The 72,089-nt window shown below is 40.8% G+C and overlaps 5 protein-coding genes across 5 annotated transcripts in view; 3 read left to right on the forward strand and 2 right to left on the reverse strand.

Moving 5' to 3' along the window:
* Window positions 1-4,774: 4,774 nt before the first annotated feature.
* On the forward strand, window positions 4,775-18,036 carry glra2 (glycine receptor, alpha 2; the record flags this gene model as incomplete). The annotated part of the gene is made up of 9 exons (XM_080785987.1): window positions 4,775-4,860; window positions 5,377-5,492; window positions 7,700-7,767; window positions 9,332-9,555; window positions 11,889-11,971; window positions 12,077-12,214; window positions 12,316-12,530; window positions 17,326-17,475; window positions 17,767-18,036. 9 exons carry the CDS (start codon window positions 4,775-4,777, stop codon window positions 18,034-18,036), a joined length of 1,350 nt encoding a protein of 449 aa, XP_080642113.1.
* Window positions 18,037-28,337: 10,301 nt separating this feature from the next.
* On the reverse strand, window positions 28,338-34,610 carry fancb (FA complementation group B). Its single transcript, XM_080785608.1, has 9 exons — window positions 34,470-34,610; window positions 33,249-34,198; window positions 32,980-33,135; window positions 32,766-32,858; window positions 32,332-32,460; window positions 31,770-31,942; window positions 30,356-30,765; window positions 29,869-30,109; window positions 28,338-29,389 (listed from the first exon to the last, which is right to left on the reverse strand). The coding sequence occupies exons 2-9, from the start codon at window positions 34,161-34,163 to the stop codon at window positions 28,984-28,986; spliced, it is 2,523 nt and encodes an 840-aa protein (XP_080641734.1). The 5' UTR covers window positions 34,164-34,198; window positions 34,470-34,610; the 3' UTR covers window positions 28,338-28,983.
* A 514-nt stretch (window positions 34,611-35,124) lies between these two features.
* Window positions 35,125-57,287, forward strand: mospd2 (motile sperm domain containing 2). The gene is made up of 15 exons (XM_080786683.1): window positions 35,125-35,259; window positions 35,384-35,438; window positions 35,835-35,990; window positions 37,500-37,586; window positions 39,430-39,584; window positions 41,285-41,345; window positions 41,516-41,554; window positions 41,912-42,036; window positions 42,271-42,444; window positions 48,690-48,808; window positions 51,913-52,006; window positions 52,653-52,749; window positions 53,599-53,719; window positions 53,893-54,001; window positions 55,471-57,287. The coding sequence occupies exons 1-15, from the start codon at window positions 35,227-35,229 to the stop codon at window positions 55,621-55,623; spliced, it is 1,578 nt and encodes a 525-aa protein (XP_080642809.1). The 5' UTR covers window positions 35,125-35,226; the 3' UTR covers window positions 55,624-57,287.
* Window positions 57,288-60,727: 3,440 nt separating this feature from the next.
* On the reverse strand, window positions 60,728-66,581 carry LOC308330918 (ankyrin repeat and SOCS box protein 9-like; the record flags this gene model as incomplete). The annotated part of the gene is made up of 7 exons (XM_080785988.1): window positions 60,728-60,735; window positions 61,885-62,076; window positions 64,855-64,989; window positions 65,462-65,612; window positions 66,029-66,136; window positions 66,227-66,306; window positions 66,500-66,581. The coding sequence occupies 7 exons, from the start codon at window positions 66,579-66,581 to the stop codon at window positions 60,728-60,730; spliced, it is 756 nt and encodes a 251-aa protein (XP_080642114.1).
* A 4,462-nt stretch (window positions 66,582-71,043) lies between these two features.
* Window positions 71,044-72,089, forward strand: part of gpr143 (G protein-coupled receptor 143) — an 8,368-nt gene continuing 7,322 nt past the window's right edge. Inside the window, exon 1 of the mRNA XM_080785343.1 lies at window positions 71,044-71,319. Coding sequence (XP_080641469.1) covers window positions 71,064-71,319 — 256 coding nt within the window. The 5' untranslated portion in view covers window positions 71,044-71,063. The remainder of the gene's footprint in view (window positions 71,320-72,089) is intronic.

Consider the following 72,089-nt stretch of genomic DNA (forward strand, 5'->3'; position numbering starts at 1 on the left):
TGTTATGAAGGGAGGAAGTTTCCCTGTTACCTTCTCACAGACCTGTTCGGCTGCATCAGCTAACAACGTTCATATAGGGATTTTCCAACCAGAGTTGAGAATTATGAGGTTGCATTAGGTTGGAATATCAACACACATTAATATTCAACACAAGATGCTGCATTATGAAGGATTAGTTTTGCTATAAATATCTTAAAAAGCAGGGGAATAAAATGTCGCCTCTCTGTCACTGTCCTTCTTATGGGTAATTGGTCCTATAACATACGGCTAAGCTCCACTGAGGGGAAAACTGATGTAAACAAGTTAAGCAATTGGAATTGTGTTCAATCTTCAATCTATTCTTTCATCTCTTTGACAGCTGCACAGCTCCAGTGCCATTGCTCAGTGAGACAAGCCTGCCAGCCAGAAATAGATAAATTGTGAGTCAGTGTCAATGTTGAGCAGAAACCGGCCAGGGAAAGAGTATGTGTATTGTTTAGGTCTGGGTGACTGCACAGAAATTTTGCGATACGCGACCGAAGAAGCAACAGGACATGCAGCCCTATCAGAAGATGTGATGGAGTCACTACAACAGTAAGCTGTGGCCATGCACTGATTCATATAAAGAGGTGTTATTTGTTATTCACTTGTTATTCAACATGAATATATTGAACAGTCTGAACAAGCACCATATCTGATATCATCAAATGCAGCCATTTCACTGTGCACAGATTGAAACTATGATTTATACTTCATCATAAGACAGTTGTGGCCTATAAAGACTGAGAGACTGTATGGAGCATGTATGAGACTCCAGACTTGGGGAGTAGGGGGGAATCAATGAGGTCTCAGTGCTCACTGGTGGAGAAAGGCTCAGTGACTATCCGGCCGTTCCCACTGATGGAAGAGAGCTATGATTGACAGGCAAGTTCCAGTGAAGACCACCGCTCTCCTCTTCACCTGTCCTTTAGGGATGAGATGACCCGAGGAGCAGCGACCTCCCAGGCTTCGAGGCTGGTGAATAACCCATGGCACCAAAGCCTCTGCCTATGTCATATGCATCCAGTACCGTCTTTCCAACACATGGCCTTATGTCCATGCTGAGACCACGAAACTGTATGTGTGCTTATGTACGTATTTGTATTTATCATTCTCCTGCGGCCTTCTGGTATAGAGGGTATGCGCGTCATCAAACCCGGAAGTTACGCAGGAATGTCTACTGAGTGGCAAAAAAATACTTTCTGGCCTTGACAGCCCATACATCCAAAGAGAAAAAAAAGATTAAACAACGTTGAACAATGTTAAACTCACTTTGCATGTTGCTTTGCCACTCGATGTGCCGTTCACTTTAAGCATGCGCATACCCTCTATAGGACTCTCAAAATAGCGTCATTTTGTTGTGTGGAGGGGGAGGATTATGATAATTGCATGGATTGTTGTGTGTTTGGTGAATTCACAAATCCTTCCTCTCTACACAGGGGTTCAGTCATCAGATCCATCCTTTACATTATTTTCTCTATGTTGCACCTGCAGGGTTACGACATCTCAACTTCACTGCACTCACAAGTCACTTTCCTTCCCTCGTTCTGATAGTATATGCATTGGAATTGGATGTTATCCATGAGGTGAATTATAGAGTGGAAAAGTCATTAAGTGGGATAAAGATACAAGGAATCAATGCTGCAATGGATCCTGCTCCATGTTTGATTCTCTCCAGTCCAGTGCACACGAACATCAGGGTATAGCTGAAGCCTGCTTGTTGTTTCCAGGTGAAGTGTCCTCTCCACCAAGCGCATGCAGAGCTCTCTGGTTATCGAAAGGGGTCGATGAGAGGCTTTCAGCATGGCTATGGCATTAAAACACATTCTCTTCAATAAGTCTTCTCTGCATGGACACCATGGACATGCCTTCTACTGCCTCTTTCCCCACTTGATATGTACATACTGTAGACCCAATCAAATAACAACTTAACTATAAAACAACATCAATATGATATCATTATCAATGATATCCTATCATTATCATATAGGAAAATATTCCATTGAACTGATTAAAAAACTTGAAACCTTTTGTTTGTGTTTGAAGGTTATAAATGGATCCATTTAGACAACAGAGGCTCTTTGTGGATCGCACTATAAACCAGATGATATAAAACCCTTAATTCCCTGAAGACTCGCAGGCAATAGCAGCCAGTCTTAGCTGTATGTGGGCAGCTCTAAAACAGCGCCTTGCCTTCTACTTTTAATGGCAGTGGAAACTGCTCGATGAATGAAACAGACAGCTCTTGTCAAAGGGATTATTCCGTTTTATTCTTCCTTTCTCAAAGAGGGATAAGCTACACGTCTCTTGGTGACATCGAGAATTGACTTTCCTTCTCTAATTATGTGACCCACCTGGCCACGAGGTCTTATCTTATGGAGACTAATGGCCAGTTGAAACCTAGGTTGGTTGTCGTACCGCCCAGGCGTCCACAGACCAGACAACTGCAGCTGTCTTTTGAGATGAAAAGTAAATCACTTGAGGGCTGAGTAGAATCTTCATCCTTGCCAAAACAGATTTGATTGAAGTGAACTCCATACTCCATAAAATATGCAGAATTATAATCTTTTGTCTTGGATCAACCCTCTGCAGGGATAAAAGACACACATATAGTTTAAGTTCATATTGTGCCCAGGACAGAGTCTGAATATATTATTATATGATCAATTGTGACATAAAGGTAATTGTGGGTCTCCATAAAATGAATAAAAAATTAAAATACAAGAAATACTGCCAAATATTTGCATATTGGTGATGTATGTAGCATAATGCATTCAGCATTTAGGGAACAACGCAGGCAACCCATGACCCCAGAGGTCTCACATCATGTTCTTAAGGCCCACACCAGATCAAGCCAAACATCTACCATGAGATCAAATGTGACAGGTTATAATTTCAGTAATATCATAACGGGGGTGGGGCGTGGGGGTGGCCGGATCAGTACTCTTAGATTATGTCCTCCTTAGACGGGGACAGCCCATGTCTTAATATGTCAGCTGGTCTGGAGAACCTGTCAGACTGAAGTGTAACATAGCCCAGAGCGTGTCACAGTATTCAGCCATATGATGCGCTGGGAGTAATCTCACAACATAATGCCTATGGTTGGCTTGGTGTGAATGAAAGACTTGCTGTTCCCCCCGCAACACATGCCTGCATGTGTGTTCATGTGGAATGAGTCATTCACGCCTCTGGTCGATGAGACACTTTCAGCCCACACACCGGCTTTACACAGCCAGGTCAGTTAGCCCATATTGTCCAGAATTTCACAACCTAAAACAAATACGTTTCACAAATATAGATTTTTTCGGCGGCTGCCAAATATGTGTGGCAGCATGCTGAACTTCTCTATTGTTACCCAGTTGCCCTCCTTTGACAAAGAGGGACCCTGTAAAATCCCCCCTCCTCCCTAATGTCTCACTGTCTGTGTTTGTGTCTGTCAGTCTCCACCGTCTCACTCTGGGAGTTCAACCTTTTAGCATCTCCAATGATGTGCCTCGAAATCTGTTTCCAGGGCAACCAGGGTACCAAATACATCCCCAGCAGCTTCTTGCTGGTGTTGTCATTTGTTTACACTATTCATATCTGAGGGAGGATGAGCTTGTTCCAAACAAAGGGTGTGAATAAAAATCACACCCATGTGAAGTGAGGGGTGCTTTTATCATCATAAATCATCTCATTCCGGCCAATCACAAATTGCGTCCTCACCTTTCGTTGCCTTCAATGTCTAGCGTTTACACAATGTTTGTGTTTACACAAACCCTCAAAGCTGAACATATGCAGCTAAACTGACTCAAAACAAGTGAAATAACTCATTTGAAAACCAACCTTTTAATCTTTGCTATACAGTTGTTTGCCAAAAATATATATATATTCTTTTTCATCCACATAAATTGCACTAGACCAAGCTTCACAATTGCCCATTATTATAAAGGCATGCAATTGGAGTTCACAATTCACATGTGTGTGGGGTTGCAATACAAGCTTGCATTCTCTTCAATGCAAGGCACATGCTTCGATTATGGTACATCGCTTACAACATACATTAACTTGTGAAGTGTGAAAAGGCATTTTTGAAGCCTCGAACAACCCTCGAAACAGATGATTATTCATGACGCGCAGCTGCGCGCACTGGGAGTTTCCGAATCAGCACATAGTAGTAGTCATTGCAAAGCTCGGCCACATAAAGCGTATGCTATATAGACATTTTAGTTCACATCATTAGGAAACAAAGTTTGAAGTGTTTGGAACGGATTGTCCTCCTCGTGTATCGGACTTATTGAAAATCGACTCACGTCCTCCAGTTTTAAGCGTTGCGCTTGCGCGTAAAGGAACCGGGAGCTGTCCAAGTGCTGAAATGGAAAAAAGAGCATTCCACTCCCATTCCTCAACAGAGGATGGTTCGCTTACCTGAGCAAGTCTTCACTTCGTGACCAATGACACAGCTCAACAACTGTCTCTTAACAGAACCAACCTTTACATCGAACGCCAAGCAGAAGCTCCAATCAATGATGCATTTTGAAGATTGAGCGTTTCGACGCGCACAATTGATGTTTCTTCACATTTTCTCAAGAAAGCTGCGTTTAGGAATCAGAGTTTCATGAAACTAAACTATGATCCTTTGCTACATACTGGAATGTGGATTTTGTATGACACGAGGATACCCAAACACTCATTTGGTGAGGAAGAAAGCGACATTCCTGTTTGGATTATGTGTTTGACCAACGTAAATATAAGGAAGAAATAAAAAAGTGAACACATGAGAAAACCAAGAGGAATGAATCGGTCCTTTATAGGAGTCTTGACAGCTTTATTTGTATGTTTTATGGAGACCAACAACTTCAGGTGGGTTTTTTAATATACCACTTTACATTCAGATTTCTTATAACCTAAAATAAAAAACCTGTTCCAAGTTTAAAAAATGAGATGCCATTAGAAATATATGTAAACATTTTAGATTAGGCCTATAATAAAGACTAATATCTTACTACGCCATAGGCTAAATTGCACGAATTTGACTAAAGTATAGCTTGTAGTAGACCTATGCAATATGTAGCCTATATGCATACCTAATCATTTTGTCGGGTGTTTTTTTATGGATAATAAAATGGAGACTTTGGAGAGTACATGCGTTTAACGCGTGTTGTAGTTTTCCAAAGTATATGTGTCCATTACCCAGAGTAGTAAGCAAGTGTGTAGGCTAATGCTCTCAGTATAGCTGTAAACATCGTGACAGCTATACTGAGCCTGAGCCTTTACTCGTTTGAACTGTGGGTGTAGGTGGGCTACATCGCGCGAGGGCGACATTGTCATATTACGCCATTACTATTGATCGTGCCTGATCGGTTCATTTTATTTCAGGGTTGTGGATGCCAACGAGTCCTCCAGACCCGTAAACCAGTCTCCATCAGACTTTCTGGATTCACTAATGGGTCGAACATCTGGTTATGACGCACGAATAAGACCGTTTTTCAAAGGTTTGTTTTTCAAATAATTATTTTCTATAAGCAACAATAATTATGGACTCGAGTTGTCAATACATCTTCAAAATAATTGTTTTTTGACACGTAAATGGCAGAAGGCTCCCAGTCATATGATTATAAAATCGTTGCTAATCAGCATAGAAGGTAATAACATAATCATCCCAACCATTCTCAGAATGTATGGACAATCTACACAATCTAAACCGTCAAAAATAGTGTGGCAACTGGCAACAACAGGTCATTATGCCATTTAACACATCCACATATATAGGGTTTTCCCTTTCGATGTCAGATAGACTCCACCCTCCACCACCCCCCCAAAAAATAAATCAATTTTGAAACCGTGAAAGAAGACATCAAAACAACACAATGAACTACATGTGCAGATTAGCACTAGCAGCAGACAAGGCTTCCAAATGACAGGCAAAATGATGGATGGGGTCCCCCCGGCTAAGCTGTAGGCTCCTGGCTTCCTGTGTTGTGATGCTGAGGAGAGACACAACATCTGTCATTGGAATGGAGCTGAGTAAGGAGGGGGAGTAGAATGGGGACCCAGGCCCGACTCAAGCCCACCTACTCCACACTGTAGGTCAGATGGGCTGGGATTGTGGATGTAAGAGTATTGGGACATAACAGGGAGAAGGATTGTGGGGGACAGATACAGTGATTGATCAGCAGAACTCGGCTGTGAAACAAAAACAGACATTCCAGATATTCTTATAGGCTATAAAACACAATCTTATAGTGACTGAATTGCTGTGAAAGGAAGGCATGTTTTATAAGCTAGCTGTTATTTTCAGCAAAAGATGTTACAGCAACAAATGTTTCTAGCCAGCAAAGAGGAGAAGATGTGGATTGTAAAAACAGGCACAATACACGATTTTAGTAGTGTTGCTGTTTTAATAGCTATTCTCCAAGAGTTAAAAGCTCCTATAATCCTGTTTCACTATCTCTCTCTGCTTTATCTTCGTTATACACGTGCTTGCTTGCTCACTCGACACCGACAGACAGACAGAAAAACAGATGGACGGATAGACGGACAGACAGACAGACAGACAGACAGACAGACAGACAGACAGACAGACGGACACACACACACACAGCCACGTATAGGTATACTGTATATATGATTTTGGTTCAGAAGTCATTAGTCGCACAGTGTTGAACTGTAAGCCTGACCTAGATTTACTTGCTGAGTTTGTTGTGAGGAGAAACCAGCATTTTATGCTACTACTGTTAAATGGCCTGGCGACAAAACCGAAGGAAATGTTAATACCAAGTTTCATGCAATATTGATAAGTGCAGGGGAGGGCTGTATGCTTACTTCACTTTACAAATAGAGTTTTTTTTTTGCTGTGGCTTTAAATGGTATAAACTGTCATGTCTTAGCACAAGATTTCACTTCAGAGGACTGGATTGTCTGGAGTAAAAATGACACTGCGGTATGAGAGATTCGAGAGAAAGCTTTATTTTTTAAACTCAAGACTCAAGTTTTACGATTTGATATGGGTACAATTTGTTTAACATTGCCATTCATGCTTTATGTGCATCTTTGTGTGCCTCGGAGGGAGCAATATGATATTTAAAATTGCAGAAAGTTTTCTTTAAATGAACTAGATGAAGCCATGAAAATGTATATCATCAGACGTCTGTCAGAAAGATTATTTTTTACATTTTATCTGGATTCAACTGTCTTAACTACAACCAGCAAAAGTCTGTTACACTATATGCTTTATTAACGATACCATTTAATAATTGCATCCAGATAACATCTGACTTTGTTTTTCTGTCCAAAGACAGGGACATGGGTGTGGTCATATCACTCTGCACCTGGTGAAATAAAACAAAGTATTACCATGCATGTTTGGTGCCTTCATGAAAGATATTGCTTCTTGAAGCAGTATTTTCAGGAAAAACACTATGCAGTATGAAGCAGCAAGTTGAACCCAGCAGACCATTATTCCTTTCACCACCTACCCAGACACAGTTCGTACTAGAGATATGGAATTAAGAATGCTTGGCTTTTTCCCCTGTCATGTCATTTTATTCCATTTTGCAGGTCCCCCAGTAAACGTTACATGCAATATTTTTATCAACAGTTTCGGCTCTGTCACAGAGACAACTATGGTGAGTCCTCCAGTCTTTTCTGATCGATTCTTGCCCTTGATCATTTGTTATGTTATCTGTCCCTCAACTTGCAGGTCCACCCGTTAATGTTACCTGCAACATATTTATCAACAGCTTTGGTTCTATAGCAGAAACTACCATGGTGAGTTGAGCATCCACTGAGCTCGGCCATCCATGTCTTCCACCCTTGCTCTCTGCTCTGGAGTTATAAGGCTGAATCATGCAGTTCATTTTCCACAATCAGATGTTTCATGTCCAATTTCAAATTGTACTCATATGATTTTGATCATCCAGAGTTAAGGCTGAATCATGCAGTTCATTTTCCACAATCAAATGTTTCATGTCCAATTTCAAATTGTACTCATATGATTTTGATCATCCAGAAGTCTATTGGCGGCTCCAATAGCCACATATTGTGGCGCTATACCTGAACCTTGTATTACAACTGAGAATCATGACTCCTGTGATACCTAAAGCAGATTTAATAATCCACACAAACACTGCCAGCACTCAATTTAAGTACAGCCAATACCCTTTGTATGTGGGGGCATACTGTACGTCTTGAGTGTCAAACAGATTGATCTGTGTCATGTCCGATGACACCCAACTATCTGCTTAAGGGGTAAACAACATCAAACCTGGCATTCTTCACTTGAGCTTGTTCAGAAGCCACTGAAGAATCCATAATGAGTTGTTCTGATGATAAAATATGCTTGGATCACGATGGGATGGAATCTGGTTGCACAAGACTTCTTTTTCATAGCACTGCCACAGCTTTTAGACAAAACGCCCCTTTTATGTTTGTACTTTGTAACATTTGGAACTACTAATATTACTAATACTACTAATACTAAGATGAAGACATCTCATAATCATGTCAAGTCAATCAATCGACTTCTGAATAATGCAACTAACTTCAATGGATTTTCTTTGTAAACCATTGCTTACTGGACACATCATCTATCTACCATCATGGCTCTTAATGATTATTGGCTACTGAGAAAGTTTGTGTACATTCAGTGTATTTCAAACTTTCCTCCTCCTTTCAACACTATAAATTATGCCTGTGTAGGTACTTTGGGGGATTTAGATGATGGTATCGTTTGCTATGAATTGCTTCAAACCCATATACTGCTCATCATCCATACTTTTATTTTTGATTACCGGTATGTGCAAACATTTATTGGAACTTGCACGCACGCACGCACGCACGCATGCACGCACGCACGCACACACACACACACACACACACACACACACACACACACACACACACACACACACACACACACACACACACACACACACACACACACACACACACACACACACACACACACAGTCAATTGGTAATGTAATGAGATGTTTGATCTTAATAATTGTACAATGATGCTTATGGCATCATTGGCATGTACTGATGCAGTGTGTAACGCATACAAATGAAAATGCACAAGGCAGTTTTGCAATTATAAAGAATTATCTAAGAATAGCAATGATAACTACAGTAGTTCACCTACCATAATGACATTCATGTTTCATACATCAAAGCCCATGGGCACAGGCAAAATCCTCAGTGCTAATTTAACTCTGAGTATACAAATGGACCATTTGGTTCCATTTATACGCACAGAGTTAACTTAAAAGTGATGTTTTTACAGTGTAGTCAAGTGTGTAAGTATGTAAATGTATACTTGTCACCTCCGTAGGACTACAGAGTGAACATCTTCCTGCGACAGGGGTGGAACGACCCTCGGCTGGCATACAGTAAATACCCAGAACTCTCCCTGGACCTGGACCCTTCCATGTTAGACTCCATCTGGAAACCTGACCTCTTCTTCGCCAATGAGAAGGGCGCCAATTTCCATGACGTAACCACAGACAACAAGCTACTAAGGATCTTCAAGGACGGGACTGTGCTGTACAGTATCAGGTAAAAGAAAAGTGCTGATATGCTAATGAGAAACGTGACAGACTTTACAGGATTGCAGATTAAAGCCGCAATCCATTAGTTTTATGTCCTTGCCCGCCCTCAGGATCAAGGTATATGAAAAAGAAGGTAAAGACACTGTCATTTTTGCTATCACGCAATTCCAAACTACACCCGGAAGTTCGGTGGAATGCATTGGAGTCACTGAGAGCCCAGTGACCAGCTCATGAACAGACACTATTTCTGAACAGTGTTGGGCAATATTACTTAGGAGAGTAATATGTTTACTTTACTTATTACTCCTTAGAAAAAGTAATAATATTACATTACATTACCTTAATCTTGCGATACCCCCGAGACAGAAACGATACCTGCCACTGTTTAGATCCGCCAATAAAATGATGTACTGTGCACATGAAAAAGCAAGTTATTAGAAAACAACTTGTGATAGGTCTTCTTTTATATTCCTGAACCGATTATATGGCAAAGGTCGCTAAAGAACTCTTTTGTACACCGGCCAGTCTGTTCTGCTTTTAAACCAAAATCGGTAAACCAAGAGGATATGTTCTATTGTTCTTGTTCCTGTCTGCTTCTGTGATTTGTGTCCTGTAATGTATCTTGTGTAATTGCGAACGCAGTGAGCTTGAGACCTAGCAGATCATGTCTGTCTGTCTTGTCTGTATCTTGAACGGTGACGTCATGGACGCAAAACAAATTTCAGTGAAAGCTGACAACGAGCTGGTCCAGCTGGCTCCATCCACTGCCATGTATTCATGGAACTTCCGGTGCGAGATTTTCCACCCATGAAAGTGTCATGGCATATCCATGACGTCAGCGATGAACCACACTTAGCTCTTCAAGGTGGAATCCCTGCTTAGCAAGGAGAGATATTTCACAATATGAGCTTCAGGCAGTGCTGCCTGTCAACCAGTAGGTGTCCTACCTGACACCAGGGTTTATATTTTTCAATGGAACAGATGGGAGACCACCCATCTGCAATGTGCTAGTTCTATTGTATTAACATACTCTACCATACAAATTGTAAAAAATAAATAATATTAATAAAATAAGTTCCACATTGCAGCTTTAACAGAAAGGAGAGTAGAGTAATGGAGATGTAATTCCACATGCATCCAACTCATGCCGTAACTGTTACAGCATGAGTTTGAGGCTGAAATCTCAAGAAGAAAATATCTGAGAAAAGAAAAGCTGAAGCAGATAATAGATAATTATGAGCTCTGATTCCATGCCTGCTTACCCAGCAGGCTATTGGCTCACTGCTCTTACTCATTGCAGACATCAAAGACTATCTACCCAGAGTAAGCAAGCAGCTTTGAGTGAATGTAATTCAATATTGATCTAGTCCCTAGATTCTAGTCCCTCGAATGAGCACATTCATATCTCCCAAATACAGTTCCCATGCGTGGTAAAGATTTTACAAAGGACTGCAAGATGGTAAACTAATCCTGAGGGTATGTGGTTGTTGTTGTTGTTGTTGTTTAGAATTAACTTAACACAGGGTTTGGTGAAAGCATGTGATACATTAATTAATCTCCTTTCTCCCACATGCTTCGATATAGTCGGTATGTTTGCAGGGCTCTTAGAGATCAATGGCATTCTGGGAGATGGGGTTTGTGACTAGAGATATGAGCTAAATAGTATAATAATAATGTAAAAAATCTTAAAAGATTAATAATAATAATCTATACTATAATTTATGGAATCTCTATCTGTGCCGGCATACAGCATGATCCATACCAGCATAGTTGCACAGTATCAGTAAGAAAACACTCACTTCAGAAAGATGCAATGGGCCCATCTAGCGAAATCGCCCCTACATTTGATGACAAATCTGTGCAACAAGATATGAAAATATGTTTCATTTCATTTCAATGCAATTTCAGTCACACACAGCATTCGATTTCTGTGCCCCAGTATAAAGCAGATCAATTTGTAGTCCACTTAAAGATCAGCTGAGCGGGGCCCAGGTGTGGACACAGACAACGGTGCAAAGAAATGAAAGGTGGTTAGCCACTTTCCCCATCCACGTGACACATGATGACAGAGTAGAGCAGACAGTAGACCACAATGCATCTCAGAAACAATAAGTCCCAGTAATGAAAGTGTGATAGGAACCTGCTGTAGGGAATCCCACATGCTGTGACAGAAGCTGTCTGAAAGGAGAAATGAGAGGCAGGTATAGAATGCAAATGCCATGTCGAGGTGTCTATAGCACTCTGTATTTCCTAATCCATTAAACAAGTTTATCTACCTAAATGTGCTGAATTAAAATTAAAAAAAATCTACATCAATTCAATTGCTGTGTTATGTCATAGGTTGACTCTCATTCTGTCCTGTCCAATGGATCTGAAGAACTTTCCAATGGATACCCAAACATGCACAATGCAACTGGAAAGCTGTAAGCTGCCTTTCTTACCGCTCTTAGCTAAATTGAAATGTATTGTATGTATATACTGTATGTCTTTGATATAATTGTTTTTGATTTCTCCATTGCCATCTTTAGTTGGTTACACCATGAATGACTTGATCTTCGAGTGGATGGAGAAGGATGCTGTGCAGGTGTCAGACGGACTCACATTACCTCAGTTCCTCATGAGGGATGAGAAGGAGCTGGGCTACTGTACCAAACATTACAACACTGGTCAGAGAACACACATACTATATATATCCTTGTATACGTCCTTGCCTTTCACAAATACAAATTGTCTTGCTAAAATTGCACTGGTTGAAATCACTCACCAGGTAAATTCACCTGTATTGAGGTGAAATTCCGCCTGGAGCGTCAAATGGGCTACTACCTGATCCAGATGTACATCCCCTCTCTCCTGATCGTCATCCTCTCCTGGGTCTCCTTCTGGATTAACATGGACGCCGCGCCCGCCAGAGTGGCACTGGGCATCACTACCGTGCTCACCATGACAACCCAGAGCTCCGGCTCCAGATCTTCCCTTCCAAAGGTAAACCTCTCTGTCTTCATGTCAACAGCCTGAAGGGTCAGTGCCAAAGTGAGGCTAATAGGCTGGGCTCTCGGATCAAATGCTCCTCGATCTCTCCCCCGTGTCACAAGACATGGATAATCTGTCGCTATTACACTGATGGAATGGATATGGTAAATAGACCTATATGAGGACATGCTGCACAGAATCTAAACACTGGGGTGAAATCTTATCTATAAATGCACCATATGTCTCTGTACGTCTGTCTGTACGTATACGTACGGCTGAAATGCACAAATCTCGAGGACCGTTAGCCCCACCGACTTCAAATTCGACACATGCATTCCACACCTCCACAGGGAGTGCGGTGCCCGGTGCCCGGCCTCTGCCCTGGCTCTAGACAGGGCCCCTGCCCAATGCCCATGCTCCATATATGGAGCTGGTCTGTTCTGACATCACAACACTGAACTCCATATTTGGACATGCCTGATACAGAACTCCATATGTAGGAATAAAGGGACACAGGGAGACAGATACAGAAATCTTCATATGTGGGCATAAAAGGGACACAGACAGATGACAGGTAATCTGCCACGGGTACAGAACAGGTGCTTTGACACCGGTACAACGGGTATTGCATAGCCAGGTGGGGCATGGATCTCCAACTTCCATCGTTACCGACTCGGTCCTCTACAGCCGGGCACCGGTCTAGTGTAGTTGTTTATAAGGAGCTAAAGTGGCAGGCCATTGATGGATGGATTTAAAGCCTTTTCTCAGAGGATGATGTTATATTGTGTGACAGGTATAAAGGAAAGAGATACAACACAGACATGAAATGCACCCCCTCTATCCATGTCAATTTCATTCCTCAGCTCACAAAAGCATAAATGAGGAGCATAAAAAAATATATATATATTTTTTAAATGTAGTAATTAGTCACAGCACATGCTGCCGGTTTATGTGCATAGTTTACAGTACATTTTCACACATAATAAATTGGCCTGTACACTACAGGCACTGTGCATCAGCTATAGCAGATCAATCACTTCTCCCACACAACGGCCTACATAATATGACCACTCAAGGGCTTTGCCATGTCAGAGTCCCACATGAAAGACATAATAAATATTTAAACAGCTGGCTTTGAAAGCCTCCCAAGTAAACAAAAGCTCAATATGCCTTGCATGTTCTCAAAAAGCTGACTTTAAGTTGTTTCCTTCCAATGCAAATCAGCTGTCATGAGGGAAGACAACGCCCAGGTCATCCATTGATGAATAGGAATGTCATGTGTGCTCCTTTCAACATCATCTTCAACTCCACCACTGTGGAGTGGAGACTGAGATGTAAATCAATGCTAAAGGTCCAAATTAGAGCTATGGTTTCCAGTCCATTACCTCAACAAATAAGGCACCAATTATTTCCAGCTGTGCCCTATATGTCTGCAATCATGGATATTACTGTCAGCTTCAACAAACATACTTGTTAGAAAACACCACTCCTAATTATAGTAATTTAGAAATCACAGCAAGTTCATTTACATATACACTAAAGGCAGATTAAAAAGCCAAAGCAGTTATATAACTGTAGAGGGTATTTGGTTTTAGATGTCTGATATTTTGGTTCAAAACTGTCAGGAAATATGTAGCAGTAGAGTAACTTCATAGATACTGGTCATGTGATTGGTCAGGGCAGGGGCTAATCAAATGGCTACAGCTGGTTCACTTTAGGCATGAGTTTGGTGTTGGTTTAATTATTTAGGGGTCAAGCCTGAAGACCCATTATTATCAATTATATATTTTTAATAATTATTTTAGAAAAGCTCCAGCTCCTCCTCACAAAATCAAAAATATTTATTAAAAATAAATGAAAACAGTAAATGACAAACCACGTGCCCCTCAAGTATTAGAAGGAGATTGTCAGTCAACAGAAAATAGGTCGGGTGTTTTCAATGAGTCTATCATGGTTAAAATGGAGTTTTAAGTTATAATGGGTTTGTATAGGAAGGGGGCAGGGAAGCTAAAATTAATATCAAATATCTAATTACTGAATCAAGCAACTTAAAAACTGTCTGGGTAGATGATGAAATGACGAAAATGACTAATAATTTTAGTTAAGGCTAGGTGTTTTTAGTAACTTTAAGTGTAGGCATGGGTTTGGTGGTTTAACCAGGCCTAATTAATTTGAGTTAAAGCAGCACTACGTACAGTAGTTTGGGGTATCAGTATCAGTGGCCACTTTGGACACAAATAACATGACAGCCAACATCATGACTTCATTACCCAAGAGTCTCCGCAAGCATGTCCGGCAAGGACGAGCTGTGATTGGCCAGTCTTCGCTTTGATTGGCAGTTCTGCCCATAGACATAAAAGGTAGACAGACGCCTTTTTCCGGCTCTGGGGCGCGTGTCAAAATTGAAGGCACATTATTCACGAAATTCCTTGCGAAGCATAGTGGAAGCATGAACGGAAGCTTGTCAAGCTTCCACGTGCATAACAGAAGTCCCGGAAAATATGCGTTGTCATTGGCCAGTAGACACTTGAGTGGCAGCGAGAGTCATGCAAGACATGGAGGAGTCGCATGAGTGACTTCACTTGGGTAGCAGCGTGCCTTCAGCAAATGCCTTCAGCACTTCCACTTGACTTCCTGCCTTCAATGGAGACACGTCGCTCCAATGAACTGCAGCGGACAATGAGGCATCTATTTTTTTAATATCTAGCCACAATTTGCCATTGACAGCCCAAACATCCAAACAGAAAAGTTCTATCTGATTGTATTAAATGACGTCAAACCCACCAACATTGCAGCTGTACAAAAAGCTTGAATTATCCTGCAAAGTGTTTGTTTCATAAAAATCACACCCGTGTGAAGTGAGGGGCGCTCTTATCATCGTACATCATCATGGATCATCTCATACTGGCCAAACAGAATGCCTGTTGCCTGTGATTGGTTAGCTGATTTGCTCGTTTACATATGACGTAAATGTTCCCTTCAATGTCAATGGCGTTTAATGTTTTGATGTTTAATTTACGTCATATTTAGCGGAATTCTGACGTAATTTCTCCTTTCATTGTCAATGGCAAATATTGAGACGTGTGGCGACAAAATTTAGCAGACATTTGACCTGAATTCCCCTTTCATTATCAATGGCAAATCTTGAGACGTGTGGGGACAAAAGCTGTTTTGTTTATAGAAGGGGATTGCAGTGATTATTTTTGTGTGTTGGAGTTTGGAAGTGCTCGTTGGATATCACTCAACACTGCGTACCACCTGTTTTGAATTTGCAGGAGGCAGCAGGACGTTGCTTTGCTGAAAGCGAGCGCTTGCAAAGTCTGACACTGACACAAAAGAATCACCTGAAAGTAGCTCATATTCCTCAAAGCATGCCCCCCTGCCATCTACTATATAATGCGCCACGTCTCTGCGTGCGTACGTGTGTGTATGGTTGTAATGCACGTAACTTGAGAACCATTTGACCCACCGACTTCACATTCAACACACGCGGCTCAACCAATCAGGCTCTGCCAGTGAGCCGAATTGATTGCCAAGTACACTTTTCAGTTTGCAGTCTTTCTCCATGTGGGACACCGGCTGACAGTTAAAACGGGTGCTATGACAACGTATATCATTAGGTTCCCAAGTTGCATCGTTCCCAAGTAGGCCGGTGAACGACTGCGACGGGCACGTACAGGTCTAGTTTACTTAATGGCAAGATGGCCACGGTCTGCATATGGTCTAACTCATTCCCTAGTCAAGCCCCTAGAAGGGACCCCCCTATGTATGGATTCACTTGATTGAATACGGTACTTTATTAGCAGTTTGCAGAAAAAAAGCCTAGAGAAGTGTAGTTCAATATAAGGTCTGCTAAGAGGATTTAAACCCAAGAAATTGATTGATTGAAATATTTATTAACAGTTTGCAGAATTACAGTACATTTCAAGCACAAACTCAATACAAAGACTGTTAACTGTGAGTGGACCCAATTAAGCATTACACTTGTTTACAAGAGGGTCCACCTTGTTCAATTCATCAAAACATTTAGAGACGTACAAATAGACACTTCTATATAGTCAAAGAACAGAACAGGAATTCATCATAAAGGAGGTAAAAAGGGAAAAGAAACATATACAGTGAGGGGGAAAGGGGGTGGGCGGTGGGATTCAGATTTTACGGGGGCCAGTTTCGAATTGCAGCCGTCCGTATAGGTGCCCTTTGAGAGCGGTTTTGAAGGAGTCAAGGGATTCGCATGTCTTAATGACTGTTGGTAGGGCGTTCCACATTTTGGTGGCATAGGAGCAAAAATAATTTAGTCCCTTGTTTGTGCCGAATCTGAGTTGTACATGGTTCGTTGCACTCCCTCTGGTGTTGTGGGTGTGGACTTTGTTAACATTAAGGAAGTATTTAGACTAGGTACATGGGTATCTTGGTGGTGTATCGAATCTTGTGGACCAGACCCATTGCAAGATGCTGTACTCTGTTGTCGACCCTAAGCCATTCCAGCCTGTCAAAGTGGGCAGGGGGGAGGTGGGTTCGGGGGGTGAGGCCAAGTAGGAGCCTGACCAGTTTGTTCATTTTATGACAAAGACAAAACAGAAAAATACACAGACAGCTCAGCTCAGACACGTTGTGGAACAAAGGACACAGTTATACACACATACCTATTACCTAGGATCGAACCATAAAATAGATGGGTTAACAACTCCCCAGAGAAAATGAAAGAAAATAATGAAATGTGTTATAGAATTCATACCGCATAAGAGTCATGTATCGTTTCTGTCAGTATGGAATATTTAATAAAAGGAAACCATTTTGTTCACAGGTCTCTTACGTGAAAGCCATTGACATCTGGATGGCTGTGTGTCTGCTCTTTGTGTTTGCTGCGTTGCTGGAATATGCTGGAGTTAATTTTGTCTCCAGGCAACAGAAGGAGTTCCTTCGTTTGAGGCGAAGGCAGAGAAGGAATCACAAGGTAAGCCAGCGTTCAAATCCCTACAAGGTAGCTGTCTGGTGGTGACCGGTTTATTTTTTGGACAGACTCAATGTAGCTGTAAGTGCTGATCATTTGACTGAACAAATGTATATGACCTAAATATTTTATCATTTCAGTTTGGTCATGTTGTTGTGGAGATATTAATTTGTGTTCACTCATGACACAGCTTCATCATACTACATGACGAATGTCATATCATCGAGTTACAGAATTAAGCCCCTGAGTCACATATGTCTTGTGAACACTGTACACGCATGTGTCTTTGTCCAGGATGGCGATATGCAGGAAGGCCGATTTAACTTCTCTAGCAACAGCATGAGCCAGTGTCTGCCGACGAAAGATGGCACAGCTGTTAAGAATGCTACCCTAGATCCTAATCCTCAACCAACCCCAAAAGACATCGAAACCATAAAGAAGAGGTTTGTGGACAGAGCCAAGAGGATAGACACGATCTCCAGAGCGGCTTTTCCTATGGCATTCCTCTTGTTCAACATATTCTACTGGATCACCTACAAGATCATCAGACATGAAGGCATTTAACGGCTCCTGTGAGTTATGAACCTTCCATAAATAACATTTCTCAGTTATTTCTCATTTCTGAGATTGAGAAATGCTGTGGTGAGGTGACATTGTGAGACTGTACATTGAGATGAAATCTGGTGATAATGCCAGTGTTCTTGCAGGGATCATGTATAATGCTCATGCGTAATCACAAGATAAATGCACATGTTCTGATTATCAAGTGAAAAAATGGTTGAGACTCAGATGTATCTTGCTGTACTACTGTTGCACAATATTGCCTGGAAAAAATAATGTCTTAACTCTCTATAGGCACAGTAAAATGCTGGAAAAGATGGACCAAATGTTCAAAAGAAAAATATCACTGCCTTGGCGTCTGTACAGCCAAGCGATGGAAACACATTCCGTGAATTTGTATATGAACGGTAGCACAGTCAGAACCTTACTTTGAGACTTTTTGTGGTTGCAGGAATAAAAAAGGGGGTATTTCATATTAAGGGTGTTTAGAACTGTTTTATATTGTACTATTGTCACACACCTCCTCACTGTTTATACAACATAAAGCAGCAAGACTCTGCAATGTACAGGCTGCGATGCAAGCACATAGATACTGTATTATCCTACATACATTAAACAGCAGCACATGTCCCCGGCATGTGTATGAATAAGCAGATGAAAATCCAGAATTGGCTCACGGATACTGCATTTTTATTAACAACCCGAGGCCTTAGATATCATGGATTTAGTGAGATAAAGAACTACGCTTCCCTATTTTTCCAAGCATCTCCTATTCAGTGGTCTGTCACAAATGAATGCACTGTTTATCCTATGCTTTTCTACCTAAGACCAGATATCTGAAGGTACTTTTTCCATTTGTTTTGCTATTATAAATATCTGTGCATAATTGATGTCACCTAAAATTTGCGTAATGGCTCACCCACTCATCTTAGTGTACTGTAACTAATTTAAATATCACTTTCATCCTGAAGATAATTTCTGAAATATCTTGGCATACATTTCATGAATGTTTATCAGTTCTAATAATGGCCAGTGTATTGGTAAGCTGAGATGCAAACCAACTACATACAATCTGATGTTATACCATAAGTTAATATTCCCACATACCAATGAATTTGTTTATATCACAGGTAAATATTCCAGGTATAATCAACATGGATTTAGAGTTGGAGTGTATGTTTTTGTAGATTTAGTCTAATGAATATTTATTGAAACAGGGAACACAATATGTTTATAGAAAATCACTTTCCGTATACAGTACTTATAACTCCTCAATGGACTGTTCAACGCATCCCCACACTTTGTGTTCTTTGCTGGGTACACATTACAATCCTGTTAATGTGTGCATTTGAACTCAGAGTGTACAAATGTAACACACACATGTGTACACTCTCAGAGTTAAACACAGGAACTTACTGTGTACAGACAGTGTACACAGTACATTTGTAGAGTGATGAAACTGCAAGGGGGAAATTCTCACGTTACTCACAGTATAGAGCAGCTATTGGTCTTTGCACACCTGATATACTGTGCTACACCTTTCTTTTCTTGAATACTGTTCCTGGAAAAGGTAATCTAATCTACTGTACATCATTAAAGTTGAGTGTGCTCCACATGTGCAATTTGTGTCCTCATCTCTTTTTAAAATAATGTATTTATAAGCCCTATATACTGTACTTAGTCGTATGACAAATAGCGGAAATAGCTGATCTTTGTGACCAATGTGGTGCATTGCAATGTGTTGCGTTGCATGTTGCAATGTTTGATCATTGTTTCCAATATTTTTGACCATTTTCGCCAGAATAGGGACAAGTGATATAACCGGGTAAATTACATTGAGATCAAAATCTCTTTTAAAAGTGGGCCTTTTCAGCAAAGCCCTGCATCATGCTCATACTGTACATGTACTGTACACACCTATACGCTCCACTGGAGCAGTTAGTGCACTTGAGCGGTGGGTGTTCAGGGAGGCGTGAGTGTTGGTTAATTATGGTTGCTTCCCTAGTCAGATTTCTCCTACCGGTTCAGGGGATCAAACAACCTTATATACAGTATGTGGGTGTGTATGTTGTGGCAAACCAGGGGAAACAGCCAGGCCTATTCCCCACAGAACGAGGCTGGGGGAGGTGATAGAGGGAGTATATCACCCTGTACAGGTATTGCAGCCAATGGGAGCCTGGACATGGACGCACCTGCAGCCAGTAAGGCAATCACCAGAAGCTGTTAAAGAGCCGACGCCCAAGCTGTCTGGTGAGTCAGTTTGAACTAATGGAGGAGTGAGGAAGGAGGAATCTCTCTGTTCATGAGGAGGCTGGTATGAGGGAGATCTCTCAAGCCGACTGCTCCTCAAGGGAGAGCCTACAGCACTCTCCCCCAACTAAAGTAGTCACTAGCTCTCTCTCTCTCTGCTCTACCCACAGGACTGCAAGTGACTAGAAGCCTAAGCCCCTGACAAGAGGAACCCTATGTTGATGTTTTGCCCCGTTTTCCCCTTTCCCTAACACTTAAAAGAAAAGACAATTTAAGTTTATGTTGAATCTGACTCTGAGCCTCTTATTTTATTGTGAATCTTATCTTAGTACCTATTAGTAGTACCTATTCTCCCCTGGGTTGCCACAATGTATACACACTATATTTACTAAATGAGTATATATTATTATAGATGAAAAAGGTGCACTAAGGTTTCACCGATGGAGGTGCATCGCCTGAAGGTGACTTGGGGCACATGAGGCCCCGCTGAGTCGCCATGCCGAGTGTTGTGCAAAGTCACCTTCAGTCGACTTAGCGCTGCGGGGGAGAGCGGGAGGTGAACTCGAAGAAGACAAGCACTACTTTTTCAATCTGACTGGTTTGTCAATCATACTGTAACACACACACACACACACACACACACACACACACACACACATACAGTATATATAATATAGGATATGCCGTATAATATGAGTGGAAACAACTAATAATAGTTAACAAAGGGGACAAATTAGTGCACACACCTGCATTTTGAGTCTGATTACAAATCAAATCAAAGGCGAGGAAACACTGAGGCACACAAGTGTTCCTTTCACCTGGCTAGTAAGTCAAGGTGACGGCACATTGCCTCAGATCTCTGGACCGCCTGGAGAGACACAGATATGAGCCGACGTTGGGTTTTCCATTGATGCAGGAGAATGGACTTCACACGCTCTGTAGCATGGACATCACAGCAGGTAGTGTTCACCTGAGTGGAAACCAGCTGAATGGGAGATGTCAGAGTGCCTTCACAGGAGACAGAGGACAACTCTGTTAGACACACACACACGCGCGCGCGCACGCGCGCGCACACACACACACACACAAACACACACACACACACACACACACACACACACACACACACACGCACACGCACACGCACCCACACACACACACACACACACACACACACACACACTGCAGTTCAAAAATAAGCAGCTACAAGCTGAAATTGTGTTGCATCATGACATGACATGATAATAATTACATATTATTATAGACAAGGACAGGCAAACATAACATGTTGTAAAGGCAGGAAAAGATGCTGTGGAAAAATTGACTCCATCCTAAAATACATAAGAATTAATCTGTGTGTGTTTGTCTGACTCGCACATAACCCAAACTAACCTGGCCAGACACGAATCTGCCGCTGGCAAAAAACAATGCCTGCGACAGTGTGATATGAGTCTGGCTTATTAGCCAGGCTAAACCCAAGCACCATCTGACCAATTTACTTCAAAACTTGGCATGTGTATCGGTGAGGACCTGAGGGTGTGTTGTGCCGAGTGGGAATTCGGTCGGACAAGCGGTTGTCCCGAACCAAAAATGTCAGAATCTGTCTGTCTGTCTTGTGTCCCAATTACAGTAAATACCCAAATACAGAGATCTCTGTATCTGTACCATCTGCCTCTGTCCCTTTTATGCCAATGTCAGTCATAGGTTGGCCTCCAAGTAGTAGGCTACCAAGTACCAAGTACCAGAGACTTGCAAGTAATATCTGTCTGTTCCTTTTATGTCCATGTATGGAGACTGAAGATTCCTGATGTCACCAATATGGCATCATAGTACTGACTTGACCAATAGGTGTCACGGTCCGTGACATGTTATGTTTTCTTGTGTACCTATTATTTTGTAGTATTGTTTCGTGCCATCCTGTCTGCCCCTGTAGTTCTGTACCTGCCTTGTCTAACCTGTATTGTGATTAGTCTTTGTTTTCCACCTGTGTCCTCTTAGTCCCCCAGCCAATCCCTGTCTTGATTTTGAGTTTTGTTCACCTGTGTCTAGTTATCCCATATCTATAAGTATGCCCTTGTGTTTTCATTTCTTTGTTCGTTCATGAATTGTTGTCAGTGTATTTCTAGCTGGCCCTTCTTTCCCACACTCACCACCAAATGCAAGAGAAAACCAACATAGTATCATCAAACTCAACACGCCTTGGCCTCACCATCCACAGAGGAAAGAGAAAGGTCCTCAAAATGAATACAGACAGTGTTACCCCAGTTACCCCTATCATACTAGAAGGTGAAGCACTAGAGGAGGTGGAGAGCTTCACCTATCTAGGCAGTGTTGTCGACAAACAGGGCGGAACAGATGCTGACGTAAAAGTCAGGATTGGCAAGGCAAGAGCAGCTTTTCATCAGCTGAAGAATGTCTGGGGAGCCTCAGATCTTCCCACAAACACAAAGATCAGGATTTTTAATGCCATGGTGAAGCCGGTCCTGCTGTACGGAGCAGAAACCTGGAGAACAACTTCAAACACCATGACAAGAATCCAGACATTCATAAACACCTGCCTCAGAAGAATCCTCCGAATACGCTGGCCAAATAAAATCAGTAACCGGGAACTGTGGCAGCGAACAAATCAACACCCGGTGGAGGAAGAAATCATCCAAAGGCGATGGCGATGGATCGGCCACACTCTTCGCAAGGAAGAGAGGCAGACCACGAAACACCTGGCGCCGTGACCTGGATGCAGATGTGAAGAGATCTGGCCACGCATGGGGACAGCTGGAGAAGATGGCCCAGGACCGTGATGTCTGGAGAGCTCTTGTTCGTGGCCTATGCCCAAAGTTGGGCTATAGGCGAAAGTAAGTAAGTAAGTAAGTATTTCTAGCTCCTCGTGATTCCTAGTGTTATTTTCTTGCTCCTAGTTATCCCTAGTTTCCCCGTGTTTCCTGTGTTTGTTCCTGTACCTCTGGTTTTTGTTGTAGGGTAAAAATGTAAGGCATCATATTAGGACGCGACCACTCATATTTGTCTGTTCAGAAATTGATACTAGGGTTGTCCCGATCCGGGAGCAAAATAAATGTGATCGGGACATCCCTAGTATCAATATTATATCCATATCAGGATATTAGACTGGATATTGTCTGTAATTTTGGATATTGTACTATTTTATATATACTATATGGCACAGACGTGTTCTATAAAATATAAATATCGGATTGGAAAAAATCGTTATCGGTAGATACTCAAAATCAAATGAACGGAATCGGAACGGGAGCAAAGAAACCAAAGTGATCGGGACATCCGTAATTGATACTGATACATTGTTTATGGTGGGTGATTAAGGACACGGCATGATTCATTTTACTGCTGCTTGGAACTCAAAACAGCTAGATATACAAACCAATCAATAATGCTAATCCAGAGGTGGAAGTACCATCAATTGCGCTGACACAGTTTTATATTATTTCTTATAATTCACGTGAACAAGGGAGTATAGAATCACCTTTGCAACACCCAATCAAGCTTAGTTTGACGGCTTGTGAAAAGAAAATTATGTCCAGGGCAGGCCTCTGCGTAAGAATAAGCTGTTTTAATTGTGTTTGAGTGGGGAAACAACTCCCCATCATTCATTAAGAGTTCAGGAGGCAGCTCTGCAAGGTCTGAGAGAGGTAAGTAATGAGGGTTTCCATAGCAACTGCACAGAAATGGAAAAGGCCAGCATGTGAGAAAAGTGGGGAATTGATCGAGTTAAGAAAATTGGTAGATCATTTACTGAGTACGCCTTACATCAATCTCAAGATGAATATGAGGGTAAATGGAAATGCCTCCTATATTATAACATTTAATAGGAGCATATGCTCAGATCTATCATATATGAATCTACACAGGATCGAGCACCCAAGCCAAGAAGGTTCAGTGAAACAGCCAATAGGGCAGAAGAGGGAAATGTTCAAAGGGACGTTGACTATTATTCATTAATATGTTGAAAAGAAGTCGAAAGAAAACAATGGTACACTGGGGACTCTTGCTAAGCAGTTACTGCTGGTCCACATGAAGTCATGTGTGGTCTGGTGCAGGTAGTATTGATCTTCTTTTGTAATGGTTTAATGTTGCCTCATGCCTAATCAATAGGAACTAAGTGTTTGTTAATGCTTCAATTCACACTGAGGATTACGAAGATTTGTCAAGTTACAAATGTAGAGGTCCAAAAGCTATCAACCTACCTCTCCCCTGAGTTTAGAATGCATAAGTAGTCTCAAGCCTAATGATAGATTTGAATGTTCTTGCAAACTTGCCTAACTTATACACAAATGCTAGAATATATAGGCTGATTACAGTTAAATGTGGAATCATAGCTACTAAGGATACACTGGAGGCATAGTATATTCAATAATCTGCCAGGATGTTTGGTTGACCTAGTGAGATCAAGTCAAGAGGAGATGGAAACCTCTGCTCTGCCCCTCAATATCTGGAGACGAGAGTATAAAGCCAGAGACCAGAGGACCAGTTCAGATTGAATACTGACCATGAAACTCAGCATCAATATGGCTTTAACACACTACTAAACACTATATTTATCTCTCTTTTACGAGTGTGAACTGGCCAAGAGAAGAGGAAAAATAAGTGACACAGCTCTGCCAGTAACAAAAAATACACGACAAAAAACAGGACAGACATACAATGCTCATAAATACAGTACCCACTACTGAAGAAGCTCAAAGGGAGAACAAGAACGTTTAATAACGCGACCAATAAGGACTAATAAATAGAAACTAAGCAACGAAATGTGCTAGTAAACTAAAAAGCAAGCGAATTTGCTATACATCAAAGCAGGAGAAGTGTATGGGAAGTGTGCCCATGGCAATCCTTTTAAAGCTCACTAGGGGAATCACAGCAGCCAGTTTGAGTCTGGTCTGTAGGTCATTCCAAGACCAGGGTCCGAAATAAGCAAGGCTTTTTTTTCCCAGCCTCAGATTTTATTGGGGGCACGACGTAGCGTAACTAAGCATTTGATCTGAGGTTGAGACACTGTCCATATCTTGCAATAACATCCTTTATGGCTTTATGCTACCGTTAATCCATATGCTGAGAATTGGATTGTACAAACACCAATTACATATGAATTTATGCGGAACAGATTATTCGTATGAGAAATTAATGATTCATTTGAGACAGAGAAACTATTAAAAAAAATCACACTTGCACCTCACTTCTTTAAACCAACATTAAAAGTTCATAGACTTGGCTGCCATATGATGTCATGTGGCGTGCTGTCATTAAAACTCCATAGACTTGGCGTAATGTCCAAAAGCCAGGCGTTGGAGCCCCTCAAAAAAAGGCAACTTGTGTGAAGTGAGGGGCGCCTTTTGTCACGATGACTTATGCCATTTGCCATTGACGTACGGAAGAAATGTAATCATAAAAAGTCCATAGACTTGGCCACACAATCACAGACAGAACACAAAGCCATCCGTTGGAGGCCCTCAAACAGGGAACAAAGTTCTGTGTAATTTATGTAATATTGCATATATGGAAACGGTGGATTAACTTGGAATTTCATCATCATCACAATTTGCGTCCTCACTTTTGTCTTCAACGTTTGTTTACACATGTTTGTGTTTACATAAACCCTCAAAGCTGGACATAGGAGGCGCTAGTGCCCCTCAAAAACTACATACAGTATGTATACATAATATAGATTAGTGCAGGGATACTCAAATAGATTTACCTGTGGGCCACATTACAAAAATGGCAAGGGGCCAGGGGCCAGTAGATACAATTACGACATTAATGATACTTGATAACTTCTCTCTTTCAATTGCTTTATTTTCGCAAAATGTATCAAAGTACAATGTGCATGCACACAATATGTAAATAAATAAATGTGTTACATTTTCTTGCATAAACACAAAGAGCTGTTTCCATAACTGCACAAATTATTGCACATAACATGAGTAGCTGTTATAATAACATAATAACATAACATGAGTAGCTCTTTGCCTGCCTGCCTGCCTGTCTGTCTGTCTGTCCATGAGTAGTTATTTGTCTGCCTGTCTATGAGTAGCTGTCTGCCTGCCTGTCTATGAGTAGCTGTCTGTCTGCCTGCCTGTCCAATTGTCCATGAGTAGCTGTCTGTCTGCCTGTCTGAGTAGCTGTCTGCCTGCCTAATTGTCCATGAGTAGCTGTCTGTCTGCCTGTCTATGAGTAGCTGTCTGCCTGCCTGCCTAATTGTCCATGAGTAGCTGTCTGTCTGCCTGTCTATGAGTAGCTGTCTGCCTTCCTGCCTGTCCAATTGTCCATGAGTAGCTGTCTGTCTGTCTATGAGTAGCTGTCTGCCTGCCTGCCCAATTGTCTATGAGTAGCTGTCTGTCTGTCTATGAGTAGCTGTCTGCCTTCCTGCCTGTCCAATTGTCCATGAGTAGCTGTCTGCCTGTCTATGAGTAGCTGTCTGACTGCCTGCCTGTCCAATTCTCCATGAGTAGCTGTCTGTCTGTCTGCCTGTCTATGAGTAGCTGTCTGCCTGCCTGCCAGCCAGCAAGTTGGTTAACAGAAAATAAATTGTTATGGCTGAGTAAAATAAAATACAATAAACACAATTTGCCTGAAAATAGATTACCCAGCTATGACCTTTTTCATGAAAAAAAAAGAGTAGTGATATGGCTGACTGAGTAAAATAAAACAATCTACCTGAAAATAGATAGCTATAAGTGAAGAGCAATTTCCGCAATCACCATTTCCGCAATTTCCATTTCCGCAATTTCCATTTCCACCATTTCCGCAATTTCCATTTCCGCATTAAATTTCCATTTCCACCATTTCCGCAATTTCCGCAATTACAATTTCCATTTCCGCCATTTCCATTTCCAACTATTAATGGCAGCTGGGTTTCATCATTCAAATAAAATAGAATTCTGTCCGTTTAGCTATAAAATTATGTCAGGGAATAGGGATACACAGTATATGTCTTTCATTTGCATTGCATCTCCCCCCCCCCCCCCAAGCAATTCTGTTCAAATGTCCTTAACATTAACTAAGACCAAAGCAATTCTGTTCAAGTGTTTAATAGTCTTGACAGTTGACAGTGAGAGAATTATCAGTTTTATCATCCAAGAAAAACTTGGTGTGGAAAGAGAGGGAGCGTTTCTCATCAAATTGAGTACTACAAACAGATGGGAGACGCAGCAGGTCCTGGATCTCTGACACCACCACTACACATCACCAATCTCAAGTTCTCAACAGATGCTGTTGGTCAACCCACCACAGATCTCTAGCTTTCAACTAAAACAAACAAGGTCCTGTTTGGACTGGAGACATGCTTGATGCTTACAGCACTTGGCACTTTCAACAGTGCTGAAAGATTGTACAGCAGAAAATAACAAACATAATAACTGAACCGTAAGAGGGAAAGTGCCTCTAAATGCTTTCACAGCCAACTTCGGTAGCCTGCATAGCAGCATAGTACAGTTTTGCCTTTTTTGTCTTAAATATTGAACACTTCAAGATGAAAGAAGCCAGATTCTGTCTCCCACTGGTGAGCACACAGCAAAGTCAGACATTAAAGAGGCTGTCTTAACAGAAACACTGTTGATCTGATGGGAGCCGAACATCACAGACAGATTTAGGGCTATGAAAACCAGGAAGTTGTCTACAGGACAGACATTGAAGCTTTACGCACTGACATGAAATGCAAACCCCAAGAGATGTCTGAAAGAGTAGTCTTTACTGTATAACCTCAGCAGAGAAATCTAGCCAATATGTGGACATATTTCAGTATGGTTGAGGAAATACATTGTATACTTGAATTAAATTAAATCAAATCACTACACGACACATTTCATTTACCAAAAACACAGCTATTCTTTAATTTAGGCTATGGGACATTGGACAAAGGAATGAATCCACAGTGCAATATTGGCATTGGGGATGAAAAGATTTTACACATGCTACCAATGTGAATAATGTTGGCATAAACCATTTAAACCAATGTTTAACTTAAATGTGCCAAGTAGAGCCTGCACTGGAAAAATCTCAAGACATATTACTGATTTTCCATTGTGAGCTCTCTGCACACGCACACAGACTATACTGGGCAATGTTGACTTGAGTCTGACTCAGATTTTGTCTAGTGAATGATAGGGTTTACGTTAAATATATACATTATATAGCCATCATATAATAGCAACACAATACAGCAATGTATAAATGGCATATAATTATGTACACTCATAGATATAATATTGTGTTTGTTTATTAAAAGGCTTGGTTGAATGCTTTATTCTAATTGGTCAATCACTGAATTTATTGATCTGTTGAATAATGATTGCTGAACTCAATGACATGCCGCCGTTTAAACAAAGACTCCTGGCTCATACCTGCATTTCCAACATTGCAGCCATGTAAATTGTAAACAAACAAAATGTAACTTGCAGCTAACAGCACACATAAGCAATGAAATCCTTTTAAAATCAATTACATTACATTATTTTTTGTAGCCATGCGATAATCAATGGGGAGCAGGTCATTATTGAGAAATAAGCCCCTGCGGGGTGATTAAACCCTGTCATGGTATACTTCTCAATATTTACCTCCTGTTCTCCATTATCTCTTATAATGAAAGCACTACCATACCCATATCTATCGATAACATAAAATCTTTAATCTTTAAAATGTGAGTGCCACTGCCTCTTAGTGCGTTCCAGACATGAACTAGGTTCTCTGGGACTCCAAGAGTACCGCCAAATCCCCCTCTAGCTTAACCTTGAATAGTTTCTGGGTCAACCTGCGATAGCTCTCTATATCCACCAGGGGGCTCAGTCTGGTCTTGCTCCTCTTCAAGTCCATGTCCCAGTCCTCTCTGCATCTTTGGAGACCTTCCACAGAATGTGGCTCGGGGGTCTCTTGGTGCCTCGTTCCAAAGGTCCTCTCCCTCTCCTCGTGCTTGCAGCACAGCAGGGACGACACGCCATCTTTGAGTGACAGCACCTCCTCCTCCAAGGCCAGAGGAAGCACCCGAGTTGTCCTACATGTCCCCAGGTCTTTCAGGGACTTGACAGAGCAGGATGCAGGAAGGAAACCCAAAAATGAATCCAAGAACTGGAGCATCCGTAAGTGACTGTAAAGAAGGACATTTTGTTTTCATACACAGTAAGATCCTCTGTAACTGGGTACAACTTAACAATGAGGCTTTTACAGTGTAGTACTGTATATGTTGAGTTTTGCTCACTATCATTTCTGAGCTACCTCAGATCCAGCTCGACAGTTGTTAAAATTCATGAAGCATGTATATACGAGATCGGTACTTCAGTGTTGTAGATCCTCAAAGGGTCCCCATCACTTTGAAATTCCATAAGATTTCTTCTACATGACTGACACAAATCCGAGTTATCAATTTCAAAGCCAGAATTGATGTGATTTTCACAAAGGGCTTCCCTTTTCTGTCAGATAATTGCAATTTTAGTCATAGAACTTCTGTTGACTGGGGGCTCTCAGCCCCAATTATTTGAATTGTCAAATGAAAAGGTACAGCCCTACTGTAGATATAATGGCTCGGTTCTGCACACTGCTTTAATGCTGTGAATAAAACCAAATTACCTGCAGTGGACAACCAGTTGCCCCTGGAAGGGAGTCGTCTGTTGCCAGTGTAACAGCATGGGCGCAGCTGGTCCTGTAGCGTTGGACAGAAGATACTGGGGGTCCACCTCTAGCCTCTCGCACCCCATTGTTCTCTGGATCCAGCCATCCACATCTCTTAAGCTGTGGTCAGGAGAATCGATGTGGAGGATCCAGCGATTTAGCACAGCCAACAGGCACAGTAAATCCTCCCTGGCCTCATCTGGACAAAGAGAGAACATAGCAGAAGTAGATGTAGACACACAATCCAATAACTAATAAAAAACTAAATATCGCCTCATACTGTACACATACAAATTCAGTGTTCCATTTTAACATCATTACGGGTCCATTGTTACACTTTCAGGGTTAAATTAACGCAGGACATTTAGGAAGTCCTAAATGTTCTTGATAAAAAAATAAGTCCTATCCTAAATGTTCTCTATTTAAAAAATGGATGACAATTTACCCGCTGTGAGTTTGGAGTCATTCAGCAGCGGGGTTTGGGTATTCCTCCGAGTATCCAAAGGGACATGACCACAAAGGAGAACAAACTGTGTTGGGTCGTGTACAAGGGAAGATTCCTGTGTGTGGAGGTAATGGAGCACGACACGGCACTTGACACAGCCAGAGTTCAGCAGAGGCGTCAGGTCAGTCACGGCGGTCACGGCCAGTCTGCACTCATTGCTGTCACTGGGTGTGTTGGCATTGTCCCGTCTGCTTTTCTTGGCCGCCGGCTCCAGACGAGGGCTAGGAGAAGTGGGGGATAAGGGACCAAGTGTGGGGAGCCGGAACACTTGGCTGTGGGTCTGGATGACTGCAGGCACTGATCTCTGGCCTGTCTCTGTCGAGACGGATAAGCTCACACTGCCTACTGGTCTGGAACAAAAATAAAACAAATCCCTAACAGTTATGTTTCACATGGACGACAGCCGATCGATCACACAGGTAATGTATTAGGAAGATTCATATAAATCTATCAGTAGGTGGACTGGTAAACAATTGAGATGCACTGTTGACCAATTTATTACTGAAACTCTACCGGTGTTGCAATATAAACCCCACAGTAGTACAGAGGCTCTTGAAGCAATTCTGCCATGGATTTCGGTAGTTACAATGTGACCAAATTGAAATCAGAACAGGTGGATGGTGTAAAGAAGGAACTGATTGCTCTGTCGCTTCCATGAAAAAAGAAAAAACAAGAAAGAGCTTGGAGGGTTATTTGACAATGTGTTGCCATGGCTACCACCTGACAGCTAAGATAAAGCTACAGTGGTGCAAATTCATAGTTTCATACAAAGTCAGGAGATAGTGAGACAGTGAAACAAAGGCACTTCAAGGCATGAACATTAGTCAATGCCTGTTTTGTAAACAAACCATTTAAAAAATAATAATGCCTTGTTCATCTATGAGCATATTAATTCACAATAACATTTGAGTATTAATAGGGCTCCCCCAGAGTTAGGGTCGAAGTGTCCATGAGCAAGATACTGAACCCCTAATTGCTCCCGATGTGCTGGTTGGTGCCTTGCATGGTTTCCGCTGCCATCAGTGTATGAATGCGTGTGTGAATGGGTGAATGTAATGCACAATCTATGTAAAGCGCCTTGGATGAAGGCGCTATATAACTGCACCATTTACCATTATTATCATACACATGGTTCCACTTTCTGCAAGATGAGGATGGCCTGGCATGACATCAAGACAGCAAGAATTTTCAAGAAACATTACTAACAAGTGCTGGGTTAATGTGATGTTCAATGAGCCATTTAGGGAAGATATAGAGACGCACATAGATAATTCTATAAATCACACCAACTAGTTTACCTTGCTAAAGGGGCAATCTTACAGTCATAGAAAAGAAAACATCAGCACACGTTTACCTAGAGCTGTCTGTAGTTAGGATGACGCCCACAACCAATCGGTCTTCAATAATGCGATGCCAGAGCTTGTCAACTTGAGGTTTGGAGGACACTGCTGGCACATCTCGCCTCTCGTTATCAAAGGCTTCAATCTCAGGCTCATCACTGCCGTCCCATAGCGAAGTAAGACCCTCCTGTACAGGATGTGCAAAGACTATAATCAACCCTGACAAAATCTGTGACAGCAGTCACAGCAATGACACTTATCTCTCTGTCATTTCCTGCAACAGCACACCCACATTTGTCTACACCTAAGGCCATTATCATTGCTGTCGGGAATAAACCACCTAACTCCATTTTTTAGGCTTTAGATTATTTTTTGCATAATCAGTGCTATTGAAAAATATAAGAATTATATTTTCCATTTTCTGAAAAATGTTGCAGTTAGGTGGTGACACACACACACACACACACACACACACACACACACACACACACACACACACACACACACACACACACACGCGCACACACACACACACACACACACACACACACACACACACACACAGTATACAGTTACCTCCTCATACTGAGAGAGTACAGGCCTTCTTCCCGAGACCACGTCTGTAAGTGATTGGACTGACTGGTGAATAACCCTCTCCTTCACTCTCACATCTCTCTGGAGATCCTGAAGCAAGTTCAAGCCACTCTAGATATAAAATACATTATTTTATCGAGATGGTCCACAATTGAACGTTCGAAACGTGTTTTATAAATAAAATGTACTTACTGAATGAGATCTCATTGGCATTAACTGAATTATAACTAAATGACAGATTCATAGACTAAATGATTAATTCATAGCCTAAAGATTAATTCATTAATTTGCAAGGATATCCACCTCAGAAGAATAACATTAACTGATTATAATTAATTAAATGAATAAATAAAAATAATGAATTATGCATAATAAATAAATCAATGTTAATATTGATGCTCACTCTAACAATGTACCTGCAGCCGAGACTCTAAAGCTTGAAGAGTGAGAAGATAGTTCTCCTGGGCTGGATGAGAGGTCTTCGGAACATCTCCACTGTCCTGACTGCGCTAGAAAGAAAAATATGTTCGCCACTACTCATTCAATAATCATGGCTTATCCTGGCAAATGCGGAGAAGTTGCTTTTTTAACAACTGCAGTATTTTCCTGTAAGGATGACGAATATCTTACAGAGTACGTGGTGCCACATAGATCCGTGATGAGGAAATTCTCCAGTGGGTGTCCAGGGCCCACCTGCTCTGCAAAAACCAGGAGCATCTGGTCTGTTCCATGGCCCAGGAAGTCATCCACATGAACAGAACTTACACCTGACCAACAAGAGGCTACCTGCATGTGTAAAGTGGGACAGTAAAAAAAAAAGAAATAGCTAAATAATACATTATCTTTTGTCAAGATGACACTTAATAAACCCACCCAAAATGAACCCATTTAGAATATACCTGGAACGTTTCCTTCCATACAGCACAGACATGGCCCTGTTCGAAGTAGATAACAAACAGGGAGCCATTCCTTCCCGTGTTGATCACCTGAATATCCTCAGGTTCCTCAAAAGGGAGCTGGCACACTTCTTTTGGAATTCCACTCTCGAAATAAACTAGCTGCTTCTTACAGGTTGCTGCAACAACTATGGTTTTCAACACACCATTGTTCTTTTCAGCTGAGAGTACCAGCATGGACTTTGTAATGGAACAATATGCCCGAGGTAAAATCAAACTTCCGTCAAACATCTGTCCATTGTCTGGAAGGTACCCAAGAGCATGGCTGCTGCTTGCGTCCGCCATGCATTCTTCTGAGGAATTTTGCAGACCTAGAAAAAACACCTGTTCTTTGTGAAGCGGGAGAACTCCAATGATGATTTGGGAGAGTTGGGTGGGTATTTGTCTCACTTTAGGTGCCTGCAGACATGTGTAAAAGACAACAGCAGCATGTCTCCATATCACTATGGGGCCTGGCAGAATGCCAACGTCCTGTTGCATTTCATAAGGGAGCTGAAATTCCATGTGAGGCTCCAGTGTGTTTGAACAGCTCAGAGTGAGGACACTGTACTTGAAGCTCTCCCTTTTACTTCTATGTACCAATAAAATGCATGGCGTAGTGACTCTTTTTTGATCAGCATAGACACTTTTGCAAGTCACTATGTCAAATGACCTTGTTCTGTTGATGACAGCTGCGCCATCATTTGCTCTTAGGAAGGAGTTGCCACCTTGATCGAAGGAAAGGCTGCTGAAAAGGATCTCAGAAGCTTTTACATTGTGTTCTGAAGATGCTTTGCATTCAAAGAAGATGATCTTTCCGCAGTGGGACACCCAATGACGTTTACGCTCCGAATCCTCCAGGTGTATTGTCTCCATCATGCATCCAGGTAAGAGAAATAGGGTGTGACACCCCCCTGCACAATGTAGAGTTGGTTAATAGCGTCAAGTAATTTGTTTTAGAAGCTATTAAAATGTACAGTATTCAAAAATAAGCTTTAAGAAATATGAATGTACAATATTGTTGTATGACAAATCTGTTATATCTGCACAATCTGGTTGTGCAGATATCTCATTTGGTTTATGCTAAACACATAATGGAGTACACAACATGCAGATAAAAATGATATTGAGTCTAGCAACAACATTATTAAGCCTGATATATAAAGCTGTACAGTAACAGTATACCTGCTGGCTGCTGCCTAAATGCGAGGCGTTTGCATCAGGGGCAAGGGAGGGCTGACCACGTCTACTTGTAACAACAGCTCTGTGACTGTTAGAATAGTGTGAGTAGATGCTAGTACATGTAAACAGGAGACAGACGAAAACAACATGCAGCGCAAACAGTGAACACATAGCTCATGAAGTATAACGTTGACAGAAGAAGTCGATCTAGACGGCATGTAACGCAGCTAACGCTAGCTTTGCTTGTGGAAACAGACAAAGCAGGTGTTCTTTAAAAAAAATATATAATTTTAATTTAGGTTAGGAGACTCATATCTTTCTCTCCTCTCCAATGAAGTTTCCAGCGCGCGAAAACAGAAGTTCAACATTTCCTGCTATGATGTCACTGAGTCAGTCGAAGTGCATTATGGTAAAGATTTAGCACGCGACTGTTTAATAGCCGAAATACAATAATCCATGATTTATACAGCTAAATAAAAATAGCAATAACATAAATACAAATAATTATATACAAATAAATTAAACAATCTTAATGATAATGATTCTTCTTGGTGATCACTGAAGCTGTCAGTGAACTGACGTCAGCTGGAGGCGTTGCCGTGACGGCGGAGCCAACATGGAGCGCTGCAGAGCAGCAGTTTCACACCCAGCACTGATTCATCATCGTTAGCCGCCTAGCATGCTAGCGCTACAGACAGCGGCTAGTCAACAAGGAACTGCCAACAACAAGTAGGACAAGTGTGTGGCGTGACACTTGAACATGGCTGAAGTTGAACAGAACGAATCGGAGCAGGTAACGTTAACTAGAACAAAGGCTGCGTCCACCGTTTTTCTTTGTCGCCATGTGAACTGATCTTTACTCTAAAGACAATGTCTGTCTCTGTTTAATGAAAAGACATGATGTCTCTTTTACACAGAATGAGAAAAGGGTTGAGGAGACGAGGCAGAGATTCAACAATGAGTTATTGCAAGGTAAGGTATTTATTGTGTAACGGTATAGTCTGGCATTAACTTAATAATTAGCTAAATAGAAGTGGTTATTGGCATGGTTTGAATCTTCTATATAAAATAAAGGTGCAAAAAAGAAAAGTATGTCATTTGTGAATGACCCAATTACAACAACAGGTATCTTCAATTGCTATTTAATCAACTATCTGTCAGTACTCAGTAACCACCATTATGTTTGAAAAGAGTTACATTTTCCATGTAAGTTAACAAAGGCTGTTCTCTTAGCAAGTTTTGTTTATTTTTCAGTAGTTCCATATTTTTTGGTTTGCTGTCAATCCTGTCATGATAGGAATTTAAGGAAACTGACATTTTAACTACTTATGTGACACTTGTAACTTGTTCCCTGTTGTCTTCCTGCAGAATCGTCAGATAAATATGACTCCAGAGATGTGGACAGACTACAGAAGGATGATACGCTTGTGGATTGGTACCTGTCATGGAGACAGTATGTCATTGATGATGCCCTGAAAATGATTGACGAAAGCTTTCAGTGGAGAAAGGAATATGGTGTGAATGGTAGGAAGACTTAGTAATACTCTACTACAGTGGTTCTCAACCTTTTCAGGATGTGACAAAATAATCATACCGGTATTTGAACTGGGGGACATGCCGCAGTGCCGCAGTCCCCACCCTGACAAGCACTTGGAATGTAGGCATTACATTTAGTTTGACTCGGTCCCACAGATAAATATTGTGAAAATAGCCGATCTACAAGCTCACAGCCCCTCGCAAATAGCCTTATAGATTGGCTATTGGCCCTTTTAAACTATTTGACAATTTGGCCAATGTTTGACCAGTTTTTATATTATAGTTTGTTGATTACTTTTGATGCAGCAATGGTCTTTTTTTAGGTATTAAAATGGTCTTAAAACCCCCCAAAATCATGTAATGAGTGACCCCTTGGAGGTCCTGACTCCTGACCCACAGGTTGAGAACCACTGCTCTACTACAGCTATATCCCAATATTTACATTCTGTCTAGATGTGTAGGCACAGATCAGTGGGTGTCTTTGTGCTCCTCTGGGATGTGCACAAGGTCTGCATCCAGAAAGAGTCCCATTGTCTATTGACCTCTGCGGACAATTGCCTGTGTCATTGGTTTCTGAAGAACTTCTAGTAGAATTACTGTGTTTTACTAAAGTAATTGCTGGCCCTTTTAAACTAGGGAATTCAGTTTGTCTAATAACTTTGTTTTGTTTTTCCTCAAATTAGATGTATTAATGTTATTGGTATATCATTTTCACACTTTCACACAATCCACAATGAATACCAGACGACTTGCCCCTTTACCAACTCGCCCCCGCAAAGTGTGTTAATATAGTTAACAGTTAATTTAGTATTTCCCTCCCTCTCTGAAATTAACTTGTATACAGATTAATTTGATTCTACAGTATAGAAGTCGATCTCTATACTTATATATATATATATATATATATATATATATATATATATATATATATATATATATAGTTAATTTAGGACCTTCTAGCAGTTAATTTAGTTTTATTGTAAACAAATGTTTTGTAATGGCATCATCATGCTATTATGCCTGTGGATATACAGAGTGAACTTAACAATGATAAATTAATATGATAATACCTTTTATATAATCACCAACATGAATTATGTTTGTTATTTACAGCTAGGTAGAGTAGTGGGGCGAGATGGAAAAGGGGTGACCGACCGTACCTGTTACCTCTACAATACCACTTGTTACATACATGTACTGTATATATTCCTTGTGATCAGGGAGAATTATTTGTGACAAGTTCTGTTATCTTTTGATAAACATGCAAATATTACAAGTAGATAATATACAGTAGAAAGTTATGTTGGTGTTCATAACTTGTTATAATGGAATTGTGTTGAATCAAGATATGCACACATGAAACAATACCAGGTTTCCTATCATACAGTATGCCCTAGTGCCATCGTATTCTACACAGAGGTCCTAGTTCAATTGTAGCTTTGGATATACAGTACAAGTGATCCATAACGGTGTTTGTGTGTTCTTTGTGCTTTTCAGATTTGAGCGAGGCCAGCATTCCTAAGTGGATGTTTGAGACTGGTGCTGTTTATCTCCATGGCTACGACAAAGAGGGCAACAAGCTCTGTATGTTCTCATATTATTCTGTCTTATCTTATGTTAAGTTTCAAGTAAGGACAAATAAGTTTCAATTAAGGACAAATATCTAATTGTGATAATGTCAAAAAATATTTTAACTATACAGTGGCACAATATTATCTACTATCGGCATAAACTGATATTTAAAGGACCATGTCAGATGGCGTTATTGCTGAAGTGCGTGAAGTCCAACACATTGGGTTCAACATCATTGAACCATGATCTGGCAGTAGCCGGCAACAACGAATGAGACAAATGTGTTGCCGTGCGTTGACACATATTGGCTGTAGCTTTCTTTCAGTGAGACAATGGTTCAAAGTCTAAACTAACAAGCACATGTGCTTGTATTTCAATGAATGTAAGCGTCTTTGTTTTTGATGAATGGCCTTAATACTTTTAGAGTTTAACCCCATCTGAAGAGGTGGGATGAGAAGTCTAATACAGAATAGCAGTCTAAAGTATCCCAAATTAATGAGAAGCAGTTGAACAAACAGTTTGTATTAGTTCAAATTTCACATAAACGTAGGCTACGGTGGCTCTAGATGTAGCCGTGTCACAGGTTTGATTCCAGAGCCCGACGAGTCGACGACCATTGCTGCGTGTCACTCCCTGTCTCACTCCCTGTTTTCTGTCACCCACCACTACTACTGTGCAAATAAAGGCAGAAAAGTAAACAGTACAGAGTATAGTCAAACACCAAAAAGATATCACAGAAAAAAGTCCTTGCGGTCTTGTGTGCATGAATTTGTCATTTATTGATGCAATTCATATCTTAATTCTATTCATATAGATGTAATGCAATGTTTTCATATTTGTCAAGGTGTGCCATCACAATGTTTTTATTAGTGTGTGCATGCATAATGTTTTTCTGCATGTACAGTATGTTTCCATGTTGCGTGCGTGCATTCCTCTGTCCTCACTTCTTAAAATGGCACTAGTTAAATGAACTACACATCCGTAAAACCGGCACTTTGTCGGCACTGCCCACAGCCTCGGACGATAAAGAAAAATAATGGAAATGGACGATCTGGCGGATCGGCTAGCATTTCAGATGTGTTATCTGACGCAGTTGTCTGACTGTAGTTTATAGATTATCTCTCTTCCCCATGCAATACTGTCATAGGACAAAGCATAAATGAGGCTTGGATCTTTTTTATGTCAAATAATGTAAAGTAATTACTTCACATCAACTTGAGTGAACATACACTATACACAACACACTCATTGTGTTGCACCAAACTATATAGCAACATAAATTGCCAAATGAACAACACTACACATACCATAAAGTTCCACAACATAATCCTCAAACCCATTCCCATAGTTAAATAACATAAGCAACACAAACACCCTTCCTGATGCCCAAGTGCATCATGGGAGATCAATATGGAGATCTTCAGTGGCACGCCCCCAGCGTGCCAGATTGAAAATGCCGTACTGTGTGTTCCAACCAGTAGTATTATTACTATTATTATGATCCAGTAGTACAAGTTGCCTAATTTAAATTACATTAACAGATTTATCATTGAGAAATATATTATATGATGCATTGCTGAACTGAAACCAAGTATTGCGTATATTCAATATTTATTTAAAAGTATAGCTTATTGTCCCATATAACCTGAAGTCGTCCCTACTGCTGGGGGGACTACTTTGCAGTTCATAATTTGTGATTCTGTTCAATCAACCCTAGCTTTAAATCTGCAAAATTCATTAGCGTAACCCAAATATTTTCTTTTAACTCGTAATCTGTTCCCATAAATGATTTAAACGTGATATTGTTTCCCATTGTCAATAAATATGTATTCTATTTTGTGTTTATTGGATTTAGTCTGGTTCAGAGTGAAGCTACACGTCAAAGATGCAAAAACGGTCATGGACAAGAAGAAGTACATTGCTTTCTGGCTTGAGCGTTATGCACAAAGAGAACCAGGGATGCCACTCACCGTTGTGTTCGACATGACAGAATCTGGCCTCAGTAATATTGTAAGTCCACAATCATAACTACTTCCTGTATTCAACTCTTCATTTAACAACACATTTATTTTCAGTTTGGCAACACATTGGTTTTTATATTCTAATTTGCTTTGCACTGATCATGCATACTATATATATTTATTTCTATTCGATTATAGGACCTAGAGTAGGACAGTATTACATGATTCACGCATCCCTTAAAAAAAGGTAGATTGCTATGGGTGTTATTGAAGCCCCAGCTCATCATATTTCTTGCTGTTTGAGCCACCACAGTGGTAGAGGGATTGATGCTCATGGTTTAACACTTGGGAGATTAAAGTGACCTTTAAATCCGATTGGTCAATCCAAGTGGACTGCTTAATCCTTACATTGGAGCGCTCTGCCAGGGAGCTCATTTCACAGGCCAAACTCTCCTGGAGAGATGTCTTAATTAGTCACATGTACTCGCGCATACACATTAAGGAGAATAAATAACACAGACACCCAAATATGAAATTAGTGGATTAGAAGACCATTTTGGAAACCGGTCTTATTGAAGTTTGTTGAACCACAGTGCGAGCTGGAGAAGGCATAGCCAGTGTGATCTCATTAAGGCTTGTTGAGTGAGCCTGCTGCATAGCAATGAGGCTTGCAGCCCACAGAGCTGAGCCCGACTATAGGGCCTGCTTCCAGTGATTTTATCTGAATTGTTTTATTCTAAAGAACACATTTCTAAGGCTTACAAGAATCATTCACCTGAATTTTGAGCTCTTTTATATGTAATTCGTAGCTTGTGTTGTATTGGCTAATTATGATTACAATTTATTTTGTTAGCCAAAAGGCAGATCAAAATGTGGTTGTATGCATTTATTGTAGTTTCACAACCTGTTTTATATGGAGATTGATTGAGAGTATCTCCTTGAAGAGATAAAGGTTATTGAAGTGAGGTTGTTCAAAGGTAAACAACACCAGGTTATGCAAGTATGTGTTCTGTGTAAATGCACGAGTGTAAATGAATGACCCTCAGTCACACAGAGCACAGACAAGTAGATGAGGCAGGCTTAACTGTCAAGAGTTGCATAGCATTTAACCTACATAACTAGTGGTGCTTTTCCAATGCATGTTACTGGATGGATTTGTGGACTTTGGGTATCCAGCAAGGTTCCAACCAAATGATCTGAGGTGATGCCAAAAGCTCACATGAAAATGCTGCAAACTACTGATTGGCCAAAGAATAACTAGCATCATTGCTTCACAACAGACTACCTGTATCTATAACTGCATGGAAGCTGAATGCAGAATACAGCATACTGAATACTGTTAAACTATTTAAAATGAATCAATCTTGAGAAACTGGTGCTATGCTACCCAGAGGAACATCACTATGATGACCAGCCACATTGAGGATACGTATCTGCAGTGGAAAACGAAGTACATGGAAAAATGTGTATCTGGTGCTAAAAGTGAGTCGAGTTGATTTGAGCCGGTACCATGCTGAGGAAAATGTTGTATGAAGAAGCTTGTGGTTGAGAATCAAAGCAACTGAGTTCTCTACATGTATACACTTGTGACAACGTTTTCAGTTTGCTGTGAACTGGGTCATTGCTCATCTAGATGCATTAATACCTCAGGCTGCGCAAACAGATTATCTGTTGAAAGTTCATAAGAAATGTCTTAGTCAAAGCCCTCCACTGTATTCTGTGTTGTAAGTCACTCTCTTTGACTTTCAGGACATGGATTTTGTGAGGTACATCATTAACTGCTTCAAAATATATTACCCAAAGTTTCTGTGTAAGTACTGGGGAAAAGAACACAGACACAATACTGTACCTGTTGTCAACTTGTCATCCTGATATCCATTGGTTTACTTTACTTATTCACAAGTATGTTTCATAATAGCAGACCTGGGTGGGTGGTATTTCATTTCTGATGTAGCCAAACGTTTTCTCTTACCATTTCAGCCAAAATGATCATTGTGGACATGCCCTGGATCATGAATGGTGAGATCTTCTGCCTATGCATACAAACCACCATGTATTATACACATTGATCATATGTAATACAATCACACCAGTGTGAAGTGAGGGGCGCTCTTATCATCATACATAATCTCATTTTGGCCAATCACAATTTGCGTCCACTTGTCCATCTTCACTTTTCTGCCCTCACTTTTATCTTCAATATGTACTTTGCTCAGCCAGGCAAATCATCGCTATGAGGTGATCAGCCAATCACAAGCCAATGTTTGTGTTCACACAAACTCAGAAAGCTGGGCATAGGAGGGACTAGCGCCCCTCAATTAATGTATCAGTGTGTCTATATCTGTCTAATCTAACTGTACTGACATACTTTTGCAGCTGCATGGAGGATTGTGAAGACTTGGTTAGGCCCAGAAGCCATCAGCAAGCTGAAGTTTGCATCCAAAACTGAGGTTCAGACATTCATTGACCCTGAATACCTGCCACCTCACATGGGTGGAACGGTAGGTCATTCAAACTCTTGATTTGATTTATTGATTGATTGATTGGTGCTAATGATATGTGCTACTTTCCAAATTGGTCTACTTTGCCTCTTATTATTGAGTCTTTATTAGTGTTTGTCACACCTTTCAGAAAACAAAAACAATCACCCTTATGAGAATTTGTGATGACCATGACAGATGACACTCATTCATAAATAGACTTATAGAGACATAATTTATTTGGTTACATTGTAGGACTCCTTCAAATACTGCTATCCTCCCCTTCCCGATGACGACTTCCAAACGCCTATCTGCGAGAATGGACCCATTGTTAGTGAAGATGAAACAGAGAGTAAAGACGGGGAATCTGAGGTGAAGGATGCTCTGGAGTCCAGCTTCAACTCTGAGGTTGCTGTAAAGCCCAAAAAGGTACTAAATCCTCCTTTGAAGTGTATTTCAATACCCCTCAGTGTTTGGGAAAGCTATGAAGGACAAGGTATAATGAGCATTTTGTCGCTGGCGGGCAGAAACCTTGTATCTCTACGGTATTTCAAGTTTCAACATGTTTTTTTTGTTATTTTAATGCCCTACTTTTGTACAAGCGTGTCATACAAAAGGGTGAAAATAGCATCACAACGCGTTGCAACCTACAAGGCATTGTGTGTTTGTAGATCCGCTATTAAATGTGTGTTTGTTTTATAAATTGTTTTAGCAATAGAGTCCATCTCTGATATTCCCTGTTTTTTAAATTCGGGGGAGCATGAAAAACAAATGAAGTTGTTCTCATTCTAGACGTGTTATATTAGATTTACGGTCAACAGAAATTCTGCTTTACTTAAACATTGCGCCTCACTTGTGTAATATCTATTTCTTTCAGTTGGGTCTGTGATTACAGCATGTAATCAGGCCCGTCCGCTGAGACAAGTGTGAATTAAGTGGCAGTAATTCCCTGATTTGGCGGCTGTTAAGCTCCTGCTCATTGTCTCTGTCAAGGTGACTCCTAAAGTCTTCGGCTGTGGTTTAATCTTACAGACAATAGCGATGCATCTTAGTCACCCTCGCCTCAGTGTATTGCTTCTCTTCATGTTCTAAGCTCCTATTAGTGTACGAAGAGTGTTTCAAGGCTGTTAGCCACACCACTCCCTGTTGTAGCTGGATTCAAACGCCACACACAATTGACCATATTCACATCATATTTCTGACTAACGGCTTATAGCTCTTTTCGACTCTAAAGGATAAGCCAGAGCCTTCCATAACCTGAAACTTTCCAGAAACTGTGATGTTTTTTAGTTTTTTATTTATGGTAATTTATGGTACGTCATGAAAACAAAACTTGTTAAAAAAAAAAAGCTTCGGTAACACTTGCTATGCATCCCATGTTTATAACGCATTCTGAACACACTTAGACACATTTAATAAGTATACGTTCTGAGTTGGGGTTTTTTGTAGCACCTCCTGAGGACTCAAATTAGGTTATGAGAACCTAATCTGAAACGGAGTCGTAGTGTATGGAAACCTGTGAAATGACTTTCACGGGTTTGCTTTGTTCTTGTAGTTGAAAAGAGCCATTAGTCTTCGACCTCATTGGAGGCTAGAGTGATACAGTTCATCAGATGCTCATGGGCTGGCTGGCTGGCTGGCTGGCAGCCCCCCATGTGGAACTCTGTGATGTGACGTCCCACAGCTTTCAGCTTGAACACACGTGCCATCAACCTCACCCTGATGTCGCCAAGGTGCACCCTAGCTGCATAGACTGTACCCCCCCCAACACACACATTCACTCTCTACAGGGTTATTCAGCTTCAACTTCATAATCTATTTAGCTTAATATCTAGATAACGAGCCTGCATGCAAGCCGACCGTGCATGGGAATAGATTGAGGGTATTAGGATGTAATCTCTGGAGATGCCTGGCGGGAAGAGATTTTCATACATTGAAGACTAAGGCCAAGTGCCCCCATGTTACACATCTGGGGCCATATTCATATCAAATATTTTTATACCACCACTAAAAGTTCCCATAAATCACACAAAACCTTTCTAGCTACACATACGTGTTTAAGATAGATAGATTGATAAGAATAGAAGTCAGAAAAATTCTGACTTAACCCTTCTTCACTTGGTTATACTGTCTGTAGCATTATGCATCTGCATTATTAATCAGACATAATTTATGGCCGATTAATTTAACATTTGACCGTAGTAATAGAATCTTACCGGTCATGATGGACGGCCAATAAAATGCCTAGTGGAAATTGGAAACCCTGAGTGTATATATGGATTGTATCATTGTATCATCAATAACAGTGAGTTGTGAGTAGTGTGGGCAAATACTGTATAAAATCTCTCAATAATTAACCATTTGCAGCAATTATTCTGGTAACATTCATCTGTTCTTTTGTGTACACCCTAGTTTTCTGTTAAAACATATTCACAGAGCTGCCGAGACCAACATTTACTGAGGAACGAGGAAACATTTTAACCCAAGGGAAAGGTTGAACATGTTGCCATGGATGACGTCATGTTTCATGAACTCACTTCCTATGCACAATAGGGTTTTGTTGGTGGTGTTTGTGATTCGTTCTTGGTTATTTAACAATCCTCAGTCTTGAGTCTCTTGACTTATGCATACAGTAACGTCTCGCTGAGTTACTTTAGGAGGTGTTTTTTGTTTATATGCTTTTTATGTCCACACTTTTTGAACTGCCAACCTTGGTATGTGCTACAAAGTGCTCCCCTTCTCACCGCCGCACCTCACATTTCACTGCTCTCGACGGCAGGCGTTTTCTGGCAGAGCACTCTGCTCTCGTTTCAAGTTTGTGTTGATTTTGATTTAGTCATAGTCTTTTTTTTGTTTCAGTCATATTCATCTGAAATGTTTTAGTGTTAGTCTAGTTTTAGTTGACTGATTTTATTTTAGTAAATCTACAGTTGATTTTCTCAACTAAAATGCATTTTGTCCTTGATGCTGTCGTAATGGCAGAATTTACACTTTGGTTGCATTCTGAAAATAGCCGATCTTTGTAAGCTTGAAGATCGGCTATTTTCAGAATGCAACCTAGCATAATACTGGATCTCTACTCCACTAGTCCCTCCCTAACAGGGGTCCCTAACCAGGGGTCCGTGTACTAGATTCCGACGAGCCGCCCCACGTCCGAAACGGTGAAAAACAACCATGCTATTTTCGTGCTCGGACGCACCCATCCAGCTACCCAGCCAGCCACACACATAGCTCCGTAAGGGAGTGGTTGCACCACTCAAAAACATGTGGACACCGTTTACCTGTTAAACTTGGACATTATCAACATTTACTCTTAAATTGACCAGGTAAAAGCTACTTTGCTAGTTTGCTTTAAGGTGTTCTGAGAATACAGCCCCTGAAGACTTATCAGCCTTGTAGTTAGTGTCCATCCATGACGGGAGTAGTAGAGTGGTGAAATAGGCTGTCACGTTAACTTACAACGTTGTAGTAGTCGCTGTACTGTAGGCAGCCAAATAACCATTAAGCTATTTGAGTAGCCAACTTCCCCAGTCCCAGGAGACCCCTCTGGCAGCGCTGCGTCACCCAGAGCTGCTCCCACGAGCCTCCTAAGCAATGGCACACAAACACAAAAGCTCTCTTTGTCAGTGAAAATAACATTAGTTCCGCACAAGAGATTTATATTTACAAAATGGCAATATGCAAATCAGTGGTTTTTGAGCCTAAACAATTATCCACAGATCTCTCATTTGGAGAATCACATCACAATAGCACCTAGAGTTTTAAGGCCAGTAGGTCAACGTCCCATACATAACCAGGGGGTGAGATAGGAGGTCATACAGTACAAAGAGTTGTTACTATAGTGCTATAGTGGTATTCCAGGGGGCACGGTGGCGCAGTCTCTAGCGCTGTCTCCTCACAGCTAGAAGGTCCTGGGTTAGATTCCCACTGGGGACGCTGTAGGCGCCGGGGGGGGTTCGCAAAAGGGTCTTTCTGTGTGGAGTTATCATGTTCTCCCCGTGTCCCCTAGGGCCTACCCTCACAAAAACATGCACTAAGCCTTGTCTCTAAACAAAATATTTTCAGATGGGGGTCCGCGGCCAAATACAGATCATTTTGGGATCCGTTACATGAAAAAGTTTGAGCACCACTGCCTTTTTTTTTAGAATCGGCCTCTGGTCTAAATGGGTTAGGTAATGCAGATGTTTTAGCAATGTAACTCTTGAGAGCATAAAACGAAACCGAATGGACCTGTAAGGGTCCATTTGGTTTCATTTTACACTCTCAAGAGTTACATAAGTGTCCATTTGGTTACCAACTCTCCCATCATTTAGCTGGGGAACCCCCTCAAGGACCACTGGTGGTCCCCGGACCACTGGTTGAGAACCACTGGTCTAGAAAGTGAAATCCTGTTTGATTTGTGAGGTAACACCCATAGGACGCAGGAAGAGGTTTTTAAGCCAGGCGGATGGCGTCTGTGCAAAACAACAGCGCCTATATCTGGAGGAGTGAACTGCATCTGGCGTGTTTGATCAGAACGCTGCTCAGCTCGTAGGTCTCTTACCACTACTGTGAAAGGACTGAGGGGCATGATGATGTTGACGCTAGTCACGCTAGTGAGAGTGCTGGTGTTACACAGTGACTTCAAACCCCTCTAAACATATTCCATGGCCGTGCCATGGAGTCCGTTGGTCAATATAAACACCCCACCCCTTCTACTCCACCCACTCTCCCACCTGAATACCTCAGGGTACCTCCAGCACCATGTTGATAACTGTCAACTGATCACTCCGGGAACCTTCAAGCTAATTGCTTTTCTCTCTGTTTTGAAACAAGGGCTGGTGGTGGTAAAGCAATGTAGGATCACTCCCACACAAGGAGCTCAGAGTCCTGGAGATTTCTGCAGACTGGAAAACGCAGGTGTACCTGTGTCTGGTTTATGTATGTTTGTTTTGTTGTCTTTTTAGTATGTGTGCCTCACTGTTAATTGTCATCATCATCATCACTATGGATTTTAAAGGCCAAGTAATTTTTATCATGTCAGGATGTTTGACTATTATAGAAGGATTACTATTATTATAATTATTAAGCTGACATGCAACTATTACTGTTTGTTTGCAATGTAAGACATTTCATGTAAAGTAATGAGAGAAGACCTGCAACGCAGTCATTTGTTCCGGCAACTTCACAATGTTTTTCAATGATTTTTAAGCCCCATGTGAAAATGTCTTGAGAAATAGTACCATAATGGCGACATTGGTATTAACAACCCTGCTCTAAATTCCTTTAATACTTTAATTCTTGCCAACTTTATTCATCTTTGTGATTTTTGTTTAGTTTGTACTAATGAGTAATGACTACCATTGGGGAAATAGTTCCCTGAATCTTACCTCTGTGCCTATGAGACTCTAAAGTCTAAAGGTTGTTGAACACCAGCAAAAAAAAATTCTTTGTGCCTTAGTATAATGTTATTAAGACTTTCTTTTTTACACTGTTGATTATCAACACTCCACTTTGTCATGAAACACTTTGTATGATGAATTGTAATATTTATTGTCTTATCATTTCATTTCTTACACAATGTGTGTGTATAATCTATGTTGAATGTATCTCTTGTTATGAAGAAGTGGAAGAATGCTTTGTTAACGAATTGATTTGAATGATTCATTGATTTCAAAAAATTTAGGTTGTTATTAATCTATGCTGGATTTGGTTTATGGACATGCCAATAGTGTTAAAAATGATGTTTCTACTGCAGTGCTGTAATTTTATATGAAGGATGTAGATTTGTTTATTTTCAACTTTTTAATTCAATTTCAATAACGAAGTCACTTTATTTCCTGTTTGGAGAACTGACTGTATTAACATGTACACCCCTGTTAATGCTAAATAAATAAATATAGACATTTCAGAAGAATCTAACTATCTTTGATGTGTTTATTGTGGCTGCAGGGTGGTCATCAGCTGCTGCATTGACACAAGGGTTGCGTTTGTTGCTTATCGCAGCAGAAGACTCACTTCCTCATCATGGGGCAGAGTCAATGCACTTTCCCATCTGTTTCACACAATCTGTGGTTCAAACAATACTGTGTGTGTTTGTGATGGTGGTAGGAATTTAGGGGGAGGCTGGCCATCTCTTATTTCCCACCCTTTTTTAATGCAGATTATGCACATTGTCCGGTCTTCTGGTTCAGACTTGTGACCTGTGTGTGTGTGTGGTCAACTTAGAGGAAAGTTTAATTTTAGTTTTACTGTGAACTGAAAGTGCTGACGTGATGCATCAATGATCTTGGACTGGTTGAACTAGTTGCTGTCAGGGGAGCGTGTGGTGTCAGAGATCATGTGTTTTATGGGTTATTTTTTGGTCTGTGTTCGCAAATGGACATGCCGTTTGTGCTGGAGGCTACTTGGACTAAGGGGTCAGGAGGTTATCATGGGGTTTTCTTAGTTAAAGTAAATGACCTGTCACACAGATGCAAGGTGACTTAACGTTGATAACAGATAATACTTCACACTATTATCTTATATGGGACCATTTATTAATCATTACACAAGACGTCGAGGCTTTCATTAATTGATAGCTTTCTCTATCCGGAGGTCAAAGGGTCAATGATACGTTTTCAGAGAAAGTGCCAAAAAGAATTATCAGTGTCCTGGCAATCAGCTTTCTAATTAAGTGGTCTTTGTTGTTTCAGGTGAACTTTCTGGAAGACAGTATAAGGTCGGAGGACAGTGACAAAGTAGATTTGGCCAGTCGGACCAAAGGAGCCAGGAAGCCACTGACCACCTTCAAAGGCCCTTTGCTGGATGTCAGGTACTCGTAGCGGTTTCACCCCTTCTTCATCTCTTATTTAGCTTCTATCTTTTCTCCATCAACATTTAAGCCAAGCAACTAGAAGCCCTTTCTGTTCACAAATCCAGGGCAAAAAAAAAGATTTTTTTAGAAAATTGATTTGGAAAATTGATTTTGATGGGCTAAACCTAGGTATCGACGTGTTTTGTGCTGTTACAGTCCAATTGATCTTGTTGTATGAGAGTAGAAATTAAGGATGCCCCCATTGATATTTCTTTGGGTAGAAATGAGTTGTTGTAGCTAATTATTACTGAGCGGTATTAATCAATGAGTGACACTGACACTGATGAATGACTATAAGCACTCGCAAGTTTAACCGCTTATATTTATGTCCAGATGAGACAGCGGTGGAATGGAAAGCATTATACCGATCACAAGATTGTTTACTCTGTTAATGACAGTTTATTTTATTATATTTGACAGTGACTTATGTCTGATATGTCCTTTCACCAATCCAAGCAAGTTTGAGTATGGAAGCTGGCTATGTCATAGAGATTCAGGTAGTTGCTGAGTTTCATTGGGTTTCAGGTAAATGCTCAACGGAATCAAAATGGTATCCAGTAAATCTTGCTTGAAATGTGGTGCAGACAACCATGGAAAACAAACAAAAAAGAAAACCAAGAACACTCCTTATTCAGGTGAATTAAGTATTTCATGAATGTATCCGTTCAGCATAGGTAACAAAACAGACAAGTATCAACTCTAAAGTCTACTCTAAACAGCTAGCAATTAGATGGTGATGGTATTCCACCATCACATAAGACCTTGAACATAACCAATTGGGGAGTGGTCACTAAAACGATTGATTGATTGATTGATTGATTGATTGATGGATTGATATGTTTATTGACAATGTTTAGAAATGTACAGAAAAATGCACATAGTTATACATCACTATCAAAAGGATAAATGCAAGAAGGCCGACGGCTTAAAAATGAAACAACAATTAATGTGTATGAGTGTATGAGTGAGCACGTCCATGTGAGTGTTTTAGGAATGTGTTATATAATAATTATTATGTCATTATTATAATTTATTTTGTGTGTGTTTCTTATGTGTGTGTGTATGTGTGCGTGACTGCGTGTGCCTGTATGTATGTGTACACAAGAGACAATGGGTACATAACACACATCAGGGAGATATGCAATAGTAAAAAGGATACAGCGTTCAATGTACAATAATTTCAAGTAATAGTAGAGATAAAACAAAAAGAAAAAGCATTTACAAATTAGAAGGACTGTGGCACCTGAAACCGAAGATAGGTTAGGATGTATCCTGCTTAGCCATGCACTGAGGTTTAGCTTAAGTTTAATGATCATAGATATGCCCCATACATACATGGATACATGCCAAATAAATGTGAAACCACAATAAGGCATGGTAGCAATAAGTGATTTCAATATTGTAAGCATTAAAAACATATCAAAAGGGCCCCATATTATATAATCAGATCACTCCTCCTTTTCACAATGTATGCCCCCTCGAGTTCTGTTTTTTTCTTTTACAGAGCAAAGCCTTTGATCTTAGATTTTTTAGATTTTTGATAGCCCCAGGATATGAGTTGCAGTGATAAACAGATTTATATTAGCCTTAAATGCAATTACGTTTGGGGGAGCTGTGTTTTAACCCCGATGCGAGACCAGGAGGGTTCGGCAGGTGGGGGAGGGGGAACGGAGGCTTTGATGTGCAGAATGTGTTTGTTAAAGGTTTCCGGAGCCCAGAGAGACATTCTGAGCTCAAGGGAATGAATGCCAGTCTCCACAACCACTCTGCTTGGCAAAAGAAATGATAGGACATGAAAAGGAAGAGGGGACTTTGTCCTTAATCAGCCCTATTTTATATTTGGTCATATGATGCTGCTCCCTTGTGAAAATAGCCAAAATACAAGCTCCCATCATTTTGCAATGTGACATATTGTAAGATCGGCTGTTTTTGCAATTAAGATACTTGAACATTTGTATGTTGCCTAAAGCTCATACAAAATGATTTTCCAAATGAATCGCATTGTTGTCTTGAACCCATGGTCTGACTGCGGCCCAGTCTGCACCAAGGAGAGAGTTTGCAAATACTTGACAGAAATAAATCAATTTTGGATATGTGAAAATGAAACCTAATTCGATAAGAAGTGGTCTGCTTTGCGTGAAGTAGTCAGGTTACACATCTGAACCTGAGTGATTTGAAGGTTTTGGGACTGGGGTTATTTGAGCGAGAGAGGGATTGGCTTAGGTAGGGTGGTAAGTTGATGAAAGAGTGCCTTGTGGCTAGTTTTTAGGCTGTGGATTTGCCTGTGCTCCAGATTTCACAGCTTTGAAGCGTGATCACAGCTGATTTCAGCATGAACTTGGGAGTAATGGGCTATAATTCCCTGTATTCCCCTGTAAACGGGCTAAGACATGGTCCAACCACCCAGAGGCCTGACAGCTCCATATGTGTCAGGAGGAAATGCAGCAACATCAGAGACTGGGAATCTGGGATAAAGTACCGAAGAAATGTAGTTGGCAACCATATGCAACTCTGTCGATCCCTTTTGGAACATGCCCTAATTAACATTACAGTATGTCTTTCCTGTAGTTTATGTTAATTAAAATTAGTCCATATTTTAGTTGATGTTGACAAACTGGCAACAGAAAGTCTTGGTGTTAATGCAGTTCTTGGGTAGGCAGTAGGCACTCAATTCACAGTGGCAGTTAGAAGCATGATTTCATAAAGCAGATGGTTTAGTTGATACAGTATGTAATGGGAAATGCTACCAGTCCCCAGATAACCATACCACACAGATTGCCAGACCTTCATCCAAGCACAGGAAGCTTACAAGTCAGATAGAAATTGCCAAGATACTACCAAGAGGAACAACAAAGCACGTTGAAAGCAAAGAAAATTGACGGTATTGTCTGAATTTAGTAGTTATATTGGCTTTCCAGTATGCCCAAATAGACACTTGGGCCAAATGGCATAAAATGTATTTTCTTTCCTCCAGACCTGAGCCTCTGCCATCCACTCAGACAGCAGAATAACGTGGCTCTTATTCAAAAATACTGTTATGTGTTTTGTCTCGCTCCTTCCAGCCCTGCAGAGGAGCTCAGCTTTGGTTTTAAAGAGACGGAGAAGAAATGCCTCATTATCCTGAACAATGTGACCAAAAATCAAGTGGCCTTCAAGGTATCTCGGTGTGTGTGTGTAATGCGTAGATAATTGCGTACATAATTATGTGTGTGCGCCTCTGCGGGAGGGAGCAAGCAAGCAAGCCTGTATTAATTGTAAACATTGATGCATTTGTGCACATTTGCATGATTACATGCCGTCATCTCGTGGCTAAACTCGGCAGTGGTGCCAGATTCCAGCTATAAACTACAAAACTTGGACAGCTGTGAACTCTTTGGTTGAACCAGAAGTAGTAGTGTGATGAGTGACAGTCTTCTCTCAGTGTAAACAATGGTTTTCTACTGGCGACGTCAGATTAAAGTATTATTGAGCTCTAAACATCGTCCATTAGCTCAATCTGATCCCTATAAATGCTTTAGATCGCATGCGTGTGCGTGCACGTGGAGATTTTGGATATTCAATAACGTCACACCATGGGAGCTACCATGGGAGGCTAGCGACGGATGCTAAAAACGGCTAACAGACGGTAAATACAATTCTGGATTAAGTGACATTAATCAAACACGAGATTAATCATTTTGACAAAGGCGGTTGCGACCACGAATCCCGAGATTGTGTGTGTGTGGCAAATATTGTGTTAAGAAATTGTCGTTGTATATATAATATGTGGTCTCTGTTCAAGCTGCTTGTTGTGTTTCTATAGGTTCGAACCACAGCACCTGAGAAGTACAGGGTCAAGCCCAGTAGCAGCTGCTGTGAACCAGGTGCTTCTGTGGATATCGTGGTATCCTTGCACGGAGGTATGGCACTTATCTTTGCACTCAGCTCATGGCGGATGTTCCTGCTTCTATAGAAAGTCAGAATAATCAAATTGGTCTATTTCTTTTCCAAAGTGCCGACAAAGTGCGAGCTTCCTGTCTTGACATACATATTTTAAGAGTGATAAAATAATCATTCTGTAACAAACCTTCAGAAACCCTAAACACAAGTCTAAATAAAGAATCTCTCGAACCTGCCTTAATAGTTTCCTATAAAACACCTGACCTCATCAATCTGTTGAAGCCAGTACGGTGACATAAACTATAGGGGGGGCAGACATACCATAGGACTGACATGCGCGGAAACAACGATTGGATTAAGGTTGGCGAACATGCGCTGCTTCGTGCTTGCGGTTATGGTTAGGGTTTGAGGTAGGTTGTCGTTCTAATGACAGTCGGACCAATAGTATGTCCGTATGTCGGAACTAAAGCCTGTACCCAACTATAGAGGGGGGGTCTTTTAATGTTGTTAGATTATTATTATTATCGTATATATGTGCTGTTTTATTGCTTTGAATTCTTATCTATTATTTGTTTTTCTTCCTGTTCTCTCCCCTGGCCCCCCACACAGCATTGAACCTAAGATTTATTTGTTTAAGATCCTGAATTTTACCAATTATGTCAGCTATGTTTGGGGTTTTTTTTCTCTTTCCACAAGATTATTCATATACTGTATGTGATGGCTTAATTTTCTCATTTTCATCTCATGATGTTGATTTACACTACAGTGAATAATCTAAATCCTATTCAAGATCTATATATACACACAGTAGTAGAACAAAGGAAAGTAAGTGTAGACTAGAGTATTTGTTAATTTTTGGTCTTGTGCAGGTTTTCAAGCCTCTCTTCAGGACCGCTTTCTGGTCATGGCTGCTGAGATGGACACCGGCGCATCACAAGAACTTGCACAGTTCTGGAAAGAAGTTCCAAAAACCAAGATCATGGAACACAGGTACCAGACTGCTGTTTAAATACTTCATAAGAGGTCTTGCCTCACACCAGCTTTTTTTTGCATTTGACATAGGTCTCTTAATACAGATTTTCTCACTTGAGTTGTGGCACCGGGCCTAATGGCTGCTAATCGGCCTGACCTCCTCAGCTCACAAGATACTGTCTTTCCTGTAGATTACGCTGTCATGTCCTGGAGAGCGTTAAGCCAAATCTGAGCCTTCTAGGCCTAGGGGATAGCCATGTGGAGGCAGCGACCAATGGGAATCAGGACCTGGATACAATGGTGAGTTCTGATAGGGCTACAGGCTTTCAAACAGCAGCATCAAACGCAATCCATGTTGGTCTTAGTTTTCACATTGGTATTTGTTAATTGAGAATTCAAACATTGATGAGTGCATTTATTATATTCTTGCTTTATATTTAAAATCATAATATTATTAGCTCTGAATTAAAATATATTTTTGTCAAATAATGATGTACAGTAGATTGCCAACCATCCTTTAAATTGTTCCAGTTTTTCACTCCAATTGTCATTATTGTCTCGGAGTATGGCATGGCCAGACTACTATCACAGCGTAGATATTAGTCTGGAACCTCTGTGTGGAGCCTGCATTTCTATTAGATATTAGTCTGGAACCTCTGTGTGGAGCCTGTATTTCTATTAGATATTAGTCTGGAACCTCTGTGTGGAGCCTGCATTTCTATTAGATATTAGTCTGGAACCTCTGTGTGGAGCCTGCATTTCTATTAGATATTAGTCTGGAACCTCTGTGGAGCCTGCATTTCTATTAGATATTAGTCTGGAACCTCTGTGTGGCGCCTGCATTTCTATTAGATATTAGTCTGGAACCTCTGTGTGTAGCCTGCATTTCTATTAGATATTAGTCTGGAACCTCTGTATGGAGCCTGCATTTCTATTAGATATTAGTCTGGAACCTCTGTGTGGAGCCTGCATTTCTATTAGATATTAGTCTGGAACCTCTGTATGGAGCCTGCATTTCTATTAGATATTTGTGTGGAGCCTGCATTTCCAAGGGGCCAATTAAATTATTAATTATTGGTGATAAACCTGACCCATATTTACATACTGGTTGGTCCCTCACTACTTCCAAGGGAGTGAAATCCAATCACAACTGAAAACAAATCTGCCGAGGGCAGTTTCCAGGCTAGCCTCCGAGTACCTCTGTTAATTTCATCAAAGGGTGATTTTCAACATTTTAATGACATTGTACAGATATTTGCTATTAGGATGGTTATTTTTTACTCATTTCAGTGACCATTATTCTTGCCAATCAATCAATTCGTCTACAAATTGTAACTAAACAGAGCATACTTCATTTGGTGACTATTTTCTGTACATGCATCCTTCGTTCAACCCAGACAACGGACGATGACATAATTTATACCTCTGTAAGTATAACGAGTAGTTGATCAAATAGATTCCCCGGAGAGTTTGCCTATTGTAGACTTGAACGTCATAAAGCAATTGATAAAATTAGTTTGTTAACCTTTAGTGTTCTGTCTTGTTCTGGCTGAGCCCGGTTTATACTTTGTCACACGACGGTTGGAAATAACCGACCTACAAGCTCAGAACACGTCGCAGTTGCGACATGTTGTGAGCTTGCATGTCTGCTATTTTTGCTGTCCGACACCGTAGTGCACTGGAGCATACATTTGGCTTCACTGGTCCAAATCTTTCAAAAGATCAAAACATTACATTTCATTACAGCTGATCCCATCTTGTCATTGCAGCTCATGCGACTCATGGCCTGTAACGCCAGGATGGAGAGGAAGTTGGACATGTGTATGTGGGTCCAGAAAGTTCTTGTTGGCCTTGTGATGGTCCTGATGGCATTCAACCTCCTGGGTGTCTATTCCCTGACCACCGGACAGCGGCCCTCATGACCTGCCCTGGGTGCCCTCCACCTACTGCATCCGTCTGTCAGTACGCAGAGATTTCTAGTGGGCCCATAGTCGACCATCTGAGGGATGGTCCTAACGCTCTCTCTCCTCTGATGAAATCAGAGCACACCTTCCTCCTCTCCGTCCTCAAGGGCTGTTGTCATGGAGAGGAGCCCTGTTCCCTGGTAGCAGTGTAATAGGGACATACTAATGTGTGGCTCTGTCTGTCGGTTGCCTTGTAGAGATTTCTACTCGTCCCTTCTGAGGCACGTGAGAGTTAACAGTTGCAGAGACTTAACCCTGTGAGATGAAATCAGTAAATGTATTTTTATGACTGATCATGGAAATATACCGTATATGTAGAGTCTATTTATTGCAAAAAAGGCCAAGGATATAGAAATTGTAGTTAGCATTTTTGTGATCATTATGTACAATATTTCTTTTACATAATCTACATATCTTTTCTAAAATAAATGGGCACTTTTTTTTTGTTATTTCTATGTTTCGTTTTATCCCAATATTACTATATTTCAGATCATATATCGTATCATATATTTACACTATTTACGCTGTGCAGATATGGAAAAGGAATTAGAATACATTTCTGACATTATAAAGAACAAGCTCCAGACTTAATGGTCTCAGCCACTTAATAGAAACAGGCCTGTAACTCCTTCTATACCGCATGTTTTGCATAAATACACGTTTCCAATGAATCTCTTTAATAATCAGCGCAGGGGTATTTAATTGAGAACATGGCAGAGTGTGTGACCTCCCTAAACCTCTGCACACTTATCCCCAAGAGCCTGGAGAGATCTCTGTCTCTGGTATTGCATCTATTTGTTTTAATTACCCTGACACTGACATACTATAAATACCGTGGCAATTACTGGTGTGTATGAGGATGAGGCAGAACCTTCTCTCACAGCTCGGTGGGAAGACTGTATATCTGTAACAAGATCCGAGCTCAGAGCAATCACACTACGAGCCACTGCACAGTGGGAGATCACACATTGGTTATTAGATACATGCACTCACACAGCCAGGCTACAACATGCAATGCTAGTCCACAGAAGGTGGGTTGCTCCTCCTGGCATATTAATGATAATTAGAATTATTTAGGCACCAGGAATTAAACAGAAAATCATGCATTTCATGTCCACTGGCCTTTGCCTGGCTTCTGCTCAAGCTATACTCCCAGTGATCAAGTTCTATTTCTTTTTTTGGTAACTCCTATTCTGGTGGTTTGCTATTTGCACATTTGTCCATTTCCTATCTTCTTGCCAAGCCATTTGAGAAACCTCTCTGCTTCAATGGCTGTGCAAGTCAATCGTTTTAGAAACAAATGTGCACTGGATTTAAAAACTACATTACATGTTGTATTTTAACCTGCAGTGAGCAATGTTCTGACAGTGAGTGCCCAAGCATTAAGTACAGGATGGGGGGGCAGAGTGAGTGCCCGTCTCTAGAGAATAAATGTGAAAGCCTAGGCATTAGACACAGGTGGGTAGGCTCCTAAGTGCGTCTGTGTACCTCACGACACCACCACTGTGTGTGTATTTGTGTACTATATTTGTATCTTTTCTCCTGTGTAATATTAGATTTTCTGTTACTTTTCAATAGACACTTTTCTTAGCAGACATGGAAGGTTAAAAGGCTCAAGCCAATGCCTTTAATGGTGGGGGGAGGGGGGGTCATGATTTAACGCACTTTATACTGAAACGCCAAGTAGCTAAGAAACAAGTCTGAACGAGGATTTCTGCTGCCTGCCTTCAGGGACAAGACAACCTGCAGACAATCCACCCTAACCTGAATATGGACACATTTTCCCTACTAAACTAACTGGAAATCACTAAGCATAACTGTAACTGTAAGAAGTGTTAAGATAAGACCGTTATTGATCCTGTGATCCTAAGTGAGACTAAACGGGTTTAGTAGAGGTGGTTCAAGAATATTGTTATGACACTAATGTGTTTAATAACCTATTTAGTAACGTAATCCTACAGCAGTCTCAAGTCTGTTCCGATGTTGGTCTCTAGGAACAAGAGTAACTTACGTCAGCAGTAATTATGTCTGACAGGTGGTTAATGGCTATGCAAGGTAGGTAAACGGTATACAGCATGTGCCCATGTCCCCATAACGATTCCCCCGTGTATTCATAAACTGCGAATGATTGGACCTTGTACTGTATGACAAAGAATTCACCCACTTTTTTACACCTGCAAACCTATGATGGGACAATAAAGATGAGTTGAGTTTATCCAGCATTTGCTGGGTTATTGTGGGTGAAATCTCTCTCCCACTATCCCCTCCCTTCCCTCTCTCTTACCCCCCCTCCCCCTTTATATTTCTCTCTCTATTACAACACATGGATGGATGGATATATAGATAGATACTATGTGTAAAAAAATAATTACTCACTGCTGCACCACTATTCACTCAATGACAGTCATCCTCTCTGATTGACTTTCCTCCTGCTTTTCCAGATGTCACTAATGACATGGGTCTGATAGGTCTTTCCATAGAGTCTCAGAAGTCAAGAAGTCCTCCACAATATTGATTTAACATTAAACGCCAGTAAATCGAAACTAAGCTCAATTGTGGCTGGCCTCAGGTACTCACGTTGTGTTTGAGGGGACAATGATTTACTTCAACTGGCAAATCAGGACAGTGGATCAATGTAAAGTTAATGAGTATTGCACGTAACAAGAAGCGCATGGTGAGTTTCACAACTGTTGAATCTTACTGTTCAGTGAAGATGAAAAAGCAACAGTATACCGGGTTACACTGCCTCCTGTTGCTTTTTCATCAGGACTTCTAATTACCTTTTAAAAACAAGGGTTGCAATAGGCCTATAATTATCTCAGCCAGGCCAAAGGCTGGGGATGGAGATTATGTGTTTCCACCTGTGTGTGTGTGTGTGTGTGTGTGTGTGTGTGTGTGTGTGTGTGTGCGCGCGCGCACACTCGTGTGTGTGTGTGTGCGTGTGCGTGCATGTGTGTGTAAGAGTGAATACAGAGCTAATCTTGAAAACCTCTGGTGCTCCCGACCACTATATGTTTTTGAGTGGTGCTAACCACTCCTATAGACAGTAATGTGTGTCCACGTGTCCGTCCAAACACGGAAATAGCGCTTGTTGACCACCAAGTGTCACTGTTGCATCACTGTTGCACAGCCTAGAGTACAGTACAGTACAGTACAGTACAGTACAGTACAGTACAGTACAGTACAGCACCACTCAGTTCAGACTGGTCTGATTTTGCTATTCTTGACCATACTCTTGAACTCCCCATTTTGATTGATAGATTGATTGATTGATTGATTGATTGATTGAATACTTTATTAACATGTTTGATTAGCAGCACTGCAGTACAGTCAAAAAATATTTGATAAAAGCATACCACAAAAAGCCCTGGGGAGCTCCACATTTAGGTGACATCATAGTAGAATGCATTTCCCCCCATATTTGAGCCGAATCTAGGAGGAACAACAATATTTCCATTTCCCCCTACATAAATTCATTTGCCATTTTTTTCAAAACACTAGCTACTACTCACACATAATGACATCGTTACACATTATCTTGCATCTTGAGTTGCATGTGATAAACATTTTGTTTTATTATATAACATCAACTGGCTATAATTCAAGTCTTTAATGCCAGGAATGAAGGGCCTCTATAGAGCAGAGCACACCTAAAAAGCATGTTGCAGTAATTCTATTTCCCTCCACAAGCTACCCACAACCCTCTAGTACACACCGAACTGGCAGAGAGATATATGTGCTCTATAGTTCTATCTATATACTGTTCAGGCCCGGCGACACGGCTGGCACCGCATCAGTTGCAAATTCTGACCCCTCAGTTTAAGTTTTATGTACCGTATATTGTTTTACTAAAAATTCCCCCTCGCCATTTTCAACTTCGCCCTCAGTCATTTCATCCTGGAGCCGAGCCTGATACGTTTAGTATAGGTGCTAATATCTCGACGTGCATTATTACTGGAAGGCAGTGTGCCTGAAGTCTACTTACTTGAAAATAAATGATTTTCAAGCTAATGACCCAGTGGTTATCTCAGGCCCAGTGGCCCACAAAGGCCTGCAGCAAGGTGTTCAGCTAGCTAGATTAACTGAAAACACCTGTATGAGTGTTTAGGTCCATTAAGTATAATGTTGAAAATGTTCAATTGCCCAGACAGTCAAAGTGGCTTATAATTATGTTAATTATCTTGACTCATGGGAGATGCCAAGAGTAGCAGCAGCATCATCATCACTGTCTTGATTGAACTGTTCGAAGAATTTAGGGCATCATATTTTAATACATTTTACATTGTATTACTTTATGTCTTGTGTCTGAGGCCTGCAATGATATTCTTTTCTAATGTCATACAGTTTTTCTTAGTAAGTATAAGTAATCGTTGATCTGGTATGTACTGTGTGTACATATATTTTATGCTTTATTATATTGGCTAACTATCTGTACATTTCAGTCACCTTTGAAACCTTTTCATAAATGTACAATGTTTACTGCATACTCATCCTTGCAATGCTGTGGATAAAAAAAAAACCTAAAACATGTTAAATGTTTCCAAAGGGCATTACAGTAAAAAGTCCTTGTCTATAACATATAACTACACATATATTTATAATTAATTATAATCTGTATATATAATTATAGTTATAAGCACTCATAAATACTAATAATATTGTCCAGAATGTCCACACTCCTTTGTGGCATTTGTCGCTGTATATTTGCATACCAGTGAAATGAGCATTAAACCCATCCTAAGAACCAGAAGCAGTGGGCGCTACGGGGGCAGTGCCTCGGGGAGCAATTAGGGGTTAAGAAAGAGTCCTGTGTGTCCCTCAGGGACACCCATTGCTGTCCTGGCCTGGAATCTAACCTGGAACAACCTTAACAGGCATGATGATCATAACACATAAGAAACCTTATAAAGCAATATTACGGGGAGGGGGCTGGGGGTCATTTTAAATTGAATGGTCAAAGTATTTTACTTTAACAACATTTCCAGCTTGCATGGTGTGTTATGCTGAGGAGGATCATTTAATATGGGTATCCTGATTCCTGACTGTTTTAAGCTTGTATATCTCACTGTTCTGAAAAAAAGAAAGAAAAAAAGAGCAAAGGTTAAGTTTAGTACTTAACAGTAATACTAATAACAGTAACAAGTGTTAAGATAAGGTAAGGTAACAGTGATTACAATGCATTACAACAGAAAGTTTTACCAAAAGGTCCAACAGTAACCAGCAATTATGTGTAAGTATTTCATTATGAGTACTGTACATGTTTGAGTGTTTATAATTATACAGTGTTACAAGCAGATAATAGTGGATCATAATAAGTATGTTTATTACACATTATAGACATGGGGTGCATACCAAGGGTTACCAAAAACACAACAAACTAAGCAAGATTATTTGACAGATAGATTAAATATTGTTGGAATATGCTGTAAATATTCCAATCTATTTCACATTAATTTGATAAATTTTTAAATAAGATATCTTACTGATTTACTGTATATAGTATAGGCTAGGGTTTGCCACAGACCAAACTGATTTTGAATTTATGAAATAGTTACTCAGTAGTACTCTTTAGATCCATATCAATGTGTTTTTTTTCTCCAGATGTGTACCAGAAATTACAAATGTATTCAGTATCACCATCAACAATGCATGATGAATTCCTCTCCCACCAAGATGATGCAAGTATGCCCCCTATTGACCTAGAGTTGAAATAATCGAAAATACTTTGAATGAAAAGTCTTACAGCTTTGCTTTATAATGTAAAAGCACCTGAGAAAGTTCAATGGATCAATTCACCTCCTGAATCTGGTAGAGAAGATATTGTTTCAGCTCTATGGGTATGTCAAGGCCATGAATACCACCAAGTCTTTGTTTGCCTACATTTTGTCTGATGTAGAGCCGGCACAATTGCACAAGACGGGACACTCCTGATCAGTCAGCAAAAGAAATAAGCATCATGTCAAAGGCATATTTTCCTGATTAAATAATGTGCTTTTTTCACAGTAGCTATTGTGACAGGTAAACAAAAAAAAGCATTAATTGTGTTAACTGCACAGGATCTGTCCATGCTGACAGTACAGTAACGCCTAGATGAAACATCCACCGTTACCGTCAGCTGCGTCGACCTGTCAAAATGTCTACCGTGAAAAGAGTCTATTTACTCCAGCCTAATTTAAATGGAGTTGGAACATCTGGAGTCTGTTGTTTTAGAAGGAATACCTCCTGTGTGCTGCAGCAGCCTCTCTGCCAGGCTGTTGGGAGGGGCAAGATCCACAGGCCGTTGGTGTCTTGAGTTCCTGAGGAAATGATCTGCCCCGTGTTCCAACAGGAGGGACACCATCTCATGGTTTGACAGACGGGCTGCAATGTGCAGAGGGGAGTCGCCGGCCTCATTGTTATTCACACTGGCACCTGTGGAAAAACAGATCAGCACAAAAATCAGGTTAATACCAAGATCATACCTATCTGTAAAGGGTATGTCTATGTGTTTCATTTGCCGCACTATACAGGTTGGCTGGTGGCAATACGTTCTACGTATTGAGTGTCAGCTTTAGCCAAATGGGGGAAGGCTCTATTGGGGTAGGCAACCTTTGGCACGGGTGCCAACATTGGCACAGGGGAGGGTGATCTCTGGCACACTGTGAGAGAGGATTTTTCTTTTAAAATGTAGTCAATTAAATTAAGTCCACTCAAATCTGTATGCAAATTGTATCCTGCACACAATTCTACAGGGGAGATGGGTTATTGCTCTGAGTCTGGAAATATTTTATTTTGATGTGTGAAGCTTAATGTTGATATGGCACTTCACTCATGTCAAAAAGGTTGCTGACACCCCCCCCCCCCCCCCCCTGCTGCATTCTCTGCTCCTTATAGTTGACACTTGACAATCACCTGTTTGGTCTTCTTGATCGACATTGACATCAACGTTGTTCTCATGACACCACTGAGTGTTCTACAATAATAATCCTCATCCTTGTAGAGGCTGTGTTGTCAGCATCCTTGATGATGACTTTGGAGCTGTGTGCACATAGCCAGGCAGTTAGCACATGGTCGGATTGAAGTGAGGGCATTGGGCAACAGGTCTACTGTTGTTGCCTTGGACTGCCAGCTGGTCCGTCCGTGCATGCTCTGAGGACAGCCTGCTGTCATCAGGGCCTGCAGCCTTACAGACTGTAATTGTATAGTCAAGAAGGGTCACTTTTGTCTCTTCCCAAAATGTGCAGTAGAACTCTTTGGGTAGCACATCCAAGCCTGGGATCTTTTTGTTCGGTATGCAGCTCAACCAAAGCTCAGCGGATGGTTAACTCTTTATCTACAGTTTAGCTATCTGGTCATAAACCAACCAACCAACCAACCAACCAACCAACCAACCAACCAGTTATTTATTTGGTTCCACCTGACTTGTAAGTCTCAACTGGTAATGTACATAATACGTTTATTTGTTCGTGTGCTATTGCCTTTAAGTTTGTTATATGCACTTTTTATTTGATCTTACCCTAATTTAACCGGGCATGCTTGATTAAATACAGATTATGTTGTGCAGCAACAGCATGGGGAGATGATGGGGAAAGGAAGGTTCCATTCATACACATTCACATATATTCATACATACTGTATATTGTGATTTCTAATTGAATTCAAGATTCAAGATGTTTATTGTCACACAGATGTACAAGTACATGCATTGTGGAAATGTTTTAGTTGGGGGTGCTCCACAATAGGTTTACACAATCAAATAAGAAGATACAGTAATAAATAAAAATACAAACCCCATGTAAAAGGTTTTAAAAGAACTCAGACATGTAAAAGGTTTTTAAAGGAACACAGACAGTACACAAGGCCGTAATAATACCGTGAGAAAGTGCATTGTTCATTTTGGCTTGTTTAGCCATACAACACAGCAACAGCACCTGTAAAACTTTCCCCAAGTGTACCTACATTATTAGATTCTCATCTACCTTCTCAAGTACATCTGCGGGAAGTGAGTCCAGCCATTTATACAATGCAGTAGCACTTTCATTACCAAAAAGTTGTATTGTATGTCTAAAAAGTGCCCCTCGGGCAGGTCAGGTTGTGGCCCCCTGGTGGCGCTATAATAGGCCAATGTGAAAAGGATGCCATATCTTCTTTTGGATTGCAATTGGATGATTTGAGGCATTTTGTGCCAAAAATGTGTTTTGTAAAAATCCACCTGTTGGTAGCGCTATAACAGGCCAATGTAAAAAGGGTGGGATATATTCCTTAGCCTAGTAGGAAAGTCTGTGAAAGATTTCACGTAAATTGCACGCTGCTTTCATAATTTTTTCAGTAGGCTATCTGGCAGCCTGGGTGATTAGGGCAGAGTGGAGCAGGCCAGGCCAACTGTGTACACCTGAGTGGGGTGTGGTTTGGGAGAGTATATAAGGGCCTCTCCTTCTATGCTCACGAGCCAGCTCTCTTTCCAAGCAGTTGCACACTCACAAAGCACACCTAGCTGTGTCTTGTGTGTGGACTCCCTTTTTGTCATGTATTGCCCTAGAGTGCATGACAGATAGAATCTGAATATTCATTTTCCAAAACGAGAGGATGGGAGAAGTTGGAACCATAACTTTAATAGGAAACTAATAAATGGGGTGAATTGAGAAGCTGGCTTAAATGTATTCAGAGAAGACCAATGTGCAGCTTTTTCTGTCAGCTGTTCTCTCAGAAAGACTAATTAACATTACTGGGAGAATTGTCACCAATTAGCCTACTGTCAATACACACATGGATGGAATTAGACTTTTGCCTAGAAAAGGGGAAAACAATTGATCCAATAGAAATGGCACTTACGGAGGCAGAAGTGACTCATTGAGTGCACATTATGTTTTACATTTGCTTTTGTTATTTAAGTTAATTGTGAGTAAATATTGTTGACTAGTTGTCTTAAGTAATTTTCCCACTGCACTGCTGGTTGTGCCTTTCTGCTCACCTGCCAGTGACAAACTCCCCACTGTCAGGTGACGCCCCAGCTCCTAGGAGAGTAGGAGTACATTCAGTAACAAATGCACCTTCTCCACCTGGCTTCCCTCTCCTGAACACAGGGCAATTGTGTTCATAATTCGTATAGATGCTAGCTAGGTCTAGTCAGATGAATTCAAAACAAGACTCCGAAGTCCGAAAGAGAGAGAGAATGTGCGTGTGTGTGTGTGTGAGTGAAGGATATTATACCTAGTTGAAGTAGTGTCTTTGCAGTGTGCAGATGCTGATTGGAGCACGCAATATGGAGAGGGGAGCCTGATGGGTCGAAATGCTGATCCACATCTGCACCATGCTGAACAAGCGCCTCAATGCACTCTGGGTGACCTATAGAGAGAACCAGAAAAAACAGAAGGGAAGAACATGCTTTCCTTTAATTGTAAAATCCACAGAAACACATATTAATCTATAACATTAATGTGTGTTTTTGGGGCGGTGCTAGCCACTCCAATGCCTGGCTTTTGAAATGACGTCATATGGCAGCCAAGTCTATGGACTTTTAATGTTTATTCATTTTAGAGCAATTTGAACAAGAATCAAATGGCAGCCAAGTCTATAGCCTTTTAATGTTTGGCACTAAATTATCGTTTTATACAATAACACACTGCATTCATGTCACGTAATGAATAGTGGCAGTGAATCTGCAATGAATGAATGAATGCACCCCATGACGTCATGTGGCAGCCACAGTGGGCACACGAGTGTGATCTTTTTTTCCCTTCTGAACAGTTCCTTACAACAAGACTAGACTCGTTCAGCGTTGATTATAGGGTGTAGGCTGAAGAATGTGACCTGTCACCTTTAGCTGCAGCTCTGTGGATGGGGGACTCAGACTGACTGGTCCCCAGGGGGACCGCTCCGTGCTGCAGGAGCAGAGATACACTGGTCACATGGCCGTGAGTGCAAGCCTCTGACAGAGGGGTTGTTCCGTCCACGGTTGGAGAGTTCACCTGGTGTGTGGAATGGATTGGTCGGCGTTCTGTTGACACTTCCAAGATATTCTCCATACAGTTATACAATTCAAATTCAAAGCAATTTAGTAACCCAGTTCTAATGTAATAGTCAGAGAAAATAATTACTGCAGAGAAATATTAATGCTTTGCCCTGACACGCGCACTCTTCAGCAAATTGCTACAGTCGTGGTTGGTTTAACAAAAGGAGTATTGGTGTTGGCAGATTTGTTAATGTGTTACTGAGTGCTTGTGCATGTCAGTTGACTTGTCTGTGCTGTACAGTATGTGCAGTTATTCGCCAACTAATATGCACCAATACATCAAACAATAAATCATGTCTGTCTTAAAACTAAAGCATTGTTTATTTAAGATCTGGTGTCGAACCACACAGTACACTATAAAGGCTTACTGACATTGGCCCCATTTTCCAGCAGAAGTTTAGTGCACACTGCATTGCCTCGTATGCATGCTCCATGGAGTGGAGTGACCCGGTCCAGAGTAACCAGATTCACACAAGATCCCTGTGAAGATTCCACAGCACACCTAGAATCATTTAAATGAATTCATATTTTTTTCCCTCTTCCATAATCCAAATATATATCTTTTTTTACCTGAGCAATGAGATTCTGTAAAGCGATGACATGTCCATTAAAGGCAGCATTGTGGATTGGAGACCAGTCGGATTCAGAATCTTGGTATGGACATACAAAATACAATACAGTGGACAAATAAATAGAAACTAGGCCTACCACAGAAGCTTTAGACAATAGTAATTTACAATAGCACGCTGAAATGTCAGTGTACAGTATAGTCATTTATATTACATCCATAGCCTAAACGACACCATAACAGCTGTATAACATACATATATATAACATACTTACCACTCATCAAAGAGTTCGAGAAAAATACAGGTCCAGTTTGGTGTCCATTGCCTCGTTGATTATCTTCGTTCCCTGCAGACATAGTTTACAATAGAGTCAAAATTACATGTTCTGTGGTGTGGGTGTCTGGCTGCATAGGTTATCTATCAACTGGACTGTGACCACTAGTCACTAGACTAGTGTCAAACTCATCTGAAATGCACCTTGATGAACATGAGGCAAGATAGCCCACTGGTTGGTTCTCAGCCAGCACAAGTTCAGTGAATGGGGAGGCCTGTTGTGCAGGTCTGTAATTTGACTCTGTGGTTACAGATACCATTCACACCCATCCCCTCCAGGTACAGAGAAATAGGCAGGTATGCGCTGCGGAATACCAACAAATTTGCCTCAAAACACAGTCACCCCAACTCTCAGTTTGGGTAGAGAGTTTAAAGTTACAGTTCAGTGTGCAATTTCAAATATTTTTGCACATGTGGGATCCATTGTCGGGGAACTTCAGAATTGTGGTTGGAAAGTAGTGTTTCAAAATTAATTTATGGTCTGTTTGTTTTTATGTTCTTGATTTGACAGATGTCTCCACACCCCTTTGGGGTTGTGCTGCTGTCACTACATGGCCACCCTAGAAGACGTACCGGGAACACCCACCCCAGATCCTTAGCCTATAACTTTATAACCACACCAACTCCATGCCTACATTTGATCTTTAACTGAAGTTAATTGCAGTCATTAAACCAATGCCTAAATTTAATCATTAACTGAATTTCATTATATCAATTAGGCTTAATTAGGCTTTAGGCAGGCTTTTTGACAGAATACTGAAAGATGGAATTACCACCACACCATTTTATTGTGAAGAATACAATTTCATTACAATTTTGGTATTTAGCAGACACTCTTATCTTATATTACTCTTATTAATAGTCACATACTGTCACGCCTTGCTCCTCTGCCTTTGAATTTGAGCAGTTGATTTATGTTCTGTGTTTGCTTAAGTCAAGAAAGGAAGTTGCATTTGTACTTGTTTACTAATACTGCAGTCCTTCAGACTTATTCTGCTATTTTCTGTATGTTCCTGTTCTGTTTGGTTTTCTGTTACTCTGTTAGTTTTGTGTATCTTATGTTGTAGTATGGTCCCTAGTGTTTCCTGTCTGCCTAGTTACTGTTCCCTACCTTGTCTCACCTGCCTTGTGATGTGTCAGTGTTTTCACCTGGGTCCTCCAATACTCAAAATACAATCAATCACAGGATAGGCTAACAGTTCTGTTAGCCTATCCTGTGATTGATTGTATTTTGAGTTCACCTGTGTCTAGTTAGTCTTTGTCTATTTATATACCCCAGTTTGTTCAGTTCCTTGTCAGATCGTCATTTCATGTCAGCGTGTTTACTGTGTCCTTATTTTGCCTGCCTTCCCTTATGGGAAGTTTAAGTTAGTTTAATAAACAGAGACCGTAGTGGCTCAAGAAACTAGGATAGGCTACCATGAATCAATTGCCTCTAAACAATATGCTATCTAAATAACAATCTGTAGGCTATATTGAAACCAGATACACAGTGGTGGAAAAAGTACTCGCATGTTTTACTATATAAAAGTATCAATATTGCAATGTAGAAATAGGCTTCTCAGTTACAAGTAAAAGTTCTTAAAGGACCACTTCACCACTTTTCAATATACGTTCATATAATTGGTCCTTACTAATGTTAATTTTTTTCTACTCTCATAGTAGGGCTGTGTGGGTAGTTCAGAAACCCGTCCACCAGTGACATCATTGATGTGGAGTCAAAGCTAATAGAAACTGCAGCATTACTACTCCTGAAAAGTTGCAATGCGATAATGGAAGCCATCGTTCTCACGGTAATAAAAATCTAAATATTTTTTTCCAAGAAATCTTGTTTAAAATAAATAGGGCCTTGCAAACGTGAAGAGGGGCGCAACAATGCAAGCGCAACAACTTCAGGGGACCGCGCTCACGTAAATACGCTTGCAAAAACGCAGGTCTCATTGAAAATGAACTATAGGCGCATTTTATCGCTCCTTGTTTGCAAGGCCCTTAACGATGATGCCATTGGTGGACAGGTTTCTGAACTGCCCACAGGCCTGAGACACAGACTGAGTATAGAAAATGGTGGTATTTTATCATGAACACTAGTGAGGAGGACCAATTATGCAAGTTGAAAAGTGGTGAAGTGATCCTTTAAAGTAGTTTTCAAATGTATTACAATCTTTTGAAAAGAGCAAGCTCACAATGTGTCACGTCGTTTTGTAATAATCAAAATCTACGTTTTCAAATTTCAAATTACAAATTACAATATTTGAATCTGGAGTCAAAGTATTGGGAATTGGAAATACTCAAGTAAAGTACAAATACTTCAAAATTGTACTCAAGTACAGTACTTAAGGTAAATGTACTTTACTCCACTGATGATATGAACCTGCATGAACAATGAATGCAAATAACATGCTGTCTACTCTAAATCACATAGGAAGACGTTTTCAGGAATCCAACCACCACCAGGTGGCACCATAGATATGTATATGGGTAGGCCTATATGTAATGTGTGGCACCAGAGAGTGGGGGTAATGGAGGTCATATTAGTTTGCTGTTAATTCCTGTGGCAGCGCTACAAGTTTACCACACATGACCCTATATGCCTTCGGCTTCTCACGCACTGGAATACATAGCATTGTGTGAAAGAAATGAATGTGTTCTCTGTATGGAAGCCTTTTAAGGTCAAATCGGTTTCTTAACTTTCTTCTAATGTACTGTATGTGTGTACATGCGTATGTACGTCTGTAATCCACGTAACTCGAGAACCATTCGCCCCACCGACTTCAAATACGACACACGCGTTCCACACCACCACACGGAGTGCAGTGTCAGGCCTTGAGTCGGTTGGATATACACGGTTGTCCAGAACCGTCAGAAAAGGCGCTGCCAGTGGACCTAATATGCCTAATGCTGCGTTCACACGTGCTGCGGGCAGATGCAAAGATGCAAAGATTCACAGCATATTTGTCGCTTTGTATCTTTGTATCTGAGGTTGAAGCCAGTTCAACTTATTTGAAGCTAATTTGTATCTTTTGTAGCAGCTATAAACGTCGGATTAGCTTTAAGCTTCATGTTGCTGGCTTCCATGCAGGCCCGGATTATACTGGAATTTAGTGGAGCTTATGGTACCACTGTTGCTTCCGTCAAAACCGTATTCATAGGTCACCGATTTCAATGTAACGCTACAAAGGAACTCCAGCAAGTGTTTTTGGTCGTCCAAACGTTTCTTAACCACTCGGTGGGAGGAGACTCAATAATAGCAGATCCAGTCGGGAAGCAGCCCAATTCTAACTCTATGGGAGCAGCAGCCTGCTGGTGGTGCGCTGAACACACACACGTTCATTCACTGGGCGTGTAAACACAAAAAGTGTCGTTCTTGATTGTGTTATGCGCACGCAAAGCATGCATGTAGGGGGCCTTTTGATTTGGTGTATAGCGCCGGGGGCCCTCAGAGGGGTTGATTTGGCACTGCTTCCATTGAAAATGAATGGTAGACTGTATCTTTGTATGGTAGATGCAAAGATTGCAGCACTTTGTCGCGTTGTCGCTTTGTAAAATCTGTTGCTCACATGGCTGTGACGTCATCAAGCGTGCAAAAGTGATGTTCGTGTGTCATTGCAGCTGCAGTTGTAGCTTTGCATCTGGAAGTTGGACCCATAGCTGATAGCTCAGCTTCAATTTGTAGCTTTTGCAGCAGCTACAAAAGTGGCATGCATCATTGTATCTTCATCTCGCTGGCTTCTATTGACAATGAATGGTAGACCGTATCTTTGCATGCTGCCTGAACTGCTGCATTAGTCACTATACACCTGTCCAATTTCCAGGTTCTATACCTGAGCCAACCCTGCCCACACCTTCCATTTGATTACTACAACAGTCCACTTTTCACAGTCATTTGCACTCTTCTTCAGACATATTCTCCCCACATTCACCACACCACAGATGTTTACCACTGCACTTTCCACAACCCCCCCCCCCCCCCCCCTCCATATATGCCCATAATAGGCCCACATTCCTTAAAGTCTTTATATTGCCATATAAACAAAAGTTGATAGGAATTTGTCCTACAACAGCTCATGTTAAAAAAATAAACATATTTTGCATTTTCTGACAGTGACGATTGATAAGTAAATATAGGCATTCTTAGCTGTCAGGGAAATAGCTATGGCCTATAGCTACAGTATACAATTAGACATAAATCATATAGGCCTATATATGCACAATCATTGGCGCACTGAAGTGAACCATACTGTAAACATTCTTAAAAAGATAGCTTGGTGCATTTGCCCATAATTAAATAGCCCACTTTAAAGTAAACCTTACCCACACACAAGAGGCTTTGTCGGCTCCTTGTAGTGAAGGCATAGTTTTTAGGCCGTGACTGCAAGGATTAAATGAAAGCACATGATGACTCAACCCGTGATTTCTCTGAGAGTTAGGCCATGGAGTGCACTCAACTTTCTTTCTTCGCTTTACTTTTCCTACTGACACGGTAGCCTATTTTCTTGCAGTCCATAATGGCATCCCCACGGCTGGAGACATTCTGCTGCCCAAACCGAGACGCAGCAACAGACTTTGTCATTTCTTTTCAACCTGTCTTGTTTGGCGCGTTATGTATTGGCAGCGCATGTCTGAGTTTAATATTTACTATAGTGCAAATTTTACCTAAACGCAAGGGTTACAGAAGACTAGGGCACTACCCCCTTCCAAAGCCTGCGTCGTCGTCACGGATATTATTCATCATCAGTATATGTGATATATTGGGATGTACAGGTAAAAGAAAAACTATAACTCTTTGGCAATTGGCATACATGCAAACTGCATGCGTTCATGCGTATTGATGGAGGCACTGCAGGCACTAATTATAGACTAGCTGCTAGCTAGGCCTATTCATTCCATGATTGTTTTTGTTGATGTGAAAACGAAGACGATCTTTGTTTGTTTAGTTAGCATACTTTCCCGTTTCTAGACAGATTTAATTGTTTTTTCTTATAGCCTAATAATCTCTGTGTTTGTTTGTCCACACATTTTGTCAGACATAAACACCTAAAGGATTTTATATTGTGTTGTAAATATGTGTAGGCTATTTTCTTTAACCGTAACATATTAGGTATTATTAGCCTATGGTTTTTTTTTATTATATTATTATGACATTTGGGCCAGCTTTATGTGGCATGCTTCCACTGCTTTAAGGCTAAAACACACGTCAGTAATCCCAATGATGCTGCTTGAAGCCGTGTTTCAAAGAGGACAGACGGGGCCTTTGTAAAGTCATAGCCTACTGCTGCTGTGGGGCCTACTTTGTACAAACAGTTACATTATTACGATATAATTACCATTATGAATTAGCCTACTACAAAACTGGAAAATGTAATCAACATTGTTTCCATCTATGAATAGACCGTCTTTTTACATTTACATTAGCATTTTCAAATGATATGTAGGCTATTCATTTCAACAAAACTCACTTTTGCAGCTACCTGAAAGGAGATGCTGAATGAAAGTAACACTGAACATGTTTTGTAGTCCCTGATGCCCTATTT

Source organism: Protomyctophum bolini (genome assembly GCF_963924005.1).
Source record: "Protomyctophum bolini genome assembly, chromosome: 16".
Lineage (NCBI taxonomy): Eukaryota > Metazoa > Chordata > Actinopteri > Myctophiformes > Myctophidae > Protomyctophum > Protomyctophum bolini.

Excerpts from the sequence above, each read along its gene's own strand:
- fancb (XM_080785608.1), bottom strand. The coding sequence starts at position 34,163 with ATGATGGAGACAATACACCTGGAGGATTCGGAGCGTAAACGTCATTGG. Across the intron at positions 32,859-32,979 it reads TATGTGGCACCACGTACTCT|CGCAGTCAGGACAGTGGAGA; the intron begins GTAAGATATTCG and ends TTTTCTTTCTAG. Across the intron at positions 30,110-30,355 it reads TGACTCCAAACTCACAGCGG|ATGAGGCCAGGGAGGATTTA; the intron begins GTAAATTGTCAT and ends CTCTTTGTCCAG.
- mospd2 (XM_080786683.1), top strand. The coding sequence starts at position 35,227 with ATGGCTGAAGTTGAACAGAACGAATCGGAGCAG. Across the intron at positions 35,260-35,383 it reads AACAGAACGAATCGGAGCAG|AATGAGAAAAGGGTTGAGGA; the intron begins GTAACGTTAACT and ends TCTTTTACACAG. Across the intron at positions 42,037-42,270 it reads CACCTCACATGGGTGGAACG|GACTCCTTCAAATACTGCTA; the intron begins GTAGGTCATTCA and ends GTTACATTGTAG.